Below are 72089 nucleotides of genomic sequence, written 5' to 3'. Positions count from 1 at the left end.
CACATCTCATCCATTCAGACTACATCACATCTCATTCATTTTATCTCACATCTCATTCATTCACATCTATCCCAATTCACATCCCATCACATCACATTCATTCAAATCCATCACATTCACATTCATTCATATCCATCACATTCATTCTCATCACCATTATATCACATCACTTCTATCCACATCATATGTCATTCATACACATCTCATCTCACTCATCAACATCCATCTAATCGTTCACATGTACAACTACTCACATCTATCCATAAATTCATATCTATCACTCATATCCACATATATTCATGTCACATCACATCACATTCTTTCACATACACATCTATATCCATTCTTTTACATACATCCACATCCATTCTTTCATATACTCATTCACATCCATTCTTTCACATACTCATTCACATCCATTCTCTCACATACTCGTTCACATCCATTCTTCACATACACATTCACATCCATTCTCATCATATACATTCACTCACATCCCATATCATTCATTTACATCATGATGCACATGACATCACATCTCATCCATTCATTCACATTTATTTGATTCACATCACATCTCATCACATCTATTCACCTCACATCTCATCACCTCTATTCACATCACATCCATCCATCCATTCATTCACATCTATCTGATTCACATCACATCTATTCACCTCACATCTTGTTTGGGACATCATAGCATAGCGGAGGCTACACTCCAACCCACACACTTGTCAATCCGTGAATGCAACCCGGTTAACGCATAGAGGCTATCCCGAATGGGAGAAGAAGAGTTAACCACACACTAATGACTTCTAGTCCTACTCAATCCTTCTTCATCACTCAAGCAATCAATCTTACATAATCAAAGCATCAAGATTAGGCTACACTTAAGCACACAAATGCAACTTATGAAAGGAACCTAATATGCAAAGAGCTATCACACAAGCCTCAACTACACATCATTTCATGCACAAGCTTCATCACATGCACTCTACAACTCACAAATCAAAACATCATTAAGAAATCTAGATTAGCAAGTATGTAGACCAAAACCTCATATCATTGAAAATGTAAAGAATAGAGAGTACAAGATTGAAGCATGAATGGAAATGGAGAGCCTTGGGAGAGCACTTGAGAAGGAGCTATGGAGCAAGCTCTCTCTATGAGCCTCTCAACCCAAATGACCAAAGAGTCCTCTCTAGCTCTCAAATGGGCCACCTTTTATACAAAAATTCTAGAACTCCCGAAAGTTCCCATGTGGGATTATTGTCAAGCCCTCTCCCACATTCATCTACAACTTTGAACTCTTTTCAAGAGCCCTAAGTGTCTTTTTTGTTGCATCCTTGGATTGATCTTCATTCGTCATGCAACACTCCCCCCTTCCTATTTTGCGCACGTCCTCGAGCGCGGTAGTAGCAAGAGCTGCAACAAAAAAACAATGGATACAAGGAAAGTCTCTTATTGAAAAAAAGAAAAGAAAAGAAAAACCAGCAATGATAATTTCACACGTGAGCATACAAGTGCAAGGCTGATTAAAGTTTTAATGAGTCCTAAAATAGGTGAGTAAAGACTAGTCAAAGTGAGACTTAAGTGGTAGATAGTGCTATGCAAAGGCAAATGTGCTTTGTACACCGCCGGTTATGACCGCAGTCTCAATTTCCTACAAGTATGTAAGTTATTCCTAAGTGGCAAACCTACTCCTAAATATGAGCAAAGGTGATTGGAACTCATTTTTTTTTCTTTTTTTCTTTTTTTTTTCTCTTTTAATCTCTTTTTGATGTGTGTGTAGAAGGTGATAAAGATTAAGGTTCCATCCCAAAGAGACCCAAGCAATGGCCAAGAGACCTCCGCCAAGAGAATCTAAAGACCGCTAAGTATCTCAAGGGCGACAGACCCTTTTTCTTTCTTTTATGACCTAAGGAGTACCCCATGAAGATGAGGGCATCGGTCTCGAGGGCCCATAGTGTACCCCAGAGTCCTACCAACATCCATCAAGGCGATAGATTCCTCAAGTTCTTTTTCTGAAGCTTTTAGACATCAGTGTTCACCCCATGGAAACCAAGGCATCGGCCCCAAGGTGCTAAGACAACCCCAGGTCCTACCAAGCATTCCACATGGCTGTAGACACATCATGTCTCAATTCACTTTGTATATATATATTTTTAGGGTATAATTTTTTTATAAATTTTTATTACTCCTAGCACCTAGCTCATATCTAAGAGGTAGCCACCACTAGGGATAACTAATATACCTTGAAAGCATAAGAACTTGGCATATTCCATTGGTATATATCCTACACTGTCTTTAGATAGAAATATCTTTTACTAAGTCTTCTAAGACTCTAGAATTCACTCACCATATTTTAACAACTAATCAAAAACTTAAACCAGCCAACATTGTGTGAACATGCAAACCATATATTCGAAAGATAAGAGCACATAAAGAAATAAAGATTAAGATTTGAATACACCTGTTGTAGTGCCCTGTTGATGTTGTTCGTTTGCATTGATGCATTGCTGATTTTGTGCAGATTGCTCCTCCTTGATCTTTGTAAGCGTAGCATGTCTCCCTCCTTCCTAATTTGTTTGCACGATAGGTGGACTATTGGGGCGTGTTTAATGCTCTTGTTTTTTTTCGGAGATCTCTGCAAAATTTTTATTAATCAAACAAGAAAAGAAAAGAAAAGAATAAAATTTGCCATTGGTGCCAAACACCGAATATAGCCAAGGGGAAAAACCCAGTGGGATAAAAGTGCCCTGGCTTGTTGATCTTATTATGGAGTCACTGAACTTACCTTTGCGCTGGTGGTGGATCCGTGTCCTCGTCTGATGGAAAGATGGTATTAATTTCCTCAGGATGCAGAGACAACCCCTCACAAAAACCTGCCGCCGCTGGAGAAGGTGGTAGAGGAAGGAGTGCTTCCTCACTAAAATATGGCATTGGTTCTATGGGAAGGTTAATCAGACAGTTTCGATTTTGGAACTGCGCAATATAGGTACTCATATTTATCCAATATTGACATGTTGAGGCTTGGGGAAGCAGGGCTTGCAAGATCGGTGGTTGCAAGTCATTTAGGCTTGTATCCCTCCATTGTTGTGCTTGAACCTCCTCAAGTAATCTACGTTGATTTGGTCCTCTCTCTGGTATTCTCACATTAAGAAGATTATGGCGTTGGGGTGTAACTCCCACAATTTGCTTCATTAAGCCCGTGCCATATCGTCTAAAGTAAGAGCGGCATATCTAACAAATATATGAAGCTTCTTCTAATACAAGCCGTGCACACTCTTGACAATGTGGAAATGGGTGATGTTGTTGATAGAATAATATGACAAAGTGATGCCCACAGCAATTTTCACCTAAGGGAGCATAGAAGTACCTAGAATGTGTTTGAAACGGAGGAGCACTATAACCCCCGCGATGATTTGGTCGAGTACTATTAGGGTCAATGCATGGTGGACATGTATCTCGCCAAATATCCATCAGGAGCTATCTGGACGTAGAACAATGAAATTTAGAACACTCATATCCATCATTACAATTCCAATCAAAAACAAGATTATCTCAAAAAGAACACATCTTCTAAAGGCATAAGGAACTACATTATTCAAACATTGATTTACCAAAGAGCTTTAATTGTAATGTTAATGCCTTATCTTTAGTTTTTGGTATATCCTTTTTAAGAGGTGGAAACTTTAGCAATTGTCTTGGAATTTGAGCAAGATAAGAGGTTTTAGGCATTGAAATGCTAGAATCTATGCTCAAAGGAGACTCATTTGGACATGTCGTAGGTACACAAGTTGATGGTTGAATTGTGTAACAAGGAGAAATTGGGACAACCGGTGTTTCAATACATGTTTTAGGAAGATCAACACAAGTAGTTTTGTAGGTGCTATCACAGCCACCTTTCCTTTCTTGAAGAGTTTGTGTTGATTTCTTTTGCACCCACTGATATGGAAAATCAAGGGTGGCTTTTGGAATCTTTCTGAAACACTCTGTTACTCCTAGCAAAGCATGGCATTTTGGAAGCCAAATTGCTGTTGCACCCTCATAATAGCCTTGTGCTTTAAGAACATGTTTTGGGACCCATCGATTAACAATCCGAGATTTAGGCTTGGAAATGATGTGCTTCTTAGGAGGCTTAGCAACTGGACTAGATGGTACAAGTTTGTACGCATCTTTGGGTAGCCACATTGATAATTCCTTCTTGCTTTGCCTTCTTTGAGCAGCAACTAGAGTAGTTGGAACATGCCAGCCGTGGCCCTCACTTGAGTACTCATCAATTATCCACATCATTTGTTTTGGAGCTTCAAGAGCAGATTTTGATTGTGGGTTGGGTAAGGTAGAAACATCACCCCTTTGACACGATAAAGCTCGTGGAGTAGCAGAGACTTTCTCTACATGCAGTGCTGTTGTGGATGTATCTCTATAGTACAAATCATCTAGAAGGGCACGTGGTTGTACCATTCGTATAGGAATAATATCATATCCATTTGAGTCACAAAATTGAATTGGCTTCGGTAAAGCACATGTCGATAATGTTGCAAGGACATGACTCCATTCTAGTGGATCAATTAAATGCTCAGGGAAGGGTTGTGGAATGTATGCCTCGTCTGATATACTTCGATTACCTTTAAGTCTCTCGGTGTTGAAATCCCTACATGAGGCTCCACACATCCACAGATCTTCTCGCCCATCTGACAATGTAACTTTTGAGACCTCAGATGAAGCAGAATCAAACTCATCTATTGGAGACTTTGTTACATCACGATATGAGTGATTCCTTAGGTTGACCCTTATGATGACAGAATCATGTCGGAGGTACAAATAATTGTATCCCCAATCTTGAATCATTTGAAATTGTCGCATGAATGGTCTACCCAATATCACTTCATAGTTTGGATGTTTTCCAAAATCCACTACTGCAAAGGTGTGCTCATATTCAATCCCACATGTGGTGACCAATATGTTCTCAAGCAGCCCAAGGGGATGTTCTAAGCTTCCATCTGCTAGCTGCAAGCGCATCCTGGTACTCCTAATAGCTGGTTTGCCCCACTTTTCCCAAATGGACCTTGTCACAATGCCCACTCCTGCGCCACTATCAAGTATTGCAGTTGAAGATACTTTTCGCACTTCTAATGGGAGGGTAGCATTTCCCTGATCGTCCTCACAAAATTTTCCTACTTTGTTGATAGGAACTGGCATAACATGCTTTGTCTCAGGGTGTATAGTACACTCATGGTGACCCTTTTGTAGCAATACCTGCTCTGACAAACATGTGGCAATATCATTCCACAACTCAGGTCGAATTTTTATCAAATCAAGCAAAGGTAAGGTACAAGCCACTGGTGCTGACAAAATAGCTTGCACCATACTCATATCTTTCTCCTTTGTCAACCTTTTATGCATGGAGGGTATCCTCAAGGTTTGAGAACAGTTCTCATATTCTCCCAGATATGATGGTAAGGTTTTCATTGTATGCTTACTCCTAGGAGAAACAATTGTTTGAACTTCCTCGTGGATGCTTGGGTGTCTAAATTTGTTTTCCGTGCCCCTGGTAAAATCCACCTCCGAGAATGGAGGCGAACTAATAGAAGACATGTTCTCATGAACTTTCTCATGAACTGCGGCCCACATCTCATTTGCCATGTCCTCATTAGCATCAATAACTTCATCATTGCATGGGAGGACAAGGCTAGGTGGTGGCAGATTACCTCCTTTCAATCGGGTGTCAATTGGTGCAGACCTTTCGCTATGAGCTTGTGAAATGAGCTCACTTTTCATTTCCCGACTTGATGACACTTCTGGTATGGTTTCTAATGTTGGCTTAAGAGAGGTTGGGCCCCGAGGAATAGGTGGTGGTGGTCCCTCAAGTATTGACTGAGCTTCCCTAATGAGTTGCTGATGTACAGCTAGATTGATCTTCTCCTCACGAGGGTTTGGGTATTCTTGAAGCTTCTTGGGTAGCTCAGATAAAGATGCAATGCGACTTCTATGAGCATCAATGATGGCCTCTAGAGTCTCATCAACTTTATCCACAAAAACAGAACCCCCAGAACTATCCTCAGTCGTACTAGCCTCATCTTGTTTAACACTAGGCTCTGGTTGAGGTTGATGTTCCTCATGCACTTCTTGGGAAGTAAAAGTTTTATCCCTCATGTTTTGTTTAGAGGCTTCTTGAGAACTAGTGGATGTACTTTTAGTTTGTTTGTTTCGGTTCTTCTTCCTCCGAGTGGTTTTTTTTCTATTGGACTACTGTAGGGTCTTGTCCACTAGATTTGTCTTTGCATCCCTAGTTCGAGGTGTCTCATCAGTTTGTATTTCGGCATTTCGTGTCTGTGATCTAGTCATGACTCTAAGTGGCACGACATCCTCATTCTCAGATGAAGGTGGTGATGGAACTGCACCCACAAGGTTGAGTGAGACCTTTGGTTGAGAGGTGCCTTCCTCATGTGGTTTCAGCAGACAGTCTTTTGGGAAGTGTTCTACACAGCACCCTAGACAATATCTTTCAATTGGTGGAAACTGTTGTACTGTTGTATTGGACCGAGATGCTTGCCTTGAGCGATGCGGACAATCACGAGCCCAATGGGGTTCTCCGCACTCATAACAGGGGCCCATTGGTTTGGCCTCTACTTTCCTTGGCTGCCATTGACCTGAGGGGCCTGGAGTCCTAGGTTGGTAGCCGCCTAGCAACATTAAAGAGTTTTGTTCCCCAAGTTGAACGTCCAGTGCTGGGCTTGGGTATGCGGGACTTTCAAAGATATTTTCTTTGGATGAATATGATACATATTCTTCCTCCACATAGCCTGGGTTTACCAATTCTCTACACATATTTGAATTGTCGTAGTCAACAACCCTCATAGGAGCAGTCCCTAGAGCAGGAGGTTGAGCACCAAGAACAGGTCGTGCTTGCTCTTGTGCCATCGGTGGCTTACGTTCAAAATTAGTATACGGTTGATACATTTGTGGAGCCACTCCACCCCTTGGCTGCTCACGTTCCTGTCTCATTCTCGCAATGCGAGTGCATTCCTGTGTGGTATGGGTAAAGTTCCAAGCACAGGCTTGGCACCACTTTTTTGTGGGTTGGTTTGTGACTAGAGGAGAAAAGGTGTTACAATCCTCTGTTTTATGGTTACCGCCACATGCTCCACAAAGATGAGGACCTGTAGGAAGTACACTCCTCATTCTCTGCTACTGTTGTTGTGGCTGCATGGGTGGACGATAGGTCTGTCCCAATCTCCGTAGTACTAGGTTAGCTATCTGGTCTGGATTTACTAGCGCGCTAGACCCTGAACTTTGGTCATCTCCCCACTGATCTCTAGGTTTCACCTCTGGGCCAGAACCATCTTGGAATTTGAAGTTATCGGTGAAATCCATAGCATCATGGCAACACTCATTGAAATTTGTATGTTTCTTCACATAGAGATGTGTATGCAGTGTTGAATTTTTGAGTCCTTTTAAGAAGAGAGAAATTAATCGACTTTGGGCGGGCTTCTCATCTTCAGGGCAACGATTAATGTACTGCTTCATTCTATTTACACAGTCTCTAACACTCTCATTCTCGCCTTGCTTGAAAGAGTAGATGTGTGCTACCGTGTCATGTTGTATTCCCATCAAGGAAAAAGCAGCAATGAATCTCTCTTCCAAAATTCGTAAAGAAGATTTGTCTGAAGCCTCTAATGCCTGAAACCAAACCAGGGCTTTTCCCTCAAGAGTGAGTCCAAATCCTTCAATTTGAGTATGCTTATCAGCCACTTGCTCAGCTCGAACTGCTTGCCTAAATGCTGCTACATGGTCGTATGGATCTCCCGACCCTTCATACTTCTTTACCAGTTTCTGAAGAGTTGATGGCCTTACTTGTCTTGAATACTCGTCATAGGGCCTACGGCCTCTCACGCTCAGTGGGAATTGTTCCTCTCTTTGGAAAGATGGTCCATATGTTTCCAAAATTGGTGTGGGTACCCTATTACCAGCCTCACCAAACCCCTCCAAAGATCTTGTCACCCGCATTTCAGGAGGTGCACTTATGGGAGGCCGAGTTGGCTCCCCTACCCTCCGATTGTTATAATGAGAAAGATGTTAGTGTGGTGTGACCTGTGGTCGCACATTTGGTGTAGGACGATATCTTGGTGCTAGAGTTGGGCTACTAGCTGTGGTCCACTTGGATGTTGAAGGTCCCTCTCTAGTGAACTCTTGTAGGGGAGGAGCAACAGTTTCTCCAAGAAAGGCTGTCTCTCCCGGTTTGGCTGTATTTGTTGAGAACACTTCCATGAATAATGGTTGTCCTTTCCACGTGAGTTCCCGAATCTCTTTCCAATCTAAGGTTCGGTATTCATTGGCCCATTTATCAATTATTCTGTTCATGTGTCCTGCAAGCTTCTCAACTACCACCACATGAGCTAGAGGAAGATCCAGCTGTGGCAATCTAGTTGTGGCATAATATCCCTCTAACGAGTCCTTATAGACCTCTTGAAGTGGGTCATCCTGTAAGACCTTTGTCACTGGAATTTGTCGTACAAACTCCCATTGGTTTTCAGCCCCCCGATCCATTTTACTCTTGCCTTTCCTATCCCTTTCCAAATTTAGATCTACAAGAAGTAAATCATCTATGGATGGCTTTGAGGACTGGGCATTGGATGGTCCAGGCATGTCCGGCTCAATGATCCAGTCATTTCTAGACTCCCTTGCTCTGGAAAGTTCTGATAAGTCCAAGAACTCGGTTTTAGAGAGCTCCCCTAATTTGTCTACCTTTTCTGGATGGTAGGTGACTTCGTAGCGAACACCATCTCCACCCATGTACATGTTACCCTGGTCATTGACTAGAGATGCTCTATCAAGTTCTGAGAAAATGTCTGCGATCTTAACAAGATACCGTTGTTGTGGATCCCTAAAGATCTCAGCTCCTTGAGCATTTGTGTAGACATATTGGAGTCTCACATTGAGTGTTAACCCCATGGTGTCGGCTTCAAATGGATTAAAGGATCTTGAGGGTGTTCTATTTGGGGCTACAGGATGACTATTTGTAGGCCCTAGATTGTCCATGGACAATGAACTAGTTGTTCTAGAGGAAAGGGTATCAGATTGGGATTCAGAAAGGGTTTCAGCAATATCTGTCAAATTTCCTACCGATTGGGTCCCACTTTCCTGCGTAGGTACTCTAGAAGGTGCCCTAGGCCCTATGGCAGAATCTACAAGACGTCCCGACCGCAAGTGCATAAGGTCAAAATTTTTTTGGTTTTTTATGTGTTTTTGTTTTGTTTTTTTTTTTAATAAAATATATATATATATATATGTGTGTATATATATATATATATTTTAACCTACCTAATCACTAAATGCAACTAAAAAGAATATGTGCGGTGTAACTATCTATCCTATTTTTTTATTTTTATTTAATTATGATTTTTTTTTTAAATGATTTATTTTTTTTAAAATAATTTTATGATTTTATGATTTTTATCTTTTTTTTTTAAATTAATTACAAAAATTATGAATCACACTAAAAAAGATACTAATTATGCACAAAGTTACAAAAACTTAAAAAAAAAGGCAAGTTACACTAATTATGCAAAAAATTAAAAAATGAAGAATTACAAATTATGCAAAAAAGTAGACTCCTAAAAACACTTAAAAATTTATTTATTTATTTATTTTTTGTTTTAACTTTTCTTTTGTTTTCTTTTGTTTTTTTTTCTCCTTTTTGTTTTGTTTTGTTTTTTGTTTTTTTGTTTTTTTTTAAACTAACAAATTTCGTGCCTAATTACCAAAAATATAAATCTACTAATTATGCACGTAATTACAAAAATAAAAGTAAAAAATGCACGCTACTTTACTTATGCAAAAATTTAAATAAGAAACAATGGATTCAAAAAAATAAAAATTGTTTTTTTTATAATAAAATTTTTTTACTATTCTTTTTTTTTAATTTCTTTTTTTCTAAATTTAATTATTTTTTCTTTCTCTTTTTTATTAAAAAATATTATTTTTTTGTTTTTTATTTAAAAATATAAAAAAACATGAAAAAATAAAAAAATAAAAAAATAAAAAATGGAAAATACCACCTACCTTATCCGCCACCGCTTTGCCGGATTTCTCGCCTGCGCGCACGTGCCTCCTTGCGGCGCCTTCTGCCAGCCGTCTGCTCCCACTGCAGACACCTCACACCTCCTTGCTGTTACCCACCTTCTTCTGCCGTCTTCTAGCTACGCCCACTGCAGAGTTCGCTTCAGTTGCTGCGCCTTCGCCTGCGCTTCTCACTGCTGAGCTCCACGCTGCCTACGCTTCTGCTGTCGTCTTCTGCCGGTGCCTCTTTGTATTAGCCGGCTGCTGCTCACCTCAACTGGCCGCCTTTACGCCTTCGCTCGGCCACCTTAACACCGGCCGCCCACAGCTACACGTTCTGCAATGCTGTCTGCTCCTTCTCTTTCGCTTCCTCCAGCCGCCGTCTGCTGCAGGCTGCGCCCGCCTATGCCAACGCCGCCGTCTCACGCCTCTGCTGTCGGCTGCAGGCGCTATGCCAACGCCGCCGTCTCACGCCTCTACTGTCGACTTCGCCTACTCCTCTGCTCCCGCCTATGCCAACGCCGCCGGCCGCCTCTGCTGTCGGCTGCAGGCGCTATGCCAACGCTGCCGTCTCACTCCTTTGCTGTCGTCTGCAGGCGCACAATGCAGACGTAAGAAATCTTATATATATATATATATATATATATATATATATATATATATATATATATATATATATATATATATATATATAATTTTTTTTTAAAAAAAACCTCCTTTCATCCGACCGCCCACAACCCTCCTTGGTCTCCTTTCAACCGGCCGCCCACACTGCATGTATATATATATATATATATATATATATATATATATATATATATATATGCTTCGATTTATATGTTGAGTGTTGTAGCAATGTAGTAAGCACCAAAATTTAAAAGTGATTTCGACTCTTTGCTGCGTTTATGGAGATGCCTCCCCATACGATAACAACACAACAAAACAATAAAAGAAAGGTCGCCTCCAACACTTCCTATCTACCACTTGCCAACCCCGTCAAAAATACAAAAAACTTGAAGTACTTAAATCTGATTAGTGGCGGGATTTCTCTACCGCAATGAGGTTTTAATTAATTTTGTTTTTTTGCTTCTAATCAAAAAACCGAACACACACAAGGCGCCCTTGAGATCACACACTCAATGCCCTTGCAAACTCTACTCTAATCTATCCTAATCCACGATTTTGCAATCAATGGAGCACTTAGTAAGAAGTAATGGTTAACACCCTTCACTAACTTAGGTGTGCGTTCCCCGACAGCGGCGCCATTGTTTGGGACATCATAGCATAGCGGAGGCTACACTCCAACCCACACACTTGTCAATCTGTGAATGCAACCCGGTTAGCGCATAGAGGCTATCCCGAATGGGAGAAGAAGAGTTAACCACACACTAATGACTTCTAGTCCTACTCAATCCTTCTTCATCACTCAAGCAATCAATCTTACATAATCAAAGCATCAAGATTAGGCTACACTTAAGCACACAAATGCAACTTATGCAAGGAACCTAATATGCAAAGAGCTATCACACAAGCCTCAACTACACATCATTTCATGCACAAGCTTCATCACATGCACTCTACAACTCACAAATCAAAACATCATTAAGAAATCTAGATTAGCAAGTATGTAGACCAAAACCTCATATCATTGAAAATGTAAAGAATAGAGAGTACAAGATTGAAGCATGAATGGAAATGGAGAGCCTTGGGAGAGCACTTGAGAAGGAGCTATGGAGCAAGCTCTCTCTATGAGCCTCTCAACCAAATGACCAAAGAGTCCTCTCTATCTCTCAAATGGGCCACCTTTTATACAAAAATTCTAGAACTCCCAAAAGTTCCCATGTGGGATTATTGTCAAGCCCTCTCCCACATTCATCTACAACTTTGAACTCTTTTCAAGAGCCCTAAGTGTCTTTTTTGTTGCATCCTTGTATTGATCTTCATTCGTCATACAACACATCTCATCACCTCTATTCACATCCATCCACCATCCATTCATTCACATTTATCTGATTCACATCACATCTATTCACCTCACATCTCATCACCTCTATTCACATCATATCCATCCATCCATTCACATCTATCTGATTCACATCACATCTATTCACCTCACATCTCATCACCTCTATTCACATCACATCCATCCATTCATTCACATCTATCTGATTCACATCACATCTCATTACATCTATTCACCTCACATCTCATCACCTCTATTCACATCACATCCATCCATCCATTCACATTTATAAAAATTCTTTATGCATCTATTTATGCATAAAAATTAACTTTAGTGACAATAACACTTTTGAAATAAAAATAATTCATTATGCATCTTTCCCAGACCCCCTAGCTGGATATTCATGCAAACTTAAAACTAGTCAAACCACTTACACACCCAATATGAAATTGCCTACATTTGGATTAATCTTATTGGTTCATAGGAACCTTAACTAGACCATAATCCAAATTTTTTTAAAAATCTGGACCCTTAGGCCTTATAAGGTCCTTTTTACCTATTTTCAATTAATTCTAATTGCACATTGGAAAGTTCTTTTTGAATTTCTGTTTCAGGGAAAACCATTTTAGACACTAGGAGGATTTTTATATCCAACAACACTCTTGTTTAGCCTGCACAAACTGCTGTATTCTTTGCAACAGCGGTACTATACTCTGCACCCAAACTATCACAACCGCTAGGAGCTCCCTCTCCTTGTAGGCTCAACCATTGTCCAAGCCCTTTTAGGTACTCATTCTAGACTCAAGGGCCTACACACAGCCTAAAGGAATTGAACCAATTAAGCGCAGAAGGCCGGCGGCAGCACGATTTGCAGGCACCATTTTTCAGAAGGGAATTTGATATTTCTACTTCATCAAATCAAATGGGTCTAATTTCTCTTAGCCCCAGGTGTTTTCAAGCATGCTCTACAAGCTGGTGGTCAAAAATTGATTTGATCAAGTCTATAGTGAGATCCAAGCTCTTCATCAAATCTGCAGGTGACTTTGGTAAAGCAGAGATTAAGCATTCAATGTTTAGTCAAATCTTGTGTTTCTTGGCTTAATCCTCTACTAGACTAATTGCTATTGATGGCCTTGAAAGGATTTGAGCTCATTTGAACTATAAGGCCTCAGATCTGGGCTCCCCGCATACTCTGTTTTTTGCACATAAAATAGAGGATTAATTTGCTAATCAATGATTAATCAATGCTAATCACTATATTTTGATGTAATTGAGGGTTCAAATTAACCATTAGGTATGATACAGATCCCTATAACTTCAGATTGCAATTCGGAGTTGGTTTGATACTCCAACCATTTCGTACAAATTGGTTACCCTTGATTAATGTAATTTTTTGTAAAATTATGCTGATAAATTTGTGGTAATCATCATTTTATATTTAACCCTTGGTTAATGCTTGCAAATCACACTCAAATTCAAGATTATTCACAGTCAGAGTTGCATTTGGGAATGTGCATAAGAATGAATGCTATATGCATTATGTATTGGTGGGCACATTACATCAGTGTAAAAATGGGATCAGACATTGCCCTTGTCCAGAATAAGGCAAGAGGTAAGACCTCCCACATAGATTTGGGTTTGCATTGCATAATGACACAAGATAAACATCAAAAGCCCAAAAGAACTATCGACAAAACATTTAAACATGTTGCTCATATGGAGCAGGAAGAACTGACGGAGAAGCTCATGGCCCCAGCCATGAAAGAAGAAGAACATCTCTTTCCAAGAGGAAGATCCACACCAAGAAGAAAAGCTAAAGGAAGCATTGAAGGAGGACATGGACGCATGAAGAGAAGCTGCCACAACAAGAAGACTGAAAGACGAGGAAGACATGGACGCATGAAGAGAAGCTGCCACGACAAGAAGATTGAAGACAAGAGAAGATGTGAGGCTCCAAAGAGTGAGGAGCCATGTGAAAATCTCAGAGAGAGAGAGAGAGAGAGAGAGAGAGAGAGAGAGAGAGAGAGAGAGAGAGAGACCCCACAACCCAATGTAACCTGCCCCAACAAAGTAAAACCACCTCTGAGCCACCGATGATTTAGGCCACATGGTAGATATATGTGTGAGCACTTTAGTCAAGGTCGCGGGCACTTGTAGTAGCCTTGGACACATAGAGAGAGAGAGTATCAAGGACTACGAGTTTAGGGACTTAAGGCACTGGTCGCGGGCTATCAAGTAAGAGAGAAACTTAGTATAGGGTCTAGGTGTGCTAAGTTCACTTGAGGGGAGGTGTGCTAGACACTGGTCACACGGACTATCAAGTAAGAGGGAAACTTGGTATAGGGTCCAGGTGTGCTAGGAGTATTCACTTGAGGGGAGGGTTGAAATATACAAGTAAATAGGGTGTGTGCGGGAACAAGCCCTTGGCTAGAGGCTGTAAAAGAGAATCTGTAAATGTGAGAGAACCTGTGAAAAGGTGAGAAGAATCTACTGGGAGAGAATAAAGGGTAGCATAAGGAGATTCAGGAGGTGTGGAGATATTCTGGGAGAGGTGGAGAGAATCAAGCAAAAGAGGTGGAGTGAATCAAGGAGAAATCAGTGGGATTAGATGCTTGGATGTAAACTCTATAAATTGAGGCATTGGCCTAATGAGAATTTGCTGGTTTTTTATTATCCATGCCGACATTAAGCTATTTGTCACTAATTACATCTTAATTATTTGCTAATTACTTTGTTAATGATGTTGATTCTAGTATTTGATCCACCATAGCTCATCACATCACTGTAATTTTAACACCATAGCTCATCACATCACTGTAATTTTAACACCTCATACCACTTCTTATGCTTCTCTTGCTTGCTGCTCAGCCCCTAGCATGAACCAGTCTCTGACACCATGAAAAGATGCAGGGGAAAGAGAGCTTGAGCTCTTGCAAGCACGCATACACTCACACAAACCCTAGAAGAAAACACACAAGGTGAGAGGCTGAAAATTCTTCTTCTTCTTCACACAACAAAAGAGGTCTACAAAGAAGATAAAGTGACTAACACACATAATAGATTATATACAAGCAGTCCATAATGTGAACACACTAAGTGGAGTGGGTAGGTGTGGACTAGTCAGTGTAGTCGAGCTATAGAATCTCTGGCGAAGATACGTCAGTGCCAGCTACCAAACCCACCAACAGTGATGTAGATGTCGAACGGCCATGCAAGCACCTCGTGTGAGTATCAACTCATGTTGAGCTTGACATCTCAACAAGTCCTATGAGTGGAGAATACTATGTGTCTAGTACTTCTTGGGCTTTACTTGAGGAGGCTAGTAATTGTGAGCTGTTTAAGGCTAGGGGGCATCTAAATGATTACCTAGTCACACTTCTTTTGGATTGTGGTAGTACCAAGGATGCCATTTTTGAACAAGTGGCTCAGAGGACTAAGTTGGTAGATTTCTCGGGCAATAGAAAAAAGTCAGGATTTGTGTCAAACATGACTCACGATGTCAAGCACTTAATTAAGAATGCACTATTAAACATAAAGAAAAATAAATTCACTAGAGATTACTTTTTTTGCAAGTCGATGCTTGAACATCAACTCAGGAGGTTCAAAGAAGTATCTCTCGCACTAGTTAGGTTGGTAGTGGTAGTGTACCGAGGATCATGAGTGCTCATCTAGTCATAATGTGGTGTGTGGCACAAAAATTGACCTATCACACACGCAAACGACATAGGGGAGACAAGGCGCGAAAGAGAAGGTTGGAGGCAAGTAGAGGAGTGAAAAATTCTAGGGCATGTATGTGCAAAGTTCCATGCCGATCCGTATGATTTACATGGTCATGCATGCTTGTGTGTGAGCAGTCGGGGTACTTGCTGACTCTAGCTTCGCCCTTTGTCCCGACCCTCTCTTACCACGCTGGTCCACTCCTCGCGGGCGGCCCCACACTTAGCCTATACCTCCTTTGGTATGGCATCTTCCCTCCTCTCTGACTCCTCTCCCCTGAATCCGCTCTTCCATTCATCTTCTCTGATCCCTCCCCTTTGACTCCTCCTCTAACTCCTCCTCTCCCCTGAATCCGCTCTTCCATTCATCTTCTCTGATCCCTCCCCTTTGACTCCTCTCCTCTAACTCCTCCTCTTTTATTGCTCTCCTTTGGTTCTTCTCCCCTAACTCCTCTTCTTTGATTCACCTCTGACTTCTCTCTCTAACTCCTCTTCTCTGATTCCTCCCCTCTAGCTCCTCTTCTCTAATTCCTCCCCTTTGACTCCTCTCATCTGAATCTTCTCCTCTAATTCCTCTTCTCTAACTCCTCTCTTCTTGTCTGATTCCTCTCCCCCCCTGACTCCTCTTCTCTGATTCCTCTTCCTTTAATCCTTGCCTCTGGTTCCTCTCCCTAACTCCTCTTCTCTCTGATTTCTCTTACCTAACTCCTCTCTCTAATTCCTCTTCTCTGATTCCTCCCCTTTGACTCCTCTCTTTGATTCCTCCCCTCTCACTCCTCTCCCCTGAATCCTCTTCTCTGATTCTGTCCCTTTGACTCCTCTCATCTAATTCCTTCTCTCCGATTCCTCTCCTATGGTTTTGCTCCCCTAACTCCTCTTCTTTCATTCCTCACCTCTGACTTCTCTCTCTGAATCCTCTTCTTTGATTCCTCCCCTCTAATTCCTCCCCTGTGACTCCTCTCCTCTGACTCCTCTCATATGAATACTCCGATTCCTCTCCTATGGTTTTGCTCCCCTAACTCTTCTTTCATTCCTCACCTCTGACTTCTCTCTCTGAATCCTCTTCTTTGATTCCTCCCCTCTAATTCCTCCCCTGTGACTCCTCTCCTCTAACTCCTCTCATATGAATACTCTCCCCTCTCCCCTGCTGACTCCCCTTCCCTAATTCCCCTTCCCTAATTCCTCTCCCCTGACTCCTCTTTTCTAATTCCTCTTCCTTGAATCCTTTCCTCTCATTCCTCTCCCCTGACTCCTCTTATCTAATTCCTCTTGTCTGACTCCTCTCTCTAATTCCTCTTCTCTGAATTCCTCCCCTTTGACTCCTCTCCTTTTGACTCCTCTCGTCTGAATCCCCTTCTCTAATTCCCCTAACTCCTCTCCTTCTGACTCCTCTCATCTAGATCCCCTTCTCTAATTCCTCCCCTCCCACTCATCTCCCTTGACTCCTCTCTCTCATTACTCTTCTCTGATTCCTCTCCTCATACTCCTCCCCTTTCACTCCTCTCCTCTCTGATTCCTCCTCTCCGACTCCTCTCCTATTATTCCTCTCCCCTGACTCCTCTCTCCCCTAACTCCTCTCTTTGATTCCTCTTCTCTAACTCCTCTCCTTTGGTTCCTGCCCTCTACCTCCTCTTCTTTGATTCCTCCCCTCTGAGTCCTCTCCTTTTATTCCTCTCCCCTGAGTCCTCTTCTGTGATTCCTCTCCCCTGACTCCTCTCTCTGATTCCTCTTCTCTGATTCAACCCCTCTGACTCCTCTCCCCTAACTCCCCTGACTCCTCTTGTCTCAATCCTCTTCTTTGATTCCTCCCCTCTCTGACTCCTCACCCCTAACTCCCCTCTTCGATTCCCCTTCTCTGATTCCTCCCCTTTGACTCCTCTCATCTGACTCCTCCTCTTTGATTCCACTCCCCTAACTCCTCTCTCTGATTCCTCTTCTCTAATTTCTCCCCTCTGACTCCTCTTCTCTGACTCCTCTCTCTGATTCCTCTTCTCTAATTGTTCCCCGCTGACTCCTCTCCCCTAACTCCTCTTCTCTGATTCCTCTTGCCTAAATCCTCTCCTCTGATTCATCTTCCTTGACTCCTCTCTAATTTCTCTCCTTTGAATCCTCCTCTCTAATTCCTCTCCCCTAACTCCTCCTCTCTAATTCCTCTCATGTGACTCCTCTCTCTAATTCCTCTTCTTTAATTCCTCCCCTTTGACTCCTCTCATCTAAATCCCCTTCCCTCCCCTCTGACTCCTCTCCCCTTCCCTCCCCTCTGACTCCTCTCCCCTGACTCCTCTCTCCAATTCCTCCTCTAATTTCTTCCCTATGAGTTCTCTCCTATGAGACGAATCCTCTCTGATTCCTCTCCTCTGATTCTTCTCCCCTGAAACCTCTCTCCGATTCTTCTTCTCTTATTCCTTCCCTTTAACTCCTCTCCTATGACTCCTCTTGTATGAATCCTATTCTCTGATTCCTCTCCTTTGACTCCTCTGCTTCATGTGACTCTTGTACTTCATCCAACTCCTCCAACTCTCGTACATCATTTGGCACCTCTTCTAGACATCAGCATGGTCCCACCATCTCTGCAAACAAGGTGCACACTAATTGCCTCTCATATAGCCGATGAGCTTATCTTACTAACCAGGCAGACAAGAAATAGGCTAGACAAGCCAGTGCATTAGATGCAAGCACGAATGCATTGGGAAAGTAGTGAATGGCCAAGTTTACTTTCTTGGCCAGATTTACCCAATGATGGTGTATTGGGAGATGCATTTGGGGCATGGATCTCAATGGCTCAAAGATATCAACCATTGGGTTCAGCCTGGGTGTGAGCCCACGTAATCCCTCTATTGTTGCCATATCTTGACATTGTCAAATACTCCTTTAATAAGCAAGCACAGTTTTTTTTCTTTCTTTTAGGTTTTTTTATAGTTCGTTATAGTCTCAAGAGGCCTGGCATACCCTTCATTGAGTCAAATGGGTGTCTGTTTGCTCTAATTAGCTTAAGCGCTACATGCACATGAATGATCTCTTAGAGATATTTTTTCGGAAAAAGTGCATGCCAGTAGCATCCCAAATGGAAGAGGAGGTCTCAAAACCTTTTTTCCATCACTGTCTCAAGATATTGAAAAAAAAATCAAAAAGATTTTCCCTGTTTTGCAGCCCGTTTTTTAATGTGTTCCAAAAGGAATTTGGAAAAACTATGTATGAGAGAGTTCTAGTATTTTTGGAGTACTACAACTTTGTCTCTGAGTTTTTCATGATTTCGTCATTTAGACACTCAAAAAGTAGCCCGAATATGGTTTGCAATCGTTTCTTGGTCAAATTTTGAGGCTACTAGTCGGAGCCCAAAATGATGGATTTCGCCCTCAAACACTCAAGGCCAAAATGATGGATTTTGTCCTCAAACATACTTGCTAATTCATGTCGGGGGGGCTATTTCACGGATGAATCAACAGGTACATTTCACGACATGAATTGGGTGGTTCACAGATTTATTATTATTATTATTATTATTTTGGAGTCTAGAGGAAAATTCAAATTTCCTTGTTTGGGGGGAATATTTTTTAAATTTTAAATTAAAAAAATATGGGCATTTTCCCAAAAAGGCAACAAGTGGGAATCAAAAAAGTCAACCCTTTTATGACACCCCCTAACACCCTTTATAAATGACACCCAAAATGGACAATTTGACAACTTATTGGCATCTTTTCATTCAATGCTCATTAGCCTTAATGAGTTATGTAAAAAAGTGCTTAGAAATTAATCAAAGATTAATCCTTCATGACTAATCAAGGACTCTAATTAACCACTAATCACTAATTAATTCACACCATTGAGCACATCATTGGATAGAGCATGAAATTGCTAAGCTATGTGCATCAACTAATGTGTAAATTAATCTATAATTAGAGATTAATTAAACTCTTACTTTTAGTCTCTTCTTTATGCAAAATTAAGCAAAAGAGAGAGAGAAATTCCTCCAATTGATAAAGAAATTGATGTAATTAGGTGTTTTGATGCATCTAAATGCTCTCATAATGCTCAAAAACACTAATTTCTACCTTTTAGATGATCAAATTTGATGCCAAAAATACATTTTCTAAATTTTTTACCGTTCGAACAGGATTAATCAGTTCCTTAATGATAAAAACCAGTCAATTAAGGAAGATTAGTCAATTTCAATAGTTTTTTAATGGTTTTCAAAAAAAAATTTAAGGATTAAGCTACTCCTAATGCTTGCTAACACTCTAATGCATACAATTCAAATAAAAAAGCACACAAATCAAGGAAAAATTAATGATTCTAGTTCTATGTTTAACTCTAAATAGAGCTAAAAATCACTAAAAATTGCATTCCATTGCATTGTTTGATGCAATGAATGCAAACTAAACCTAGCACACACTAGTGATGTGTACACTTAGCAAACACTAAAAACTAAATTTAAACTAACAAAACAACACATTTAAGCTTTAAAAAACATTCTTTCAAAAAACAAAAAAGAGAGTTATTTCTCACCAAATCACACACAAATATCCATCAAAACCACATCTTTTTCGAGAGAAACCACTAATAAAGACAATGGGTAATGCGTAGATTAGAGAAAAACGATGGAAAAAGTCAAGGGATGGCTCCCCGATAGTGGCGCCAAAAATGTTATGGCTTACTCAAGCCCCCTTGAAATACATCCAACAAGAGATTACTTCATAAACTGCAACTGTCGTGAGGATCTTTCCAATGACCGAGCTCATAACCCTTGAGGTCTCCAAGCTCTACAACTCCTTGAGAAGCAATTCCACCGTATTTCCCACGAGCGTTGTCATACCGCCGCGTTGCACTATGTGTACTCATCCCTCCTCTCACCTCACTTCACTCACACACACTCACTATCATGCATTAGAGAGAGAGAGATTAGCAAGAGGATTAGCAAGAGCCAGACTCTATTACTCAATGGGAGAGTTCTCTGTATTATGAGAGATATTCACTATATACATGGCCATAAGTATTCACACTCACTTAAACTGTGGTTTACCGGGCACTTTAGGCTCATGAGAGGCCTAATGCTATTACAATAACTCATCTCATAATGAGAAGGAAAAAAGAAAAATTCAATAAGTTAAGGCAAAATCTTTCATTAAGATTTCTATTAAGATTAGGGTTTTGTATATGCTTTCTATTAGGGTTAAGATTAGGTTTACTAATACTTTTTTTCTTTATTTGGCTTGACTGGAGCCGCAAAAGGAACAATACCAATTGCACAGCATGAGATCTAGATAGCCCCTAGCTCCATAGGTTTTTATTATACTTTATCTTGTATATGAGTTTTTTGAAAACATACACTTATGTAATCCGCTAAGTATTGTAATTGAATTTTGACATTCATAAAACCATGGTTTGCAAATGTCTTTTGTTTTTGGTATTTGTAAGTTTTACATTACACTTGTTCATGATGATGTGAAGTTATGTTAGTTTTACTATGTCCACATTAGAAAAAAAAGAGTTGGGGCAGACTGGGGAGTTCTGTGTAGACTCCCCAGTCTGCCTCAGCATTTTTTATTATGTAGTATATTCGCTGCTGCTCAAAAGCGAACCTGTTGCAGCAAAAATAGCAGTGTGTTTAGCAGTGATATAGACTCGACATCTCCTCACCCTTCTAGTTATAAAAGCGCTGCTATTTTCGCTTCTAAACCCTCATTCTGTTGTAGTATATAGTCTAATTACCATCCCCCATATAAGTTTGTGTGGAGACACCTAAAGAGAATATTCGACTTCACCACCAACAAATCTTTGAAGGGTAACATGAGAGGCTGAATAATGTACTTGTTTATATCTAGAGCTTATTCTATGTATAGGATAAGAGAGTTTCCTCTTCACTTATAAAATAATCAACAATAAATTAGTAAACAAATATTTCAAAAGTATACAAACCATAACCACACACATGTTTTCTAGGCGTAAGTAACCCAGGAATCACCCTTCCATACAAACCAATTGTCACAAACATTGGAGGCCCCAACCATATGTCAATGTATGCCAAACATATTAATATTTATAATGGCATCACCCATGATATTAACATGATTTGGCTTGACGCAAAGATAATCCAAGCGTCCTCGAATTATCTAAGAGGTTAGAATAATGTTTTTAAGAGAGCTTAAAACATATTCCCATAGCAAGATTAGTGTATGTTTGCATATTAATAGTTAAGATACGCTTACATGTTGCAGAGTACTCTATAAAATAACTGAAAATTTGAGAGTTCTCTATGCAAATTTTCCACCCCTTAAATTTCTTATCTCCTCAAATGGTTGTTATGAAGTTCAATCAAAGCCTAATCATGCAATGATCGCATATAGCATTGGAGGTCATAGGGTTTCAAGCTATTGAAAAACCTAAATAGAGAATAAGCTATGGGTATGAAGTGAAGCGACCCCGATGCAAGAAGCATAAGAGAAATGGTAAATTTATCGTGGTAAATTTAGAGAGTAATCTTGTAGCTACAAATTGGCATAATTATGTGTTGAAAACTTTAGAGTGTGCAAATGTAAGAACTAGTGTTTTATTTAATGCATATGAATATCTTGGGCCATTAAAAACCCATTGAACTAGCCATGTGAAAAGGCTTTAAGCCTTTTTGACCTTCCAAGAACCATGGAAGATGAATACAAGAAAAGAATGCATCACTCATGCCATACCCCCCAACTTGTTTCACTATCTTGATCCTACATGGAAGGTATAATCATGAGGCTTTTGATAAAGTCCTTATAGTGACTTATGAGCTATCCATTTTTAAAAACTTGTATGTCTTTCCTTTGGTTCTACAACTTTAAGAATGTGGCATGCTTTAGTAGATCATGTGGATGGGAATGAGCCATATAGCTACATTCCAAAGAGGTAGACAAGAGGAAACCACTTTCCTATGTTTTATGCTTGGAATCCCTTACTCATTTAGAGTTTAATTATGGGATTTATTGCTGCCCTACTAGCTAGGAATTGAATGCACAACACCACCTTACTACAAAATAATTACCACACTTGAGCCCATAGGACAAAGACCATTAACCCCACTCATTAATGATAGTTTTGGATAGGGTTGCTGCTCATATTGGTGAATTGGTGCCACTATACTTGTAGACACACTCCATCAACTTTGTTGGTTACTAAGCCCAACATGTTGTGAGCTTTAAATCCCTCCATAATAAGAAGTAGAATTCTAGACTCAAAATTGAAAGAGGCCACACAATGCCACATGGGAGCAACATGTCTTGGCAACATTTCCAAAGTAGAGCTATGTATATTATGGATAGGTATAGGTAGATCTCTATGATACAAAACATAAATAACAGATAAATAGCCACTTGCTACTTATATGATGAAATTCCAATTTCTAGTTTGACCTTTCCATTTTAATCTCATAGACTAATTAACTCTATTTAGTTTTGAGACAAACTTCTTACTCATCTATGAATATTAAAATGAAATTAGAGGCCTATCCTTTTGGATTTACAAACCATGTCGGTGACCCTAGCATGCGGCTTTCCTTTAACCTTTTGGGCATCTCTACCTCGCTTGTATGGCACAATTGTAGGCAAGTTTTGTGTGGCCTTAGAGGAAGATGCAAAGCTCTAGTTAATTGAATCATCACTTTGTATGAAGATCTCCATTTGCATGCATAGATCCAAAGGCTCCATAGATCATGATTTTGATGCCCATTTGATTAGGACAAGATCGATAATTCACACTACTATGTCAAAAATAGCATGTGATGTTGGGTAAATGGGTAAATGTTAGGTGAAAGGATGGTGACAGTAGTTTAGATGTTGTGGCATCTGCCTTCGCACCTCCCATAGTGGAACAAGCCAAGTGGGATGGTAGGGATGCATAGGCACATGCATTGGTGGCACTTTCTATGAAAAGAAGCATTATTCCTTATATTTGCTCATGTAAAACTATCAAAAAGCGGGCTTGGGATGTGCTTTGCTACGCTTTACTAGGTACATAACGAGGTACAAGTGACTTACTTACACAAGATATTAGAGTCCAAGCATATGAACAAGGGAGATTTAATGGATGAGTTCCTCACAAGGATCAAAGATATCAGGGGAGCAACTTGTATGAGGCCTATTCAAATAGTTAAATTCTCACAGCTTTACTGGTAGCTTTACCAGATTTATACTAGGGTTTTGCATCCACACTTTGGCTCATGAAGGGTAACACCAATGCCCTTATGCTTAATGATTTAGTTATAATACTCTTGTAATAAGAAGAGAAATCTCGACAAAATGGAACTAGTATGCATGTGGGAGATCATGCATTTGCTACCAATCAAAAAGGTAAAGGCAAACCCTTTTCTCAGGGTAGCTATAAGCCAAAGGCAAAATTAGCCCATTCTTCTAGCAAGGATGCTGAGAAGGGGAGTACTGATGGAAACATCACTATGGTATATCCGGCACTCTAAGCTATGGACTTTACTAGTTGGATAAGTATGAGTGATTTTAGCACATAATGCTTATTCTGTTACTAACACACATGCTATGGCACACCCACTTTGGTCACTTGAATTTTGGTAGCTTGTTGCACCTTAACGAGTAAGAGATGGTGTTAGAGTTACTAAAGCTTGATGCCCCTATTAAACATGTATATGAGGGGTACATTTTGGGCAAAATACAATCAACATCATCCTCGAAAGATGGATTAGTAAGGGCTATCCAAAAATTACAGCTTATACATAGTGATGTATGTGGTCCTATGAGGACACCATCGTTCGAGAGATATCTCTACTTTGTGACATCTATTGATAACTACTTTAATCACACCTAGATGTATCTGTTAAAAGTAAAGTCAAAGGTTTTTACATGCTTTAGGCTCTTTGTTTCTATGGCAGAAAATGTGTCTACATGTAAATTTGGCACCCTTCGTATAGATAGAAGGGAGGGAGTATATGTCAAAGGAGTTTCATGTGTATATGGCTGAAAGAGGCATAAAACATTAATGCAAAGTGCCTTACACCCCTCAGCAAAATGATGTGGCTGAGAGGAAGAAGAGATCTCTCATGGAGATGGCATGTTACATGTTTAAACACCAAGATTGGCAATTATGTGTGCCACTGATGTGCGAATAGATACCCCACCAAGGCCATATAAACAATTACCCCTTATGAAGCTTTGAATGATAACTACAAGGCAAGGCTTATTGCAAAGGGTTATGCTCACGAGAAGGGCATAGGTTATGATGGGACCTTATGGTAAACTCCATTGTTGGTATGTATTGGGTTTATAAGCTTAACCGTAAAGCTGATGATTGCGTAAGGCAAGGCTTGTTGTGCAAAGGGTTATGCTCATGAGAATGGAATAGATTATGATGAGACCTTTGCACTCACATCTTTTATAACTACAATCAAGGGTATTATTGCATTGGTAGCGCATCATGGCTAGTGGAATGAACATTAGTTAGGTATCAAGACTGCTTTCTTGAATGGTGATTTGTATGAGGAGGTTTATGTCTCGCAGTCTCGTGGTTTTATTGAAAAGAGATAGGAGTCTAAAGTATGAAGGTTAAGAAAAGCTTTATATGGCCTTAAGTAGGTTCCCAGAGCATGGTATGAGAAAATAAATGTATACTTGGTTGCAAATGGTTTTTGCAACAGTCCAACTAAAAGTACCCTCTATATAAAAATGAGTAAAGATTGTATTTTTATCAGCATTTTATACATTGATGACGTGTTGCTCACATGCCCTAATAAGGAAAAGATTTTAACCTTCGAGATTGAATTATATGTGTCACTTGAGATGACACATAAAATTATATTTGTCATTTGAGATGACATATAATTATATTTTTCATTTGAGATGACAAATTTGGACTTGTTACATTATTATTTGGGCATACAATTTATAAAGCATGATGAAGGTATTGTGATATTACAGTCAAAGTACATACAAAGGCTGTTTACATGGTTTGCTCTTGAAGATTATAAACCTATTGTTACACTAGTAGAGACAGGTGCTAGGCTCACAGGATACAGGTCAACCATTCAATGTATCATTTTATCAACAGGTTATTGTGTGCCTCATCTGTCTATGAAATACAAGGCAAGATATTCAATTATGGGTCTCCCAGGTTGAGCAGGTTTATGCATGGATCAGCCAAGCGAGTATAGTTGCACTCAGTCCCTTGGGCTATTCTATGCTAAGGGAGGTGATAGTTGTGAGATCCCTGCCCCCTCTGTGCATCAAAATCTAGAGTGCTGGCAGTGGAAGTAGCAACCTTACGCGCAAGGTAGAGCTTCCCACTAGGGGCCTTGCCCACGAATGTCCAGACAAGAGACTAATCTGGCGGCTCTTCCAAAACCAACAAACCCGGGAAAAACTTCTCTCAACCAGAAAGCATAGGCGATTCCTCCAGGAAAAATCTTCTAGCGTAGTCAAGAGCCTTAACTAACCTTTGTATTCTAACCAAACCCGCGGGTCACATGGTCGAATCAAAGGAGGAACTTGCACTTAGTTCATAGAGACCAACGCTTTTTTCCCCATCAAAGAGACATATCCGTGATTCTTTTCCATAGAATAAGCATTATCTTGTGACTTACTTCAACTATCGTAACTTAAACATAATTGAATTTTATTATAGAAATCCATCAGTCCAGCGTACCCCATCCAATCCCATGGGTTAGCTAACCGCCCAACCACTTGAATTTTACTATAGGAATCCATCAGTCCAGCCTACCCCATCCAATCCCATGGGTTAGCCAACCGCCCAACCACTATATTGATAGGATCCATTATAAAAATTTGGTTATGTTTTGTCTCGTACTAGGGAAAAGAGTTCCAAGGCCCCCTAGCCGGCTCTCATGCAAAACTTAAATAGACACACCACTTACGCACTCAATATGAAATTGCCTTTTCTTAGACTCAACTATGTCTAAAACAGCATTTGCAATAAAACCACAGTGTTTCCATCATAATCCTCAGTATTCCATTTCTAGGTCCAATTTCCAACTTTTCTACTTTCCAACTATAAAAAATCTAAATTTCAGTCATTTCTTCCTCAACGTACCTATCGCATCATTGGCAACCAGAACGCTCACCACCTGCTCATTCAGAGGCCTTTTCAATAGTTCCTAGCCCATAATACTTGGGAGTATAATCACATAAAATCCATATGGACTCTCCGTTTGAAGATGAGCTAGATCAACCAACAAGATCCATGTAAAACAGCCATGAACTCATTCGTTGAAGACCAGCAAGGCCAATCAACCAGATCCATGCCCATGTTCAGAAAACAAGCTCCAACTCATTTTTCTTCCTTGACGCACGCGTGGGTATCTTGGGCGACCCAGATCCCGAGCACCGTATGGTGAACCCTCTAGGTTCCTTTCATAGGTGACCTAGCGCTTCACTCATAGGTCGCTTCCTTGGTCCCTCATCCATCGTATCGGCGGAAGCTCACCATTTTAACCGTGGTCTCAAGACCTCGACCGATCTTGCCACCACACGAGACGTCCTTCTTTGACTCTCCGTTAGCTGTACAACATTTCCACTTAGGTCCCCCATGACCTCATTCCACAAGATTATTAAAATGCTTCCCCCCCCAGCATACTTGACGTAAAACAATCTTTAAAAAAAACAGGTTTCACATACAAAATACAGTTCCAACATAATTCCCATCATTACACATCCTTTCACATCATTCCTCATCATTTCTTACCATTCCACTTCATTTCTCATCATTCCATATCATTTCTCATTATCCCACATTTTTTTACATCAATTCACATCAAATCAATTCGCATCCACTCTCATCATCTCACATCATTTCACATTCATTCACATCATTTCCACATTCATCCACATCATCCCACATTCATTCACACCATCCCACATTCATTCACATCATCCCACATCATTTCCATATTCATTCACATCATTTCACATCCATTAACATCATCCTACATCATCATTCCCACATTCATTGACATCATCCCACATCATCCAGATTAAAAGTACAGTTACTCTACTTTTTATACTGCCAGGACTTTTCTAAGTCTCGGCCATTACCTGGCTAAGTTAAAGACAACTTTTTCTGAACTCAATTCAGTTAAGTCTAAATTTCCATTCTCTTTTGGATCCTCGATCCTTTCAAGAGTTTCAGATTCCTTTCCCAGGGAATCTAGGATCAACTCAGTCACAATTATTCACATTCATTCAACTAAGCTTGTTTCTGGTCTTTTTTTGGGAATCCTTTTCCCGTTCAGAATGTATCCCAAGATTCTATTTTTCGAGAATCTAGACATATACTTCATAATTCCAAAAGTTAATTATGTTCGTGATTTCTCTTTCTAATTAAAAATTTATCCATGATTTCTCGATGCATTCCCATGAATATTTTCTCATTCTTATCTCGATTTTCCCAAAATAAAATATACTCAATACTCCTCTTTTTGAATAAAAGATTTATGCATATGATCTCATGGGATTTACAAAATCAATTATACCCATAATTCTTCTTTCTAATTAAAAATTTATCTATATTTTCTCAATGCACCCCTATGAATATTTTCACCTTCTTTTCTGTATTATTCCAAAATCAATTATCATGGAAATTCCTCTTTTAGCATAAAATATTTATGCACACCTACTAATCCATTTTTATCTAAATGAATTATATTTATAATCATTTTCATAATTCATCTAGAAAATTGTACATAAACTTCTTTATTTTTTAGGCAATTGAATAATGCTCAAAACTCCACTTTTAACATAAAATTTATTATGCATAAATTCATTCTCTAATGATATAAAATTTTCCATAGCTTCCCCATATTTTCTAAGAAATGATAATACTCAAAATTCCACTTTTGATATAAAATTTATTTATGCATAAATTCTATTTTCTAATGATAAAGATTTTACCATAACTTCCCTATAATTTCTATGAAATGAGAATGCTTAAAGTTTTACTTTTAATATAAAAAATAATTATGCATAAAATTCATTTTTTTAATACTACAAATTCTGCCATAGTTTTCTCGCATTTTCTATGAAATAATAATACTCAAAGTTCCTCTTTTATAATAAAAAGTATTTATGCCTAAACCTTCATTTTCTACTGATAAAATTTTGCCATAACTTTGCTGCATTTTCTAAGAATACTCAAAAATTCTACTTTTAATATTTACTCCTAATTATCTAAAATATGGTGGGATTTCCTCTTCTAATCTAAAAATTCATTATGCATACCCAAGCATAATTACATTTAAACCTTTTGTTTATTTTTTAAAATATCCCATTATCATTCCCATATGAAAATAATTACAAAAATGTTAGCATAAACTCTCTTTCAACTTAAAATGAATAATTATGAATTTTCTAATCATAAAACAAGCTTAAATGAATTAATCCTTATTTTAATTAGAATAAAAATCATAAAAATGCTTAATCTCTATCTCTAGCTTGTTAAGCCTAGAGTTTTGGTTAAGAAAATGAGATTAATACTAAGATCCATCCTTCCAAGAAGGATTCAACCATAAAGATAAGTAATCTTTCTAAAAGAGAGATTTACTAATCAAAAATATTATATTTAAGCATAAAAGATTAGCATTACTCCATTTAAACAATATGAATCACTAGAAGCTTGGTTTTAAGAAAAAACCATTGATTAAGTTGCTTCGCAAGCATTAGAGAGGTTGGGAAGAAGATTACCATTGAAAAAGATAGAAAAACACCATTGATTTAGGCTTACCCTTGGTTTTTGGCTTGATTCTTTAGAGAGAAGAGGCAAAATAGAGGGATAATAAAATTACACTAATTTGAAGATTATAATGGTATGTATGTAAATACACAAAGATGATAATGCAAAGGAATGAGGGTCTATTTAAAGGCGAGGGAGGCCACCAACCAAGTCCAACTGGATCTAGAGGCTTCCAGCACCCATTTTGGACAAGTTTTAGACTAGTTTGGCTCACTTTTTTATTTGGTTTGAAGGAGGAGAGAGGAGAGATGAAAATATCTCATTTTTTTGAATTAAAAATGCCCCCTTGATGTGATTTCTAGGCGTCTCCTTCATGAGCCCTTCTCCCCATTCCTTGGGTTAGCTCCAGGAACTGTCCCCCACCACGACCTCATTCCACAAGATAGTCAAAATGCTTTCCCCAGCATACTTGACGTAAAACAATATTAAAAAAAACAGGTTTCACATACAAAATACAGTTCCAACATAATTCCCATCATTACACATCCTTTTATATCATTCCTCGTCATTTCTTACCATTCCACTTCATTTCTCATCATTCCATATCATTTCTCATTATCCTACATTTTTCTACATCAATTTACATCACATTAGTTCACATCAATTCACATCCACTCTCATCATCTCACATCATTTCACATCCATTCACATCATCCTACATCATTTCCACATTCATCCACATCATTTTCACATTCATTCACATCATCCCACATCATTCCCACATTCATTCACATCATCCCACATCATTTCACATCCATTCACATCATCCTACATCATCATTCCCACATTCATTCACATTATCCCACATCATCCAGATTAAAAGTACAGTTACTCTACTTTTTATACTAACAGGACTTTTTTAAGTCTCGGCCATTACTTGGCTCAGTTAAAGACAACTTTTTCTCGACTCAATTCAGTTAAGTCTAAATTTCTATTCTCTTTTGGATCCTCAATCCTTTCAAGAGTTTCAGATTCCTTTCCAAGGGAATCTAGAAATAACTCAGACACAATTATTCACATTCATTCAATTAAGCGTGTTTCTGGTCTTTTTCTGGGAATCCTTTTCTTGTTCAGAATGTACCCCAAGATTCTATTTTTCGAGAATCTAGACATATACTTCGTAATTTCAAAAGTTAATTATCTTCATGATTTCTCTTTTGGATTAAAAATTTATGCATGATTTCTCGATGCATTCCCATGAATATTTTCTCATTCTTATCTCGATTTTCCCAAAGTAAAATATACTCAATATTTCTCTTTTTGAATAAAAGATTTATGCATATGATCTCATGGAATTTACAAAATCAATTATACCCATAATTCTTCTTTCTAATTAAAAATTTATCTATATTTTCTCAATGCACCCCTATGAATATTTTCACCTTCTTTTCTCTATTTTTCCAAAATCAATTATCATGAAAATTCCTCTTTTAGCATAAAATATTTATGCACACATACTAATCTATTTTTATCTAAATGAATTATATTTATAATAATTTTCATAATTCATCTAGAAAATTTATACATAACCTTCTTTATTTTTCAGGCAATTGAATAATGCTCAAAACTCCACTTTTAACATAAAATTTATTATGCATAAATTCATTCTCTAATGATATAAATTTTTTCATAGCTTCCCCACATTTTCTAAGAAATGATAATACTTGAAATTTCACTTTTGATATAAAAGTTATTTATGCATAAATTCCATTTTCTAATGATAAAGATTTTACCATAACTTCTCCATAATTTCTATGAAATGAGAATGCTAAAAATTCTACTTTTATTATAAAAATTAATTATGCGTAAAATTTATTTTTTTAATAATAAAAATTCTACCATAGTTTTCTCGCATTTTCTATGAAATAATAATACTCAAAGTTCCTCTTTTATAATAAAAAGTATTTATGCCTAAACCTTCATTTTCTACTGATAAAATTTTGCGATAACTTTGCTACATTTTCTAAGACTACTCAAAAATTCTACTTTTAATATTTACTCCTAATTATCTAAAATATGTTGGGATTTCCTTTTCTAATCTAAAAATTCATTATGCATACCTAAGCATAATTACATTTAAACCTCTTGTTTATTTTTAAAAATATCCCATTATCATTCCCATATGAAAATAATTACAAAAATGTTAGCATAAACTCTCTTTCAACTTAAAATGAATAATTATGAATTTTCTAATCATAAAACAAGCTTGAATGAATTAATCCTTATTTTAATTAGAATAAAAATCATAAAAATGCTTAATCTCTATCTCTAGCTTGTTAAGCCTAGAGTTTTGGTTAAGAAAATAAGATTAATACTAAGATCCATCCTTCCAAGAAGGATTCAACCATAAAGATAAGAAAATTAGGATTTTTTAGTTAAAAAAATAAAAATTTTGACACCTCAGAATGGGGAGAAGGGCTCATGAAGGAGGCGCCTAGAAATCACATCAAGGGGGCATTTTTAATTCAAAAAAATGAGATATTTTCATCTCTATTTTCATCTCTCCTCTCTCCTCCTTCAAACCAAATAAAAAAAGTGAGCCAAACTAGTCTAAAACTTGTCCAAAATGGATCAAACTGGAGCTGGAAGCCTCTACATCCCAGTTGGACTTGGTTGGTGGCCTCCCTCGCCTTTAAATAGACCCTCATTCCTTTGTATTATCATCTTTGTGTATTTACATACCATTATAATCTTCAAATTAGTGTAATTTTATTATCCCTCTATTTTGCCTCTTCTTAGGAAGCTTTGGAGCTTCACTAATCTTCATCCTCTCTTGGAGATTACCCTCTTCGTCTTGGTGGCCAAGCTTTCTCTTGTGGGCTTCACTTCTCTCTAAAGAATCAAGCTAAAAACCAAGGGTAAGCCTAAATCAATGGTGTTTTTCTATCTTTTTCAATGGTAATCTTCTTCCCAACCTCTCTAATGCTTGGGAAGCAACTTAATAAATGGTTTTTTCTTAAAACCAAGCTTCTAGTGATTCATATTGTTTAAATGGATTAATGCTAATCTTTTATGCTTAAATATAATGTTTTTGATTAGTAAATCTCTCTTTTAGAAACTCTGAGGGAGGGCATCACAAGGGAATGTGCCGAGAGACTACACAATAAAAACAAAATGAGAAGGTAAACTTTTGGCAAGCATCCCAAAAATAGACCACACTTTGAAGTCCCGTCAATAATGTAATCTCACTGACCTTCTTTTGGCAAGCATCCCAAAAATAGACCACACTTTTGTCACAAGGGAATGTGCCGAGAGACTACACAATAAAAACAAAATGAGAAGGTAAACTTTTGGCAAGCATCCCAAAAATAGACCACACTTTGAAGTCCCGTCAATAATGTAATCTCACTGACCTTCCTAGGATCAATGATTGTGCAAAACACTCTCACATGATGCTGACTCTTTGTGTGTTATGATTGATGACCATGCCCCTGTCGTGTGATTTCTCCCAGACATAAAACATGTGTCCTGATAAGATTTTTAGCTCATCGCTATGCACGATGTCATTTTCAAACTCTATATTGATAGCCCTCCAGTGCTCATCCCAACTCTGCTCAATGTCATCTTAGTGACCATGCTCTCCTCCCCATGTGATGTACACAACTTCGTAAGTTTCTTTCATGAGGACAAATGGTTCACTTTCAATTATAGAAATGTTGTTGATATTTGGTCTTCGAAAAATCCCATTTTTTAACTAATAAACCCAGTACTAGACAACTCTTCATCTTATATGAGAATTTACTCATTATTTTGGGGGATTTTCTTTTATTCTTTGCCTTTTTCTTATTCCAACACTTGGATTAACCTTATTGGCCCTTTTTGAACACTATTTGGACCTAAATCAAAATTTTTTGAAATTATATACCCCTACCTAGGCCAAGATGTCCAATACACATATTCAATTAATTTCTAATGCACATTGGAAAACTCTTTTTAAGATTCTGATTCCTATTGATTGGGAGAAAATACTTATCCAAAAATATTTCAAAACTATATTATCTCTCTCTAGAATATTTTCTCTCTCTAGACTAAAAACAAGGAAAAACAATGTTTTCTTGCATTTTGAATTAGGGGATGATTACAGAGACTGAAAGGGAGGTTCTTACACCATTACAACTCAAAAGTTGGAGGGAGGAATCTTACAACAGTCACTTGTATGCTTTCAGTGACTCCGATTTGCACTGGCCGATTTGCACTGGATGTTATGACATACAAGTGGAACTAGTAGCTTTTTCTTTCATTGTGGTGATTCATATATATCATGGCTAGCAAGAAGTAAACGATGGCCACTTTGAGCTGTGAAACTAAGTATAAGTAGCTTTTACATCAGTTGTGGAGTGTGTATAGCTTAGACACCTTTTGGAAAATCTTGTCCCCCACCTTTTGGAGTGTGTATAGCTTAGACACCTTTTGGAAAATCTTGTCCCCCCTAGCAACAACTAGAGTGCATCATGCATTTTGTGAGGAACCCAGTGTTTCATGTTTGCACAAAACATAACACTTAGCTTTGGGATAAAGCCTTTGGCACACTTTATCCTTGTGGTACTAGCACATCTTGACCTTTTGGTTGCATTGTGCTATTTGGTATATTTCCCATTGTGGGCATCTTGATTGTGATCTTCCTAAAACCTACTCCATTGTGCTATTTGGTATATTTCCCATTGTGGGCATCTTGATTGTGATCTTCCTAAAACCTACTCCATGCTCGGGGATCCATGCAACAACAACTTGAGAAGGTCGAGATCAAACTACACTCAAGAAAAAAGATGTATCTTTCGATAACTGCTATATTTATAAAATGAGGCCTCAATCAAGCATTAATGGTATATGCAATCATTACTATTTTTCATAGTGTCCAAGCTTCACAATATGTATGCCATTAGTTTATTATTCACTAGATTACGCACACGCACACGCGCACGCGCACGTGTGTGTATGTAGTGGATGCAATTAGATAAGATTATAATATATATGTGTAGTAGGTTTTTGTTGTCTCACTTTTAGATTAAGATAAAAAAACCTCTCACAGTTTATGCTTTTCAGTACTAATCTCGTAGACCATAATTTGACCTCATGGATGCTAAAATATATAAATCTATTTATTAATCACTTCTTCCTCCATCTCTTTACCATCCCTTGACCCTCTCCCCTTGTCTCTCCATAGTTTTTGATGGAGAAGGAAACACGTATGTTTATTTAAGCTCTATGCAAGTATAGGCTTCGTGATGATGATGTGGTGTGGTGCTTTGCTAATGACATGGCACCCCATCAAATCATCACAAAGATAACTATTGCATAGAGCTAAAAGAAGTATGCACTTATTCTTTTTAAATTTCCTCCATTGAGGACATGATATGATTTGGGAGAAAAGCGCCTTTAAAGATTATCTAAAAAGGTAGAGTTTAAATCATTTAAAATTTTACAAGGTTTACAAACTTGATAATATTTTTTTAAAATTTTAAATTATTTATAATTGTACAAGGTTTAAATCATTTAGAATTTTACAAGGTTTACAAACTTGATAATATTTGTTTTAAATGGTATTATGCAAATATAATTGTACTTGCAAACATGTAAATAGTTATGTATTCTTTCAAGAGTTGTAGTTCTCATAACATAGCTTAAGTTGCAGAGCTAATCAAAAGCATATAATTTTTAAAGCTTTAAATAATCATTGAAGGAATAAATAGGTAGGGGAACATACACACATGTGATGTGTGGTTGTCCTCCTTTGTGTAATGTGCCTATAGTGTCAGAAGCACTTGAGTAGAGTATGTATGGTAGTACACATAATCTCTAGCCCATGTTTATCTAATCTAAGGGGAGATTTTAGATGCAGGTTCATCATGGCAAAGAACATGTAAACCCAAAGGGAAGGTGTTGGAATTTGGGTTTGGATCATGTTGAGAGTTAGGCTATTCTCTCGACATGTTGTATTTGACATGGTGAGAGTTAGGCTATTCTCTCGACATGTATTTGAGGGGAGGCATGGTAGCTATCCCAATTTGTGCTCAAGGGTAGGTATGTGGTACTCCTCGATCAAGGTGAGGTAAGAGTCCATTACATTTGTACGGTGTGTGCCTTCAAAGGTTGGTTTGTTTATTGATTTTAAAGGTTGAAGAAGAGTATAAAAGAATCAATAAGTTCTACAAAAATTATCTTGTGGGATTTTTTTTTCTGTTTTAGAGATATGGGCTTGAGAACACGACGCTAAAAAAAAAAAGAGGGCCTAATTTTGTATACATGTTTGGGCTGATGTGGAGGATAGGACAAGAGGGGGTGCCAAGTGCCAAGTGTCGAGTGTCAAGTTGATGGTGGGCATTGGGTTAAAGTCGAGGATGTGGGGATGGTGTGCCAATGTGTAGTGGCATTCGGCGGACTGGTGTACACGTGCAAGAATCACTAGCCTCATGTGCTTATTGGATTGTCATACATTCTTGGAGCACTATCAAGGGCATTGGTTGTTTTGGAGTGCTATCATATGTTATCGCTTTTAAGGCATGGATTCAATAACCCTAAAGAACTTCATGCACAAAGAAGATCATTGTTATTGTGCATTTTGAAGAATAATAAAATAAGAATTTTCATCATACTTCGTACTTCATCATATCTAAAAGAATCATAAAAAATGAGAGTGCGAAAAACATTTTATTTTTGGAAAGGCAACAAAGCTTAAAGAGAGCAACTTCTCTATGTTAGTGAGTTAGTGAGTTAAAAAACAAGAAGAAGAAGTGAGATAGTCTTTCTTTCTTTGATGTGTGGCAACATAAGCCACTATGTAATGTGTCCTTTTCTTTTTGTTTAATATATATATTTCTATTTCTTAAAAGAAGAAGAAGAAGCTCAAGGGGTGTCCTTTTCTAAATATATTTCTATTTCTTAAGAAGAAGAAGAAGCTCGCAATCATGAGCTTGTAAGAGGAGCATGTCTCTCCACCATTGGAGTACAACAAACATGATTTTGTTGCTCTTTCTATTTTCTATAAACTTTTCCAAGTCCCATTATTTGAAGCCTCCCACCTTACGCACAGATGATTGACGGATGTGTCCTTAGAGGTCTGACCCACATAACTATGTGTGCTTAATTGTGCACTCCACTTACTTAAATAGACCTCAAACATCTTATAATAACTAGCCTGTCAATAGCTTTATGAGATTACTAGTCCACTCTCTTAATAGCCATTTGCTAACCCATGTTTACACCGCATAAGGTTCGTACTTGTCCCTTTAGCATGTCCATGCTAGGGTTGTATTAGGTAGGACAGTGTGCGACACTAGAACACCACTTAGACTTACACATACAATTGAAACCTGATAGGCTGATTGTGTCTTTGTGTCTGTGTGTGCTGGGGTGCAATACTAGAAAATAGTATTTCCCCCAATCAACAACTTCCAAAAACATGTACATCAACCATAGTTAGAAGTGAAACACACCCAAAATGACAGCCCTTCAAGGCACAATACCAATATGAGTTGTGAAAAACACAATGAAGAGACAATTTTTTGGCATGCTATTAACCATGCCACACTCATTTGGAAAAAAATGAAATTTTAAATAAACCAAGACTAAATTTTCTTCATATTTTATTGAATTATTTTGGTTGAGAGGCTGAACAACAAAAACTAGAAAAGTATTATACTCTGTTGATCGAGAAATACGATAATATAGAAAAGCATGCAAACACAGCACAGACGCGTTTAAGATGTAACCAAGACGAAGGTTTGCAGCCATCGATCGCTGTGACTCTGCAGGAGGCACTCACGATCTCTCATTCAGGTTGGTGTTTCTGATCCAAGTGCTGTCTTTTTTGCCCTCGATCTCATCTCTGAGGAAAATTAGGTTTTTCTGTGCTTTCTTTCCAGAGTTTCGAAAGCTTTTCTGCGCAGTAAAGCTTGATTTTGAGAGCCTGTAGTGCAAATTAGGGTTTTCCCTGCGCTTGAAAAAGCTGGTTTAGGTGCTGATCAGGATTTTTTCTGCGCTTGGAAAGCCGAGTTTTCTAAAGCTTTGTTTTAGGCGGCTTCAGTGCCAATTAGGCTTTTTCTGCGCTTGAAAAGCTTGCTTGAAGAGGCTCTAGTACAAATTAGGGTTCCCCCCTGCGCTTTAAGAGCATTGCTTCAGGACAATGCAGAAGCTTTTGTTTTTAATGTGCAAATTTTCTCCTTTCTTGCTCTTGATTGGTTTTAGTGCAACCTGGAAGCTATATTAGGTTTTTTGGCCTGATCTCATGATATTGGCAGGGATCTTTTGACCTCAGTGGTACAAGATAAAATGGCTTCTCACGAGGAGAGCAATAGAGCGGAGGAATCTGGCATTGAGGAAGAAGCAGAATATGAGAGTGACAGCGAAGAAGGGACGTCTGCTTTGGCACTGCGGCGCCGTGTTGCCAGTGATGACGAGGAAGATGATCAGGAGATGATCGCTGAGAGGAGGCCTGGTTATTATGATGACGACGTTGAAGACCAGGGAGCACCTCCTGCAGAAGATGAGGAAGAAGAGGAAGAGGAGGAGGAGTATGAGGATGCAGAGGAGGTGGCTGGCCTTGCTGCTAGAAGGAGGGATATGAATGAGGAAGAGGAAGAGGAGGATGATGGTGGGGAAGAGCATTCCAAACATCACAAAGAAGATATAGAGGATGTTACAGGGAAAGTGCAAGGTGGTGCCGAAAATGCAGCAGGTGGCAGCAAAGAAGGGGCTACAGAGGAGAAGAAGGATGCAGAGCCTTTTGTTGTTCCCACAGCTGGGGCATTTTACATGCACGATGATCGTTTTCGATACAATGGCGTAGCCCGTCCAAGGTATGCACTCATTATTCTGTTCTCTGGATGAGAGGTTGACATGATTATTGTTTTATTCATGTTGATTTTTTGTAAGCCTTGTCTAGACTCTAAAGTGCTGGTAGACAGATAACGCATGCCTGTGGGACATAGGAGAGGCTTCTTTTCAAGTTCCCTCTTTTCAAGAGGGACCTCAGTGCCCTGACGTAGTCTCGAACATAGCTGCGTTGCATATGTGTGCAGAATCCCCTGATTTCTTATAAATCTTTGTTTTCCGTTGTATATATTCATTCATGCAAGATATAGTCGATTAGGTCATTCTGCCTTGCCTCGTGTATTTGCAGTTTAGTAATCAAGTCATGTGATGCATAATCAGTGTTTTAATTAGAACACTTCAACCAAGCACGTTACCTATCCTAAAGTCTAGACCTTAGATAAATATAGCACTCCTTGCCAAGGTCGATTGAATGATAGGAGGAAGCCAATAGGAAAAATACACTTCTCAATGTAGACGAAACAGTCATCATTGATATTGTGAATTTCTTTTAAGGATGCCCTCAGAATCACATAGACCACATGTTGTTTTGTATGATGAGCCTACACAAAATGAGCCCATAGCCAATGTCATGTCTAAGGAGCATGTGCTTGTGACACAAGTATTCTTCTTTTGCTCTTCGATCGACTCTTCTACATTGTTTAGGACAAAGTATAGGCATCAATTGAGTTACTTTGTATTCTGCTTAGTGTTGGAGTGGCAAATCATGCAGCAAATCTCGGGTTTGATGCATGGCTGGAAGGTGTGTTGGATTATTCCATATGCGGAACCATGGGGGCTGAAGAGCATATATAGGCTAGAGTAGCACCTTGTCATAGTCATCTCCCCGGGCCCGTTGTTTTGGGAAAGGGTGGTGGAGCAAGAGATGGGAGGTTGCTCGGCGACCCTGCGTCCTTCCGTATCGGTGCTAGTGGTTTGCGGTCTCCTATGTGCTGGCGTCGTTGTGGGTGCATTTGCCAGCTGTTGTAGGTTTCCTACGTGGTATTAGAGTGGAGTTTGATGGATCCCTGGGCCACTTCGTCTCCAAGTGAAAATTGTTTTAGCCTTTGGTTCAAGCGGTACTAAACAATTCTTTTTCATCATCTATTGGTGGGACCCCATAGGAAGTGACTTTTGGGAGACCCTTCTAGTCTCTTTTGACTAGGATGGGGTCTCAAGTGCCCAATGTCAATGGCATCTTAGAGTCTTATCATGAGATCTTGGAATCTGCGTAGGACCGTTTGGCTAAAGTGCAGGAGGCCTACACATGGGGCAGATCAACAAAGATTGGAGAGATGTTCAATTTTAGGAAGGTGAGTGGGTGTATCTTTTGATCATGAAGTAGAGCTGGAAGTTGGTGTGCAATCGATGCCCAAAGTTTTCCTTTAGGAGTTTTGGATCCTTCTCGATTGTCAAGAAGATTAACGAAGTCTCCACCGTTTCAAACTTCGCCCGGGTCATAAGGAGCGTCAGTACCTCATGGAGATCCAGAACCAAGAGAGTGAAGTGGTTTGGCTCGAAAGAAGTTTATCCAGCTTTATTGACGGATTACTATGAGGCACTGTAGCTTCTGTCTAGCTAAGTAGGAGGGGTGTCACGCACATCCCGTACTTGGATATTGTGAACATGACTGTGCATGAAAATGCAAAAAATAAGAGTGTGAACCCATTAGAGGCATAGAACTAGCGACACCAAGAATGGGATTGTAGATGACGAGGGGCCATGGGCTGATTACTGAGAGAAGTCGTGTTTTGGGGCTGATCGCATGCTTTACTGGTGCATGGAGGAGCTGAACTGGTCGATTGCTCTGGAGCTTTCCCTCCGGCTGCTAACAGGCATAAAAGCTGCTGGTCGGCTTCTTCTGGCAGAGACTATGTGCTGGTCGACTTGAGGATTAAACCCTATGTACTGGCCGACTCTTTTTGGCAAGAGGGATTGGCTGGTCGACTGCTGCAGGGAGCTGAGGGCTGGTTGACTGCTGGTTCAGCCTCCTTGTGGCTGGTTGATTTGCTCTGTGGGCTTTGTAGGGTTGAAGATGGCTTTATAGGGCTGTCCCGGGCTGATGTGGGAATGCTGTGGACTGTCCATGGTGGTCTTGCATATGCTTTTAGCCGGGAAAGCTCTCTTGTTGTGTGAACGAACACCAAATTCAGCCTATGTTTTTGCTTTTGTTTTCATCTTGTACTAGTGAAACCGGAGGGAACCCGGATCGATGGACAGACACTTCAAATGCCAAACAAAGATGTGAAAACATAGCGGAAATGATCATAAACAATGCTAAAAGGAACACAACACTGAGCCGGGGCCCGGAACGGCCAGCCCCCCGTAGGCACTTCTTTATTCACATAGAAGCTTTTACAAGATACCAAGGTGCGGGTGCATTAATGCACTAGATTTCTCCACAAAGTTCCTCAGCAAACACTTGCACAGGAATCAAAGCACAATCTGCTCCAAGAGCCAATAAGAATCAACAGCCTGGATCGGTGTCACACCCAATGTTGCCAAAAACGAGACTCTCAAATAGGTAATTTGTCTCTCCAAAAACAGTCCCTGATTTGGCCCAGCTGAGCCGAAAACATAGCGGAAATGATCATAAACAATGCTAAAAGGAACACAACACTGAGCCGGAACGGCCAGCCCCCCGTAGGCACTTCTTTATTCACATAGAAGCTTTTACAAGATACCAAGGTGCGGGTGCATTAATGCACTAGATTTCTCCACAAACTTCCTCAGTAAACACTTGCACAGGAATCAAAGCACAATCTGCTCCAAGAGCCAATAAGAATCAACAGCCTGGATCGGTGTCACACCCAATGTTGCCAAAAACGAGACTCTCAAATAGGTAATTTGTCTCTCCAAAAACAGTCCCTGATTTGGCCCAGCTGTTGTACCACTGTACAACCTGAGCAAAAAGGGGGAGAGAAGTCGTGCTTGACCACTGTACGACTTGCCACAGTACCTCGACAAGTCCACGATCCACAAAGATCTCCCAAGATCTGTGCAAAGATAGTTCAAAAACAGCCCTCAAAACTGTCCTCAAAATCTGGTCCAAATCTGCCCTCAAGGTTGGCCGGTTAAGCTCCACACGTGTGACCTATACTGTCCCTGGACGACTGTACGGACAGGCCCTGTCGGCGGCTGAATTTCTGTACGATCAGTGTAGGGGGAGTGGAGGGAGTAGGCAGTGTCAATTGCAGCCCCTTCTGCTGTGTATGGCCAGCAAAAGAGAAGAGAGTCTGTCTGCTGCCCACTGTGTAAGGCCAAGGCCTGCGCCAGAGAAAGAAAAGGCTGCCCAGGCTGAACGACCAGCGAAAACAAATCCCAACAGCCCCTGCCATGTCAGTGTACGGATGGTTCAGTGCATGAGAGAGAGAGAGAGCGCCTACAGCTGAAGGTCATGTACGGCCAGCAAACCCTGAGAGAAGCACTGCTGTCCCCTTCTCTATAGATGCGCATACCCCCAAGAGAGAGAAAAGAGAGCGAAACTGCCCGACTGCTGATCCTCCCATCTGCGCATCACTTCCCCCTTCATAGAGTCGACCCCCTCCTCTATTTCCAGCCTATGTTTGCTTTTCCATCGTTAAAAGTGGCAGGCCCTCCAAAAATACCACAAACCCCTCTTTTTGGGAGTTAAAAACAGGCACCCACTTAAGGTGTACTGTTGTGATATGCAGCGGAAGTTTTTGTATTGGAAGATCCTGTCACACAAATGCTCACACCGTCTTCTGTATCCTGAGTTTCGTGAGTTTAGCAATCCATTTCAATACTTCAAACTTTAAAGAGTTGAGAGAGAGAGATATGAGAACTGTACACCAGATTGGGTCCCGAATTACCCACTGAAGGGCCCCCTATCCCGATAACGAGATAGTATTTGCTTTATTTCTTTAGAGAGAATGACTGTGGACTGTAGATAAGCCAAACGCAAGATCTCGGAGGATCGGAGAGTGGCTGATCTGTACACTGCTGTAGAAACACCTCGATGACTTGATCTCGAGCCTATGCACTCTTCCCAAGGGCATGAGGAAGGGCTGCACACCTGAGGCTGAGAGAAGAAGAAGGTGGACTGTTCTACACTATGTTAGAATGCTGAAAACACTTATGAATGCTGTGTTACCTTCACCAGATGACTGCTGCATGTATGGATGATGCACAGAAGGCTGGACACTGCTGTAAACAGCAGATTCAGGGCTGGAAACTGCTGTAGACTGAATCTTCAGGGCTGGAAACTGCTGTGGAGAGAAACGCAATCCTGTAGAGATGCTGTGGGACTGAAACGCATGAGAAACAGAGGCTGTAGACTGCTGCTGTACGGCTGGACAGAAAATGCAGAGAAGCTGCTGTACGGCTGGTCAAAAAAGCAGGACTGTTGTGCTGTTTGCTAGCGTTGAACTGGGCTGAATGGTGTGCTGAATCTGGGCCTGAATGGATGCTGAATCAGGGCTGAATGGATGCTGAAGGCAGGCGCCTAGGGCTGACTGAAGCTATGGTTTCTCAAGGGGCTGGAGAAGCAAGCTTATGGGCTCTAGGGCTGGATTAGTCTAGGGCTGAAAGCAAGGGGTGCTCCTAGGGCTGAGGAGGAGAGCTCTTAACACAATGAAGACTGAATGAGAAAATAGGCTCTAGGCAAGCCTATTTATACTAACTGGAGGTTGGTCATTTAATAAAGTTTTATATTTATAAATACCCAATAATGCAAATAATGCTAAATAAATACTAATAAATATAGAAAAAATACCAGATAAATCCCAGTAAATTCCCTAAGGCTTCGGGGATGTTCTAAATGATGCACAGGCATATGAATGCATATTATGCAGGATGCAGAGTGCTTTCTGATGCAAACCCTAAGGCTTCTACTGACTCTACATGCATGAATGATTCTCTCCAAGTGGGTTAAGGGACTTGACTGACTGACTGACTGACTGACCCGCTAAGGCTGAGGAATGACCTATGTAGCTCGTGTCTGACTTATCCTGGACTAAGGATGTACAATGGGGTCACGACGTACGACAATTATCATCCTATTGGGTTCTAAAACTGTACAACTGTTGCACTTCTGATGATGAGCCATCTTGTCACCATGCACTGAGTGTAGAGTGCATGTGACAACTGTGACCGCTCCCTACAGGAGGCCTACAGAGGCCTACAGATCAGAAGACAATATACACATATTTAGAACACTTAATTTAACTGTTATTAAACAATGGAAACAACATCAGCAACACAAATACTGGAAATACTGAAAATACAAATGACACCAGCAATGGGATCGGAAAGGACCGCCCCCCCTCCCCCCCCTCAATACTTTTTGTATTTCTTGGAGTATTTATATTTGTACATGTGTCACGGGCATGACAGGCCAGATTTCTCCACAAGGGATTGAAAACAACCAAATAAAACTGGTTCAAGTCGATGAAGAGGTGTTGGTCGGAGTAGCCCCAAATCACAGGCTCATTCCCACCTTCACTGGGTGGACACCTCCTGCCTTTCACTGGTCTTCTGGGACCGTGCACCAACAGGCACGCCCGTACTAACGCAGGCCAAGGGGTATACCGCAGAGGGAACGTGGCCTGGTTCTCCCCAATGAGCTTTGCTCCCAAATTCCCTGGTGAGTCTAACCTTCACTGGCTCTCAGAAGCTCTGAGAGCGCGGTTAACAACACCACACAGGGAAATATACTGACCACACCAGGAAGAACATTTCTGAGCATGGTCAGCATATATATGCTTTGCTCTTGCACTACACAACTTAAAGAATTCTCTGAATTTTAATTAACAAATTTCAGAATTACACAAATGAGAAAACATGAGGGCACATGGTACGGTGAGTACAATCCAGGTACAACAGGTACAATTTGTAGCAGGTACAATCAGGATATCAGGTGCTTCACACGTGTGGAGGTACAACTAGCCAAGTACTATGCAGGTACTGTACTTGTAGTAGGTACATCAGATACATCAAGTGCTTCACACGTGTGCAGGTACAACCAGTCGGGTGGTATTCAGGTTTTGTACTTGCAGTAGGTACATCAGGTGCTTCACACGTGTGCAGGTACAGCCAGTCGGGTGGTATTCAGGTTCTATACTTGCAGCAGGTACAACAGGTACATCAGGTGCTGTACTTGCAGATTCAGCACATGGGCAGCAAGTATAGGTCGGTTCAGAGCAGGCATGTACAGATTTCAGCAGCAGTACAGCTCACGTGTGCAGATGGGAGGCAGGTACTTCATGGACATAAAAAAAAATAATTTATGCATGCAGGCATAAATGCATGTGCACAAATAATGGACGAAATCTCCCTTTCATGAAACTTGTACAAGAGGTTCCTGCCAGGCACAAAATTGGCGCGACAAATATAAATAAATATGTCCTTGTCTTCCTATGGAGTGACAGTCCCATAGGTAAGACACCATCGTGGCCATACACGGGTGGCACCAACAGGCTCCCGTCCATACAGCACGAAGCAAATCACACGGGTGACACGAAGCTGGTTCCCGTCCATGTGACGCAGCACTGGTCGCACACGGGTGGCACTGATCTAGCTCCCGTCCATGTGACACCATAAAACTGGCCCTTTCACATGGGATAGTGGCCTGGCTCCATGTGAACATGGCACAAATCTGGCCACTCTATGGAGTGACAGTCCCATAGAAGTGGCTCCAGAAATGGAGATGGACCAAATGGTGACATCTCTTCGGGCTTCTAAACAGTTGTCCTCAACTGAAAAGCCTCAAGATATGTCTGTAGAAGCTGAGGGTAGTCAGCAAAATAATCCTCATCTACCCACTTTGCATCAATTGGTAAATAATTTTTAAATTTCACAAGGTATCTTCTGGAAAGCTTCCCATGTGGTAACTTTCTCTCCTTGTGAAATACAATCTTCTCTGGCTGAAGGATCTCCTCAAGCTCATCGACTTGTGGTGGATCTTCTGTGACAGGCTCCTGTGAATCTGGCCCCACATACTTCTGCAAAAGGCTCACATGAAAAGCATTGTGAATCTTCCAATGGCTGGGTAAAGCAAGCCTGAAGGACACTTCATTGATCTTGTCACTCAATTGGAAGGGTCCATAATATCGAGTAGAAAGCTTTGGATATGATCCCTCTCGTCCTGGCCTCTTCCGAAGCCTAGCTTTCTCAAATTTCAGCAATACCCAATCACCTTCCTTGACTTGCATGTCTCTTCTATGCTTGTCAGCAGCCCTTTTATGCTGATCTTGTGACCTTGCAATGGCTGTCCGCACCTGAGAAAAGGCTACATCCAAGTCACGCACATACTCATCAATTGCAAAAATCTCATCCTTTGTACGAAGGATGGGTGGCAAGACCACTCTGCCATAAATAATCTCAAACGGGGCCTTTCCCGTGGCATGAACTGTGTTGTTGTAGGCAAACTCTACAAGTGGAAGATACTTCTCCCATGCAGTCTTTTGATCTGCCACATAACACTTCAACAAATCCAACACGGCTGAATTTGTAGCTTCACTTTGGCCATCTGTTTGGAGATGATAAGCTGATGAAAACTCAAGTTTAGTGCCCATGTTATCAAATAAAGCCCTCCAGAAGAGGCTCGTAGTCCTGGGATCTCTATCCCCAACAATGGACTTGGGCATACCATGATGCTTGAAGATGTTAGCAAGAATAAGCTTCACCATACGATCAACTTAAATGGTTTTCTTGACGGGCAAGAAGTGAGCTTGCTTGCTAAACCTGTCCACAATGGTCCAAATAGCATCATTCCCATGCTGGGATCTAGGCAAGTCCATAATAAAGTCCATAGTAATACTTTCCCATGGCTGCGAGGGAATAGGCAATGGCTGAAGCAAACCTGGAGGCTTTTTGTAGGCATATGCTCACTTATGGTAGTGCTATGTGTGAACAGGGCTTAACCAAGGGCACTTTTTCCCATGTGGTTTTTCCCCTTGGATATCAAGTGTGAAAGGACACTCTACATATAATATTTTGTACTTCTATATTATATGGATGTGACACACATGCAAGGGTTGACTTGCATTTCGTGGTTGCACCTAACCCTAATGTGCAGGTTTGTGTGTGTGAGTGTGTGAGTCCAACACCAACAATTGGTATCAGAGCTTCAGTCCAGGGCCTGCAGCTCATTGTGGAGATCCGCCGGCGAAATTCCGTCGAAAACTGACGTTCCGGCCGTTTTCTGGTTTTCGCCACCCAGCCCGCCGCCGTCGCTCAGCCCCGCCGGCTTCCACAGTGGTCAGCTCTCCGCCGCTGCCCAGCCCCGCCGGCGCTCTTACTGCGCAGAGAGCTGCCACCGCCCAGCCCCGCCGGCGCTCTTACTGCGCAGAGAGCCGCCACTGCCCAGCCCCGCCGGCGCTCCTACTGCGCAGAGAGACGCCGTCGCCCAGCCCGGCCGGCTGCGATAGTGGGCAGGCCTCCACTGCCGCCGGGTCCTTGGCGCAGAGAGACACCGCCTCCGCCTGGCCCGCCGGCTCTGTGCGCCGCCGCCTCCCTGTCTGTCGACTCTGTGTGCTACGGCTCCCCGTCGACTCTGCAGCTCCGGCGGCTCCCTCTCGCAACATCTTCACCTGGGCCTGACTGCTGGTGCTCAAACGCCTCCACACGCCTAGTACCTCCATCCATCTCACGTGGCCAGCAACGCCCCCGGCTGACGCCTGCGTTTCATGTCAGTGCCATCCGTACTGTAGGTACTCTTTTGACAGAATTCTGTTCACATAAAAATATGCAAATTTTGCAGACACTACAGTGCAGGTCAGATTCAAAGAAAGATTGCATGTGGTAAAGGGTTCAACAATTTGGGGGATTTCTCAATTTGAGGCCAAATTGAAAAATTGGACATGTTGCTTTGCTTGCAATTTGGGGGTTTTCCAAATTGAGGTCAAAATCAGCAAATTGAGCCTCTTTCAATTGCAAAAATTTGGGGCTTTTGTGAAAATCGGCCAATTAAATGCACATTGAAGCGATTGGAGTGCATAAAAATTGGGGATTTTCAGATTGGAGCATGTAATTGGGCATTACAACTATGATTTGTCGCGTATGTATACACATTGTGTGTAATTGGACAATTTGGTGCAGGTTTACACTTGCTTCAGTTTGCAGGCAAACACTTGCACAGGACATTTGGTTGCCTGGCAGTGCACATTGGTGCTTGGTTTGCTTGCAGGTATATTTTGTTGACATGGCTCAAAATGCTACAGATGTATTTGGTGTGCTCACCGAGGAGGACAAGTTGGATGGATCTAACTACTCCCTTTGGAGTTTCATGATCCGTAATTTGCTGGTAGCCAAAGGGCTTTGGGGCATTGTGTGTGGTGATGACACGCGCCCACTTACCATACAGCTAGCCACGCCTCAAAGGGGAGGTGCTCAAAGAGCTCCTGATGTAGAACCTGCTCCCACACAAGAGCAGAAGATATGGGACTCTAGAGATGCACAGGCCATGTCATTGATAGCCCTTTCAGTGTTGAAAAGGACTATTATTCCGCACATTCGTTCTTGCAAGACATCGAAGCTTGCATTGGACACATTGGAAGCAATGTATCAGGTACGCAACGAGGCAAGAGTTGCCTACTTGAAGAGGCAATTGGATCTTCTTTCTATGGATGAGGGTGATTCCATGGCAGATCATCTCACCAAAGTGAGAGATTTGCAGGAACAATTGCTCAACATTGATGAGGTTATCCCAGACAGACAGATGGTCACCAATACTCTTCATTCTTACCACCTTCCTACTTGGGCTTTCACACCTCTCTCAACCTCTCAATGAGAGGAGGTGGTGATCCCGTCACTTTTGAAGAGCTAGTGGGTTTACTCTTGCAGGAAGAGCAAACAAGAGCAAACTTATCGAGCAACCGTGGTGGAGACAAGGCATTTACAGCCAAGGATAAGGGTAAAGCAAAGAGCTTTAAGCATGGGGGACAACAGTCTAGCAAGGCTGGTCATGGACAGCCCTCTTCTGGTGGTGAAAAGTCTGACAAAGGGGATGCAAACAAGCCCAAAAAGAAGGGCAAATGTCACTACTGCCATAAGCCTGGACACTACATTAGTGAATGTAGAAAGCGGATTGCAAAAGAGAAAACGAAAGAAGCAGGCAATGCAGTAGCAGACTCTTCTGACGACAAAGCACATCAATCAGCTAATGTAATCCAGGAAGAGTACACTTTTTTGGTCACATGCACTAGTGGCACACCAAGTGCATCAGACAATGATATGTCTTGCATTGCATTTGTCAGACAAAATGTGCTTCGAGCCACATCACTTCATGCAAAGATGTATTTCAGCACTTGGTTTATGCTTCAAATGGCCGCACTGTATCATGTGCAGATCATACCACATATCCAGTAAAGGGAATTGGCAATGTCATACTTATTACAGCCAATGGTGCCAATATATGTATGAAAAATGTATTGTATGTTCCAGGGATAAAGAAAAATCTGCTCTCCGTCTCAGCCATAAACGACCAAGGTTTAAAGGTTGAATTTGAAGATGGGAAGTGTTTGGTAAAAGACCCATCAAAGGGTTATGAAATAGGCACTTCTGGAACATGATACAAAGGCTTGTATAAGCTGGACAGCTATGACAAGAGTACTTATGATGCAAATACAGTGGCTGCCCACACTCCTGCTATGCATGATGCAGAGCTATGGCATGCTCGTTTTGGGCATGTAAATTTTCGGAGTTTGATGCTTATGTAGAAGCATCATATGGTTGATAATATGCCGCCTCTTGAGTCTCCACCAAGACATGTATGTGAGGGGTGTATTTTGGGAAAGATGCAACGAAAACCATTCCCCAAAGATGGAGCTACTGAAAGTAAATTACAGCTCATACATAGTGATGTATGTGGTCCAATGCGGACACCATCCATAGGGGGGCATCTTTACTTCGTCACATTCATTGATGACTACTCCAGGTTTGCTTGGGCTTACCCCTTGAAAGAGAAAGCAGATGTGTTTACATGCTTTCGATACTTTGTAGCAATGGCTGGAAATATGTGTGGATGTAAAGTCCAAACACTCTGCTCAGATAGAGGTGGAGAATACATGTCAAATGCATTCAAAGATTATATGCATCAAACACCAATGTACTGTGCCTTATACACCGCAACAGAATGGTGTAGCTGAAAGAAAAAATAGATCTCTCATGGAGATGGCAAGATGCATGGTGAAAGCACAAAAGTTGCCTCACAAATTTTGGATGGAAGCTATAATGTGTGCAACTCAAAAGGGCATCAAACACCAATGTACTGTGCCTTATACACCGCAACAGAATGGTGTAGCTGAAAGAAAAAATAGATCTCCAGATGGCAAGATGCATGGTGAAAGCACAAAAGTTGCCTCACAAATTTTGGATGGAAGCTATAATGTGTGCAACTCATGTGTTGAACAGGTGTCCAACAAAAGCTTTGAAAACCATAACACTATTTGAGGCTTGGTATAGCCGAAAGCCAACAGTGGACTATATGCGTACATTTGGGTGTTTGGCATATGCACATGTGCCAGAACAACTCTGAACAAAGCTAGATGACAAAGCAATGAAATGCATTTTTGTGGGCTACAGCAATGAGAGCAAAGGATACCGTCTTTATAATCCAACTACACGAAGGACCAAGGTTTTAAATGTGTGAACACCCAACCTTATAAACATTAAGGTTTACATTACTTAATGGATTTTACATTTGAAAAAGCCAAAAAGGGTAATACTTACCACCTGTTCACACGCCACACAACTCATTAGCAAACAGCACACCACGGTACACTGGGGGTGTCCCCGTCCATTGTACTAGCACGACATAGCAGGCAAACACACGAGAACAAGTCATGCAAAAACAAGTTTATGTATGCAAACATAAATGCATGTGCACATGTAATGGGTGAAATCTACTTTTCATGAAACTTGTACAAAGATTTCTTGTCGGGCACGAAACTGGCGCGACAGAAATGTGAAGTCTTGTCCCAAAGGCAAAACACAAGTCTTGGCACGGACCTTGCTATGGAGTGACAATCCCATAGACAAGGTCGACACAAATATCAGTCCTACCATGGAGTGACAGTCCCATGGATAAGATGCAATCCTGGTCATACACGGGTGGCAACAAACAGGATTCCATCCATATGGCACAATACTGGTCACACACGGATGGCACACAACTGGTTCCCGTCCATGTGACACCAAATGATTGACCCTTTCACATGGGGCACTGGCCTAGCCACATGTGAACATGGTACAAATCTGGCCGCTCTATGGAGTGACAGTCCCATAGAAGTGGCTCCAGAAATGGAGATGGACCAAATGGTGACATCTCCCCGGGCTTCTAAACAGTTGACCTCAAGATATGCTTGCAAAAGCTGCGGGTAGTCAACAAAGTAACCCTCATCTACCCACTTTGCATCAATGGGTAAGGAGTTCTTAAATTTCACAAGGTATCTCCTGGAAAGCTTCCCATGTGGTAACTTTCTTTCCTTGTGAAATACAATTTGCTTTGGCTGGAGGATCTCCTCAAGCTCATCAATCTCGGGCGGATCTTATGTGACACGCTCTTCCTGATCTGGCCCCACATACTTCCGCAAAAGACTCACGTGAAAAGCATTGTGAATCTTCCAATGACTGCGTAAAGCATGCCTGTAGGACACTTCATTGATCTTTTCAATCACTTTGAAGGGTCCATAATATCGAGTAGAAAGCTTTGGATACCCAATCACCTTCCTTGACTTGCATGTCTCTTCTATGCTTGTTGGCAACCCTCTTATGCTTGTCTTGTGACCTCGCAATGGTTGTCCGCACCTGTGCAAAGGCTACATCGAAGGCATGCACATACTCATCGGTTGCAAAAATCTCATCCTTTGTACGAAGGATGGGTGGCAAGATCACTTTGCCATAAATAAACTCAAACGAGGCCTTTTCCGTGGAGGCATTGTCACGATTGTGATTTAATTACCCTTAATTACTCTTAATCATTGAAAGGACACTAGTGAAGGGTCACACCTTATCACATGGGTCATCATCAAAGGACACGTCTCTTCAAAGGGACACATCTATTGATTAAAGGACATACCTCTACGTCCAAAAGACATAACTATTCATTCAAGAGTCACACCCTTTCGTCAGGGATGTGCCTCTTCATCTGTTCCTCTTCGGGCCCTATTTAACAAGGCCTTGTGTCTCAATGCAAACAACTCAGCTTTCCGCTCTCTAATTATCTTTAGTTCTTGTATTCAATTTTAGTTATGTCTTAATAGACTAGGAAGTCCTCATAGTGGTATCAGAGCAAACAAGCTCCAACCTATAGGATGCCCACATCCAAAAAACCCTAACCCTAACCCTAAAATCAGAACCCTAAATCAGCAAATTAACCTTAGAATCAGGGATAGCAAGAGTTGTATGGAAGAACAGGAGAGAATGCCCCATTTAATTTTGCCCAATTTTGCTTGATTAAGCGTTTTCCCCCAATTTTCTCAAAAAAAAAAAGGTGGGAAGTAGAGACTCACATCAGGGTTCCATCCAAATGCTTGAAGGCTGCCCTGTACTCTATTGGAGGTCTTGATAGCACTCCCTTCGGGTTGAATCCTCTCCACGCAAGGGGCGCCACCCATCAGCCACCACAACTCTTCACGTTTTTTTTTTGGGGTCTTTTTTTTAATGTGACGTTTCACATAATAAAAGGGACTTAACTTTAAGCCTTATGGGTTAAGGCTTAAGCCTCTCACCCACGTGGCCTTAACCAACTACCTACACAGCCGGCGGCCAGCAAATCAACGGCAGTCCGACTTGCATAAAGCAGCCCACGGTAGCGACCAGCACAACAAAAATAAAAAGAGAAATGCCGGCCAGCAGTTACGGCGCAGGCCGACCAGCAGAAAAAAAAGAGACCCGAAGGGTAGCGGACTAGCGCAACGCACGAGAGAAAAAAAAATGAAGGAAGATGCCCACGGCAGCGACCAGCACTAACTTGAAAAAAAAAAAGCAACGACAGCACCAACTAAAAAAAAAAAAGCACTAGCCTAGTGTGCTGTTTTCGACCAGCATCTGTTCGCTCCAGCCCGGTTCATGGTCCTTCATTACCTGCTGATCATCATGGCCTCTGCAATTCTCAATGGCATTATTCTCCACATAATTCTCTGGTGTGATCTTTCCTTGTGCCTATAAACATTAATGTGGCATTTTTATACTTCAGAAACCTGCCACTTCATTATTTTTCGAGCACTACATCTATCCGGGGCCAATATTACTTGTTACGGGCTGAAAACACCAACCCATATTCGCTGGACACACTTCACCGTATTTCAGTAAATTTTCCTACGATGGTGGCTTATGGCCGAGGGACCATACGAGTTCAGCTATATTCAGGACACACCCTCTCCCGTACTTGTAACCTCTCCTGCTTTAGTGCTAACTCCTGCTCCTCCAGCCTATTTCCGAATCTAAGTTGCCACACCCACATCCTTTGACCAAGAATTTGACGTGTGGATTTTCAGGACACATACCTCGCCCCGAGACCTGCATCATTACAGTTTCCTCTTGGAGCGGCACCCTTATCTTGGCCTTGCTATTCTGGAGGCATCTCTCATCTACTACGAGATTAATACTTACCCTGAGCAGGCTCCTTTGGCATTCAATGTTCGACCTTCCACACCCACATATACTCCTCAGACACCCACTCCTTCGCCACCAGCTGCCAGTCCCAGTCCTAGCCCTTTGCTCTCTCCTCCTGATCGACCACGCTACACCGGGTGGTCTATTCCTGCTCCTCCATTGACAACCTCGCCTTAGCCTTCCTCCATGGCACCCACTCGCTCTTTTGGCGATGGTTCTCACTAGGGCACAACAGCGCCAGCAGGAGCTTCAGCAAAGTAATCCAGTTGCTTTCCCTACCATGGCAGATGAACCAATCATTCAAGACGAACCTATTCTCACCCAATGGCAGCAAGAGATGCAGAACCAAATGGCAGCTATGCAAAGTCAACTCCAGAAGACTTTGGAGACTCTCTTCTACTTTCGGCAACGGCAACAAATTTGTTCGTGATGGTTCTAAGTCCTTGGCGGTTCTCAACCTCGCCCTAGTTCTCAGCAGCAGCAGCAGCAGCAGCAGCAGTCCTACCAAAAGCCTCGACAACGAGAGGGGTCCTTTTCTGGCCGACCATGGCGTCAACAATCTTATCACCCACGAGGATCAGACCGTGGCCGTGACTCTGGACGTGACCATTCACGAAACCCAAAGCAATCTATTGCTACTACCGATCATCAGAAGACAGGTCTCTGCACCATTTGTTCCGGAGACCACTGATGGTTCGAATGTCCTAAACGATCCAGTAATCGGTAGAACTCCAATGTCGAACCTTCCACCTCCGAAGACAAGTCTCAAGTCCAGTCTCCAGAAACTTCCAAAAGCAAGCGTGTTATGGTTATATGGTTATATCCCAGCATGCGCAAGCTTGCATTATTACATTAGTGGCTCAAACACATCCTGCCTCTCCAATTCCAGCCTCTGTGTCTACTCACGTATTGACACTAATTGGCTCTATTTCTGGCTGTCCCATTACTATCCTAATTGACAACGGATGTTCTCACAATTTTGTAGCCACAGCTATGGTGCAACGCTTGAAGATACGCACCACTCGCAGTACCCACACTTATGAGATTGAGTTGGCAGATGGATCAGGTTCAAATTACAATACGACGGCTCCTCGACTTTCCTTTCGTATTCACCAATACCGTGATAAGATGGATTTTGAGGTTATGCCTTTGTCCCGATACGATATGATCTTGGGTCAACAATGGCTATATCGGTATGATCCTATCATCAGTTTCCGCAGCCACACTTTACAGTTTGTCAAAGATGGTATGGACATTGATCTTCAAGGTGTTCGCGATCAACCCTCCATACCAACCTTGTCTGCATTACAGGCAAAGCGGTGGGTTCGTAAGGCCGATTGCTCTTCAACACTCTTAATGGTTTTCTCTGCTACGGAGACGGTGCCCGACTAGAATTCCAAGGTCGCATATTTGTCTCAACCCTTCTTTGCCCCACATTTAGATTTATTTCCTGCAAAACTACCTCCAGTGTTGCCTCCTCGACGTCTTGTGGATCATCCGATTCATTTACTTCCTCACCAACTTGTGCTCCTTATCGAATCTCTTTTGCTGAATCCCAAGAAATTCAACGCCAGTTAACGAAAGTCTTGGACAAGGGTCATATTAGTCCTAGTCAGAGTCCTTTTGGTGCACCAGTTTTGCTCGTGAAAAAGAAAGATAAGTCGATGCGACTTTGCATTGATTATCGTGCCCTTAATAAACTCACCATCAAAAATAAATATCCTCTTCCTTGGATTGATGAATTATTTGATCAGTTGCTTCATGCCAAAGTATTTTCCAAGATTGATCTCAAGTCCGGATATCATCAGATCCGTATTCGTGAAGGTGATGAGCACAAGACTGCCTTCCGCACGAAGTATGGACATTATGAGTATTTGGTCATGCCTTTCGGGTTAACCAATGCCCCAGCAACTTTTATGAGTCTCATGAATGACATCTTTCGACCATTTCTGAACAAGTTCGTGATTATTTATCTGGATGATATTTTGGTATTTAGTGCTTCGATCAATGAGCACAAAAAGCATCTACATGTAGTTTTCCAGGTTTTATGAGATAAAGCACTTTTTATCAACCCTGAAAAGAGTGAATTTTTCAAGGCGTCACTAGAGCACCTCGGACACATCATTTCAGGTGAAGGCATTTCTGTTGATCCTAAGAAGATTCAAGTTCTTCAAGATTGGCCGACACCACAAAATATCCATGATGTCAGATCATTCTTGGGTCTTGCCAATTTTTATCACACGAAGGTCTTTAAGTTTTCAGAAATTGCGGCACCTTTGACAGAGGTTTTGAAATTAGCACCTGCTTTTCGATGGACAGATGATGCTTCTCATGCCTTTGATAAGCTAAAGGTGGCATTGACAACAACTCCAGTAATGGCAATCGCAGACCCCAATCTTCCTTTTGAAGTTATGACAGATGCTTCTGATCTTGCAACTGGCGTAGTTCTCATGCAACAAGGCCGAGCCATCGCCTTTGATAGTCATAAGCATTCAACAATTCAAGAATGTTATCCAGTGTATGATAAGGAATTCTTGGCAATTGTTCATGCTTTTATCGAGCTTGGAAACATTATCTTTTGGGAGCAGATTCTGTTGTGAAGACAGATCATCATTCCTTAAAGTATATTTTCACCCAACCAATTATGAATGCACGACAAGATAGATGGGTGGAGTATCTGGCAAACTTCCATATGACTATTAAATATGTTCCTGGCCTTTCTAATGTGGTTGCCGATGCTCTTAGCCGAATGCCTCAAGCGTTAGCAATGGTGATTTCTACAGTTCAAATCAACATTCCAACAGCTTTTGTGGATCAATATGTAGACGATCGAGATTTTGCAAATGCTTTTCGAGTGATTACGACTCCACACTCTAGTCCTTCTGATTTGAAGATTTATGTAGCTTATTCTCTTGTCCATGGCTTATTATATTATCAGGATCGCATTTGTGTCCCTCACAACACAAGTATGCGTAAACTCTTGGTAAAGGAACATCCTGAGGTTCCTTATGCAGCTTATCTTGGTATCAACAAGACATATCGATTGCTGACAGCTTCTTATTATTGGCCTCAAATGAAGCAAGATGTTATAAAGTTTGTTACAGCATGTTTTTCTTGTCAACAAATGAAAACTAGTAGACAAGCTCCAGTTGGTCTTCTACACCACTTTCAGTACCAAATGAACGTTGGGAAAGTATCAGTATGGATTTCATTACATCTTTACCTTGTTCATCGAAAGGTAATACACAGATAATGGTGGTGGTCGATAGATTGTCCAAGATGGCACATTTTATACCATGCAAGAAGACAGCTCAAGCTTCGGATATTGCTTCATTATTTCTTCAGTACGTTTTCAAGATACATGGTTTGCCAAAGTCCATTATTTCAGATCGAGATCCTAAGTTTACAGGACATTTTTGGACTTCATTTTTTAAGTCACTTGGCACAAATTTATTGTTCAGTTCAGCCTATCATCCACAGACAGATGGCCAAACTGAAAGAGTTAATCAAATTCTTGAAGAGATGCTTCGACATTATATTCAGTCTCGCTTAGCATCTTGGGAAGATTATCTACCATTGATGGAATTTGCTTACAATAATTCTCATCACACAGCAATAGGAATGATTCCTTTTCAAGCCGCTTATGGTCCTACACCAGTTATACCATCAAACTTTATTCTTCAACACAAGGTGGAATTAGCAGATCAGTTAGTTCAAGAAATGCAAGATATTCTTCTTCAAGTTCGAGATTAGATGATTCGAGTTCAAGAACAATATCAACAAGGAGCTAACCGTCGTCGCCGACATGATAAATTCAAAGAAGGTGACATGGTTCTTTTGTTCGTGGCTCCTCATCGATATAAAACAGTGAAATCAAATTTTCCAAAATTGCGACCACGTTATTATGGTCCTTTTCGGATTATTAAGAAGAATTCTCCTTTGAGTTATAAGTTGGAGTTACCACTTTCATGGGGAAAGATTCATTCGACTTTTCACATATCATGGATCAAGAAGTTTGTACAAGGAGATTCTCCCATTCCAGATATTTCAGATTATGTTCCAGAGATTGAAGATGAGCATGTAATCTTAATCCCAGAAAAGATTCTTGATGTACGACAAAAAGAAACTTGGGCAGAAGATTATTACATAATTCTTAGTACAATGGAAAGACTTGGATGATTCAGATTCAACTTGGCAAAGTGATGAAGATCTACAACAGTACCGAGAATTACTTCAAGGGTTCTTTTGCCAACAACAGTCACTTATATAAATTACTCTTAATCATTGAAAGGACACCAGTGAAGGGTCACACCTTATCACATGGGTCATCATCAAAGGACACGTCTCTTCAAAGGGACACATCTATTGATTAAAGAACACACCTCTACGTTCAAAAGACATAACTATTCATTCAAGAGTCACACCCTTTCGTCAGGGATGTGCCTCTTCATTTGTATCTCTTCGGGCCCTATTTAACAAGGCCTTGTGTCTTAATGCAAACAACTTAACTTTCCGCTCTCTAATTATCTTTAGTTCTTGTATTCAATTTTAATTATGTCTTGATAGACTAGGAAGTCCTCACAGGCATGTACTGTGTTATTGTAGGCAAACTCTACAAGTGGAAGATACTTCTCCTAGGCGCTCTTTTGATCTGCCACATAACATTTCAATAAACCCAACATAGCAGAATTTGTAGCCTCACTTTGACCATCGGTTTGGGGGTGATAAAGCAGATGAGAACTCAAGCTTAGTGTCCATGTTATCAAATAAAGCCCTCCAAAAGAGACTCGTAGTCTTGGGATCTCTATCCCCAACAATGGACTTAGGGATACCATGATGCTTGAATATGTGAGCAAGGAAAAGCTTCACCATATGATCAACTTTAATGGTTTTCTTGACGGGCAAGAAGTGAGCTTGCTTGCCAAACCTGTCAACTATGGTCCAAATAGCATCATTTCCATGCTGGGATCTAGGCAAATCCATAATGAAGTCCATAGTAATGCTTTCCCATGGCTACGAGGGAATAGGCAATGGTTGAAGCAAACTGGGAGGCTTTTGCCTATCAAATTTCACCTTTTGACAGGTAATACATGCGCGTACATAAGCCTCAATATCTTTACCCATGCTTGGCCAAAAGAAATATCTTTCTATCATGCGTGTGGTGGGTAAAATACCTCTATGACCAGCATAAGGTGGAGTGTGACATTCCTCCATAACCTTTGGACGCATATCCATCACCACACAAAGGCAATTTTCCTTCATAAGATAATCCTCTTTGATCACATAAGAGGTATGTGAGTGACCAGCCATCAAATCAATCCATATATGGGAAAAATCAGCATCCAAATGATACAAATCACGCATGGCAGATAAGTCCCCATGAGAGGCCATTGAAACTGCAACTATATAAGGCTTCCTGGACAAAGCATCTGCCACTAGATTCTTCTTTCCCGGAAGAAAATTTGCCATTCTCATTTGCTTCTCCGAGATGTTTGAGATAGAAAATATCTCAAGCTTTGGTGATCTGTCTTGACTACAAATTCAGTCCCAAGAAGATAATGTTTCCATATTTTTAAGGCATGAATTACAACCAAGAGCTCTTTTTCATAAATGTCTAGATGGATCTCGGCATCATGCAAGCGACGGCTCTCATAAGCAACTACATGACCCTCTTGAATAAAGACAGCTCCTATACAATTTCCACATGCATCACATTCTACCGCGAATGGCTTTTGCAAGTTGGGAACAATCAAAACAAATCCACAAATGATAGCATTTTTGAGTTGTAAGAAAGCATTTGGCTCATTCGAAGTCCATCGGAAAGTGGCTTTCTTCTTTGTAAGATCATGCAATGGTGAGGCAATCTTGGCGAAATGCCTTATGAATCGCCTATAGTATGAACACAATCCAAGAAAGCTACGCACTTGATGTACATTTTGCAACTCTGGCCAATTTCGAATGGTTTCAATTTTAGTAGGATCCATTCTTACACCCTCTTTGAATACAGTGTGTCCCAAATAGTGTATCTTTGAGAGGAAGAACTCACTTTTCTTAGCATTTATGAAGAGTTTATGCTTTCGCAACTCTTCAAATACTATAGCCAAATGAGTCTTATGCTCCTGCTCATTCGTGGAGAAAACCAAGATATCATCAAAGAATACACCTGTAAACTCACGATGGGGTCGAAATATCTTGTCCATCATACATCCTGGGGTACCACACGAATCTGGTGGTAACCACTCTTCAAATCTATACGGCCAAGCTTATCCAGGATGTCATCTATACGTGGGATTGGAAACTTGTTCTTGGAGGTGAGCTTGTTTAGAGCTCGATAATCCACGCACATGTGGAAAGATCCATTCTTCTTTTGCACAAGAAGCACATGAGAACAAAAGGGTGAAGAGCTTGGCTGAACCAAATCCTTCTCTTAAAGCTCATTAACCTGCTTCATGGTCTCCTCTTGTTGTGCGGCACTCACACGATATGTGGGTTTGTTAGGGGGGGGACTACTTGGCACAAGATCTATACGATGATCCTCCGGTCTCTCAGGAGCAGTGTTGCATAGAAACGCGTTTCGTACAGGTTTGAAACGTATGAAACGTTTTGTTCTGTACAAAACACGTTTTTTATTCATCATGAATATTTTAATACTCTACAGCCCGTCACATCGAATCGTTTCGTACCTTTTTTGTGCGCGTTTCCCAGTGGCGGCCGCCTGTACTTTTTCGCCGTTTTGTGTGCCAGCTTGCCATCGAATCAATAGCCGTGTCAGCCCGCCTGCAGATGAGGATGAGGATGAGGATGCAGATAAGCATCATTTTATTTGGACATGTTATTTAGTTTGAACTTCGGACATTTTGAGTCATGACTCATTACCCACGTGGTGATCCTTTTGATTTCTGTTTAGTCATCACCCATGTGATTTGTGATATCATCATATCTTACATGTATTTTGTTTTTATTGAAATGAATTCAATGTGGTCTCTTATAAGTTATGTCAACAGTTTTATCTTTTGTATATTTCAAGTTAAAAATATACATGCTTTTTCTATTTTGTATGAAACCTTTTTGTACCCGTTTCTTACCTTTTATGAAACGTTTCAAAACGTATGAAACCCGTTTTATACCTGCCGTTTCAGAAACGCCTGGCAACACTTCTCAGGAGGTAGCTCTCTTGACAATGCATCGGCAAAACAATCTTTATAAGCATTAAGAAAATTTAGCCTCTCTTGAGTCAATACATCCACATTCACATTATGTTGTTCAATTTTGTCACGAACAAAAACCAAGTATGCGGAAAGAGTCTTTTTTCATTGCCTTATTAATTTGGATGTGAGAGACAACTGGGATAGAATCTCCTTTCTTACCAGCATCAATGACATGCATGCGGTCTCTATGCATAAAGGTGATCCTGTTGGTTTTATATTCTTTGCGGGGCTCAAATCTATGATGCCAAGGCTTGCCAAGTAATACATCACATCCATTGAGTGACATCCATTGAGTGGGGCAATCAAGAAATGCTCATGATCCAAATAACCGTGTACATGAATGCGCAACTTTCCAATAAGAGGAGTGACCTGCACCTCTTTGCCAACAAAAGCTGCCTCTGCCTCAATTTGGGATCCCATGTTCCCAATCTCTATGCTCAAGGCAGCTGCCATCTGTGTAGAGATGAAGTTATGTGCTGCACAATCATCAAACATGAATAAGGCGGGCTGATCCTTGATTTGTTCCCAAGCTTTGCATACCACTCTCTTTTTGCCATCATGCTCAGTGTTACCTTGCACATCGGGTATGGAATGCACATTTGCCTTGGGTGGCTTGTCTTCATGCTTTTGCTTGCGGGTAGGGCATTGCCTAAACATGCGCTCTTTACCACCACAAAAAAAGCATTTCCCCTCTTTGGCATATTGCTTTCTTTGCTCGGGGGTCAAGCCAAACTTATTTTTCTTTGGTGCAATGTCTTTGGATGGGGTACTTTCAGCTATACCACCCTTTTGGGCTTCCCCCGAAAGCTCTTTTTAGGTGGCTGTCCACCTTTTTGTAGGTTTGGGACAGCCCTCTCTTTGCCCTTAGAACTTCCCTGATCTTGCTTAGTTTTAAGCACCAATTGCATTGTAGCAAGAGCAAATGCTATGAGTTGCTGAAGAGTGTGTTTTGGATGCAATTCGATGCCCGAACGATAAGCTGGTTGCAATCCAGAGCGAAACTTCCTCTTCCTTTCATCTTCAGAGAGTTGCATAAAGGGAGTTACCTCAATCAACACTTTCCAAAATTTGTTGACATACTGCTGCACACTTTCATTGTCTTTTTGCTCAAGTCTATCCCACTTTTGGGTGAGAGTTTGCTCCGCATTGGGAGACATTGTGCATAAAATCTGTCCTTGAACTCTTTCCTCCAGAAAGCTGCCTCAGAAGCACCTGTATTAGAGTTAGCATCATGGGACGAACCTTTCGAGGTCATCACCGATGCCAGCAGTGTAGCCATAGGTACAGTCCTCCAGCAGGACAATAGACCCGTGGCATATTACAGTAGAAAGTTGGATGTCGCCGAAAAGAATTATTCGGTATATGACAAAGAGCTTTTGGGTGTGATCACAACGCTCAAGCATTGGAAGTCTTTTCTTTATGGACCGGCTTTCACGGTGAAAACAGACCACCAAGCACTTAAGTGGCTTCAGACTATGCCAAGTGCCCAGTGGAGTGATCGGCAGGCCAGGTGGAGTCAAATCTTTCAACAGTTTGGAGGTGCCTTCAGCCCTAGACTAATCCAGCCCTATTGGAGCTTCTGCGTTTGCTTCTCCAGCCCGGAGGTCTTGCGATTTGCTTCCAATCAGCGTCTACAGCCGTCCAAGCATACTACAGTCCTTGCAGAGCTAGGCACACCCATTCAGGACATAGGCGCCTGTATTCAGCACCTTTTCAGGCCCCAATTCAGCAGGCATCTCTTCGTTTTCTGCATAGTACACAGCCGCCTGCAGTTGAGTCCTCCACAGCCCTGCGTTTGCAGTTCTACAGTAGCACAGCCCTGCGTTTACAGTTCCACAGCAGTCCTACCTTGCGTTTTCAGTCCTACAGCAGTTCTACAGCAGTTCCTCCGCCTATATGCATCATATACATGCTACAGTCATCTGGTGAAGGTAACACAGTATTCATAAGCATTTACAGCATTCTAACATAGCTTAGAACAGTCCACCGCCTTCTTTTCTCAGCCTCAGGTGTGCAGCCTTTCCTCATGTCCTTGGGAAGAGTGCATAGGCTCGAGATTAGTTCGTTGAGGTGTTTCTACAGTCGTGTACAGTTTAGCCAAGCTTCCGATCCTCCGAGATCTTGTGTTTGGCTTATCTACAGTCCACAGTCATTCTCTCTAAAGAAATAAAGCAAATACTATCTCGTTATCGGGATAGAGGGTCCTTCAGTGGGTAATTCGGGACCCAATCTGGTGTACAGTTCTCATCTCTCTCTCTTTCATCTCTTTAAAGTTTGAAGTATTAAAATGGATTGCTAAACTCACGAAACTCAGGATACAGAAGACGGTGTGAGCATTTGTGTGACAGGATCTTCCAATACGAAGACTTCCGCTTGCATAAAGGATTTATTTTTCTTTCAAAAGTGTTATTCTCATTAAAATTGATTTTATGCATAGAAAGATGCATGAAAGATTTATTTTTATTTCAAAAGTGTTATTGTCATTAAAATTGATTTTATGCATAGAAAGATGCATAAAGGATTTATTTTTCTTTCAAAAGTGTTATTTTCATTAAAATTGATTTTATGCATAGAAAGTTGCATAAAAGATTTATTTTTATTTCAAAAGTGTTATTCTCATTAAAATTGACTTTATGCATAGAAAGATGCATAAAGGATTTAATTTTATTTCAAAAGTGTTCTTTTCCTTAATATTGAATTTATGCATAAAAGGATTTTTATAAAAGTGTTATTCCCACTGAAGTTGATTTTTATGCATAAATAGATGCGTAAAGAATCTTTATATCAAAAATTAGAATTCTCTTAAATTCTATGTTTACCCATATTTCTCTACTACGGTCTCAAATCACATGAATCCTCATCTTCGACAACCAAAGTTGTTTTTTCCTCTCATCTTCTCTCATGATCTCTTTTTGGTCTGAGAGGGGGTGTGTGAAAATATACCCTGAAGGGTATTTTACCCAGCCCAAAAAGAGCCATTTACTCATTTACACTTTACTTTTTATCTGCTGGCCAACTGCCTCTATTGGCCGACCAGCACCCTGCTTTCCATATAAATATGAGGCGCCTCCTTATTATGATCTCCACCAACACGAGTACTTCCCTGCTGGTCGCCTACTTCAAGACTGCACCTCAGCGTTTTACTCCTCTCTGCTAGAGGTCTATAATACACACACATGCGGAATGACCCATCTTTCTTTTGTACAAGAAGCAAGGGAGAACAAAAAAGTGAGGAGCTTGGCTGAACCAAACCTTTCTCCAAAAGCTCATTAACCTGCTTCATAATCTCTTCTTGTTGTGCGTGATTCCCATGCTTTGCATACCATCCTCTCTTTACCATCATGCTCCGTGTTTCCCTGCACATCGGGAACGGCATGCACGTTTGCCTTGGGTTGCTTGTCCTCATGCTTTTGTTTGCGTTTGGGACATTGCCTAAACATATGCTCTTTACTTCCACAAGAAAAGCATTTTCCCTCCTTTGCATATTGCTCCCTTTGCTCGGGAGTCGAGCCAAATTTGTTCTTCTTTGGCCCATTATCCTTGGATGAGGTATTTTCAGCTTTACCTCCCTCTGAGCTTCCAATGTGACCACTCCCTACAGGAGGCCTACAGATCGGAAGACAATATACACACATTTAGAACACTTAACTAAAGTCAACAATGGAAACAACATCAGCAACATAAATAGTGGAAATACCAAAATACACATGACACCAGCACTGGGGCTGGAAAGGCCCCTCCCTCCCCCCCCCCCCCCCCCCCCCCCCCTCAATACAATTTGTATTTCTTGGAGTATTTATAAGTACAAGTGTCACGGGCCTGATAGGCCAGATTTCTCCACCAGGGAGTGAAAACAACTCAAACAAACTGGTTCGAGCTAATGAAGATGTGTTGGTTGGAGTAGCCTCAAATCACAGGCTCATTCCCACCTTCACTGGGTGCACACCTACCTTTCACTGGTCTTCCGGGACTGTGCACAAACAAGCACGCCTGTACTAACGCAGGCCAAGGGGTACACCGCGGAGGGAACATGACTTGGTTCTCCCCAATGAGCTTTGCTCCCAAATTCCCTGGTGAGTCTAACCTTCACTGGCTCTCAGAGGCTCTGAGGGCGCGGTTAGCACCACCACACAGGGAAAAATACTAACCACACCAGGAAGAACTTCTTGAGCATGGTCAGCAAAAATATGCTCTGTTCTTGCTCTGCACAAAACTTAAAGAATTCTCTGAATTTAAATTAACAAATTTCAGATTTATACAAATGAGAAAACATGAGGGCACTTGGTACAACCAGTACAATTCTGATGTAGCAGGTACATCAGATTTCAGCAAGTACAGTTCAGATTCAGCACACGTGTGGGTTTTTCAGCAGCAGGTACAGTCCAACAGGTACAATCAGGTACAGTCCAGCAGGGCAGCCAGTACAATCTGGTTTTTAGTAGGTACAGTCCACGTGGACAGCTGGTGCAACCAGATTTTCAGCACGTGTGTGGTTTTTCAGCAGCAGATACAAGCCATGGGAAGCATGCGATGAGAAAATTGCAGCAAAACCAGCCCTAGAAGAGGTAGGCGATGGAGAACCAGGGGGAGAATAGTAGGCGATGAGAGGAAAATGAGCCACCAGCTTCCCACGTGTGATTAATTACCATATTAACTCATGCAATAGTTTTTCCAAAGGTTTACAAAAGGGAACACAATATTAAAAGGTATTTTAAATGCTCATGGGCACCCTAATGTCCAGCCCCTAATTTAAATGTGTGTGAACACATGGGCTTATAAATATTAAAGTTTGCCATAACTTATTAATTTTACATTTTAAAAAGGGAAAAATGGTAATACTTACCACCTGTTCACACGCCACACCAACGAGTCAGCAAACAGCACTCCATGGTACACTGGGGGCGTTGCCATCCAGTATATTGGCACGGCATAACAGGCAAACACATGCAAACAAGTCATGCAAAAACAAGTTTATGCATGCAGCCATAAATGCATGTGCACATGTAATGGACGAAATGTCCCTTTCATGAAACTTGTACAAGAAGTTCCCGTCGGGCATAAAACTGGTGTGACAGGAATATAAAAAATATGTCCTAGTATTCCTATGGAGTGATAGTCCTATAGGTAAGACACCAGCCTAGCCATACACGGGTGGCACCAACAGGCTCCCGTCCATACAGAACGAAGCAGGTCACACACGGGTGGCACGAAACTGGTTCCCGTCCATGTGACACAGCACTAGTCACACATGGGTGGCACTAATCTGGCTCCCGTCCATGTGACACCAAAAGACTGGCCCTTTCACATGGGACACTTGCTTGGCCCCATGTGAACATGGCACAAATCTAGCCGCTCTATGGAGTGACAGTCCCATAGAAGTGGCTCCAGAAATGGAGATGGATCAAATGGTGACAATAGGAGCAGTTTTCAGCATATCTATCTTCATCGTTTTGCTATTTCACTTTAGTGAAGGTAAAACTTAGCATTTGTATTCATTTCAGCATTCATACATAGTCTAGAAACAATCTCAAACAACCCATATCTCAGCCTCAGATTTGTTGGCTTCCCTAATTCCATTGGGAAGAGTGCATAGGCTCGAGATTGGTCATCATTGGTGCTTCTACAGCCGTGTCCGACTCTTGGTCTTCCGAGATCTTGCGTTTGGCTTATCGTCAGTCCAAATTCAGTCTCTTCAAAGTAATAAAGCAAATACTATTCCGGTAACGGGATAGAGGGGCCTTCAGTGGGTAATTCGGGACCCCATACGATGTACAGTCTCTCTCTCTCTCTCTCTCTCTCTCTCTCTCTCTCTCTTTCCTTCAGTTCTTTCCTTTCTTTTCGAGACAGTGTATCAGATGTCACATGGTTGTAACTTTGGTCTCATAGGTCACTTTGGCCTTTTGAAGACGTTAATATAACATTTCATTTCATTTCATTTCTCTCTCTCTCTCTCTCTCTCTCTCTCTCTCTCTCTCTCTCTCAAAGTTTGAAGTCATAAAAGTGGATTGCTAAACTCGCGAAACTCAGGATACAGAAGGCGGTGTGAGACTTGTGTGACAGGATCCTTAATCACGAATACTTCCGCTGCATGTTACAGCCTAGTTACATGGGTTTTTTGGGTTTGAAGAGAAAGGGGTTGGTGGACCATACCCAAGGGTTTCAAAGCATATTTATGACTAGAAAAGAGAGCAAGAAGGGCGATTTGTCGTACCAACATGGGCAGATTCCTAGTTCTCCCTCAAAGGCATCACTTTGCAGTAAACACAGCTTGCGAGTTTAATGGAAGCTTGGCAGCCTGTGAGATTTGGGAGGCTACGTGTACAACGGCACCCAAACATGCCAATGTACACAATTTTTCAGTTCAAACACTCTCCTTTTGGAACAGGATCCAGGTTGGGATAGCTTAGACGAAATGCTTTTATGAGAACCCCCCTTCTCTTCCCCTTCTCTGGGTCCCTTGTGGCAGCTGCCGCTGCCACCCCCTCCTCTCTCTCTCTCTCTCTCTCTCTCTGGGATTGGCTGTGTTACATTCCTGACTGGTTTGGCGAGTTAATATAACGAGGATTATCTGTTATTCCTTGATTGACTCCTGACTTTCTTTATATAAAAGACTCAGCTTTTGGAGAAAAAAATTGCAGCTACATTCCTGACTGGTTTGGCGAGTTAATATAACGAGGATTATCTGTTATTCCTTGATTGACTCCTGACTTTCTTTATATAAAAGACTCAGCTTTCGGAGAAAAAAATTGCAGTTGATGAGTGTCTGTTTTGGTTCAACTTTTTGGAATAATTTGAAGTGCCAAACCTAGATGGTATGATGTCAGGCGCAGTGCTGGAGGAAGGAAGCTGTGGGAGTCCAAAGATGAAAAGCCTTGGGTACATGATCGGTTTGAAGAACTGAAGCTAAATGAAGAAGGCTACCATGGACAGGTTTGTTTACTTTGATGTGACACGTTGAATCATCTACACCTATTTGAGCAGTACACTGTACATGTGGGCATATTATAAGCTTTTTGGTGGAACGCAATGTATGTGATAGGTTTTTGATTTTGATTTATTGGTGAAAAGGCATTTTGCTCATAAGATTAGGGAAAATTGCTTCCAGTGTCAAGTTACACATTCAACTGCCCAACCAACTACAGCGCGTGCATGTGTGTTCCTTTAGTGCTAACCTTCATCATGGCCGTTCATCTCCAGAGAAAGTAATAGAAACTCTGTTCAATGGTTTATCTATGAAGATTTGTCTACTATGGCGACATATCTTCATGCATGAACCTGCACCTACTCTTGGGGTGTTGATGACACGAGTGGGGATGGCATAGTAGGTCGTATATGCTATGCATGATTGATTTGGTGATTTGAAGCTTTTTGACTAGACTCTCATGGAGTTGAGATCACACTTTGGTTTTGCTAAGTTTGGGAAATATCCTGAATTTTCCATCGGCACCATGTCCATCTGATGAAAAGATGCTGTTTGTAGTTTTCTCGTTGTAAAGCCGAGGTATCCTGCTTTGTACCAGGGAAGTGAGATCAGAAGCAGTTTGAACTATCGATTAATTTTTATAGGCAATTTAGCTCCCAAATTATGCCCTGTTGTCTAATCTCAATATATTCCCTGTTGTCTAATGAAGGAAAGACCCATAATAGTGGGCATATAGCCTGGTGGTGAAGCCTGAAGGGTTTTGCCTCCCAGGGTAAGAACTTAGGTTTGATGCCCACCAGCCACACCTACTGGACGCACTATGAGTAAGTAGTATATATTCTATGTATCTCATAAAAAATAAGACTGTCTGGTTGAATGCAACAAGGTTTCTAAATCATGTATAGCATGCCTTATCAATTGAAATCTAAGACTGTTCTGGTAGATTGCAACAAGGTTCCTAAATCATGTATAGCACACGTTATCAAATAAAATTCACGGAAAAAAGTTGATAATTAAGTGGGCAAAGATGCCATTGATGTTTCATAAAAGGCAGGCATTGCAGTGATATGCTGACAACCTTATGTGCACGTTTCACAGGGTGTAAGAGGAAGACGTGGAAGAGGCCGTCAAGGAAGAGGCCAAGGTAGAGGCAAGGATCCAGGACATGAAACAGGCAGAGCCAGTAAAGAGAGGGTTTTTGAGAATGCTCTCCAACTCTCATCACGCCGTGGACTTGGAAGAGGACGGGGTCTGAGAAGAGCTAAAATGGATGACTACGAGTTCAGAGAATCCCATTCAGCAGGCAACAGGGGGTAAGTGACACTATCCACTCTCACTTTTTCTGGATTATATTTCAAAAAAGCCCCTTTTGACTGAATATGTGACTGTACAGCCGCATACTGATATTCTGTTGTTCTAATGTGCAGTCTGGCTTCATCATCCCGTGAAACTAGTAGTTCGACTTTAATACCAAAGCCAGCACCGTTGCAGACATCAGTCAAAGCGCAAGAGGCTGCATCAAAGAAACCTACAACAAACTCCATTCTGAATTCTGCATCTCCTCCATTTTTCCCAACTGGGACCATGTCACACAATCTGACAGGGGTACTGGCTGGCACAAGCAAAGGATCCGAGGAGAAGTTATTTGAAAGGGATGCACCACAGGTAGGAAGACTGGTGAGTACGTCTAGAAGTGGCATGGAGAAAGGGATGACAGGGATAAGTGCAGCTCCAGTAACAAGACCGTCTTCAAGTCCTGGGCACAACACTAGCCTGGCCCTTGTTTCTAATAGTGGGGAAGTAGAGACTGGGCTGCATAGGACTTTGTCTCGAGGTCCAAATACTTTGCAGCATCAGTTATCGAAAACAGGATCTGGATCCATGCTTCAGCAACAACGGCCAGTAAGAGCGGAGGGAAATGCCCAACGCATTCTAGAGCAGCCTTTGCTTTCTGCAGCCTCCCAACAAACTGGTAGACGAACTCCTCCGGCAGCTCATGTTTTGCGAGTGCAACAGCCACATCAACAATTGCAGGCAATAAGTCAAGGCCAGATTTCACAAGGACAGCCAGGGCAATCACAGTCGGTAGTGTCCCCTGTACCCCTTTCAGCTAAGCCGACTGTTGACTTAAAAGCTGCTCCTTCATCACCTGGAAACAAGCTAGGGAGTGGCCCAATTGGAAGAGGTACTCAAGCAACGACTGTGCAGGCTGGAAGGGGGTCATTTGTGTATGGTAGCAGCTCATTGACAAATGGATTGCGCAGCGGTAAGCTCTTTGGCCAGCCATTTTAACCATGATATCAGCTCTCGTGGTTTCAAAGCTGTTTCCATTAAGTTAGCTCAATTTTGCCATGGGATGTTTGAAGTTGATTGATATTGGCTAGGGGGGTTTGCAGTTGTACAATTTGCTGGTCAGCCACAAGCTGGACTTGGAGTCCCTGCAGTAGGTGTGGCTTTACCGGGATATTCAAGTCAGCCTCAGTTTGGTTTCCCAAATTCTGAAGTGACATGGTTAGTGTCTGGGTGTGAACCGTCAAGTTATCTGAATGCTACCGTAATGATGCTACTCTCTATAACTTTTTCCAAGGGTATGTTTATGGTTGCAGGATTCCAATACTGGCAGGTGGTGGTTCTCTTGGTTCAAATTACAGCTCCCCCTATATAGCTGTCGATGGGGGCTCATCAGCTGTTTACTACTCACAGCAGACATCTCAACCGTCTGCTTTCCCCGTTCCTGGGTAAGGGTGGTTTTTGATGTTACATGGGATATCTGCCTTCATTTCCAAGCTCTGATTAATCTAGTTTTGAGATGCAAATTTCTTAAGGCAGTTTAATTTTCAGAAGAGAAATGAACGGTTCAAAGACAGCCACCAGCAGCTCATTCAAGCCTCCTGCAAGACCAGGTAATGGTGTCATTTGTGCCAGGGCTTGAAAGGCAGGAAAACGTGGTGTCTTATGTTGCCTTTGTTTTCGAAACAGAACCTGATGAGTTCGGACAGCAGCGAAGGAGGTGTGCACCATCCCAACATGATCTACTATATGAGAGTTTTCCTTCTTTTTATTCATGGAAAGGGATCGCTTTGGAGGCTTAGCAGACTCATTGAGTGTTATAATAGCATGTGCTGTCAAGTTTTTGACTCGGTGATTTGCCTTGGCAGATATTCCCAGATGACCTTTGGTGAGGAGAGGAGATAGTCTTGGCAAGTGAAGTATGTGTTTTTGGTTACATGATAACAGCTTTCCTAGTGGTTTTTCTGTGATACAGCTGCCAAAATCATTTTGATCTTTTGTAGTGTTTGGTGTATATTGAGTGCCTTGCGTGGTGGAAAATGTGCAGGCTTCACCATTGTATAATGATAGCCAGTTTAGCATATTCTTTGGTACGAATGAAAACCCCAACTTCTGCTTATGAGTTCTGTGCATTTGCTTAAAATGATGGTCAATATGTTGGTGAGCCCTTGCCAATGTGGCTATTGCACTCCACTACCCAGAAGCCGACACCTGTGTATATGTGGATATTTTTAGAAATATGGTAAGACGCTTCAGTGTGCATCTCACCTGTTGAGGTATCATGAACTTTATCCATAAAATCTGTCATGCTTGGCATTTAGAACAAACCAGTTTGACCACACCAAGACCCTGATCATTACAGCTGCTGCACATGTAGGCCCTACTTTTCAAAAATGCCAAAATGTAAGCACTCCGGCAAACAACATGGCTGCACCTTTTGTGCATTCCGCATTGACACTATTATGTTTTGTTGTTTTGCAGCTTTCAAGTGTATGTGACTACCTTGTGTGATAATGATGGATTCAGTTTTGAGAAGTCCAGAGTGACGTGCCAGGCAGTGCCACCTTAGAAGCAGCAACACATCACACCTGACGGAATCAAGGATGGAATGGAGCAGCTGCCAACACCTATATCATTTCCTGCACAGGCTTGGATTTGGAGGGGAACTGGCACAAATCGGATTTGAGCTGCTTCCTTGGAGACATTGGGTAGGCTGGTCATAATATTTTGTCAACTGATTGTTCCAGTGACCTTGTTTGCCGCTGTTCTATATTTTGAAGTTTTCCCAGAAATATTGGTCCTATTCAGAAATGTTAATGTCCATAAAGATCTAATGTGCCATGATTATTAATCATGGCAAGTCAAGTTTGAATGAAGTTTCTATAGTATGTTGGCAACAATATGGCCTTCTAGAGTCAACTCGTAGTAATGTGATTTTTTATGTGAAATCAATAGGACAACATGCCAATCAAATGTGAGTTGCATTGTTGTTACAGTTTTTTCCCGCGAAGTGAAGTGAACTCTCATCTTTCACATGATTTGAGAATGCTGGCACTACTATTTTGTACTTCAGTTACATGAAGTTTTCGTTTTGGCACATGAAGGAATGCATTTGCCCAAGCCGGAGGAATGTAGAACTTTCGGTTCTTAGTAAGCTAAGCTTATGGGTGGTGGAATCTGTCCAGGCTAGCAATGATAGTTTGCAATGATGGTAGATACACGTTAAAAGAGATGAAGGGGAAATCTTGTCTATGGTCGGCCTACAAGAACATGTTACATGCATGAATAACATCGATATGTTTCAGCAGCTTTTCAAGTGTAAATTATAATTAACTGCTTTAGTTTTAGTGAAAAGACCGATGCAACATTTTATCATCCTTTTTGAGGGGAATTGTTCTAAAGATTTATTGATTTATTTTTATTTTTATTTTTTGGGCTCGAGAGAGAGGATTTGTTTCTGATAACCGTTGCAAACATCTTATCAAGAATTTCATTGGAATTGTATATCTTCAGGTATATTTACCTCTTTTCTGCTACCACTACTTGTGTGTGCGAGAGAGGGGGGGAGATGCAGGCAGGCTTTCTTTCTTAAAACTGTTGCAAAAAATTGCAAGAGTTTTGTTCGAATCGAATATTTACAATAATGCTTTAGGATCTTAAACTCTTTTCTACTACCACTGCTTATATGAGCAACAGTTTATTGCATCGACATTTCAGTGCAGATCAAGTAGAGAGAATTGCAGACAGCTTCAGCAGATTGAAGGGGTTGCAGTCAATGTATCGGTTGCAATCAATCGATC

The 72089-nt window shown here is 41.1% G+C and overlaps 1 protein-coding gene across 29 annotated transcripts; it reads left to right on the top strand.

Annotated features, from left to right (window-relative positions):
- Positions 1-37062: 37062 nt before the first annotated feature.
- On the top strand, positions 37063-71716 carry LOC147622135 (CASC3/Barentsz eIF4AIII binding protein). 29 transcript variants are annotated; one of them, XM_086823255.1, is made up of 13 exons: positions 37063-37260; positions 37722-38279; positions 66902-67007; positions 68098-68312; positions 68427-69265; positions 69396-69510; positions 69606-69737; positions 69841-69902; positions 69979-70009; positions 70158-70208; positions 70337-70379; positions 70771-70997; positions 71286-71716. In XM_086823255.1, the coding sequence occupies exons 2-10, from the start codon at positions 37753-37755 to the stop codon at positions 70192-70194; spliced, it is 2064 nt and encodes a 687-aa protein (XP_086679381.1). In that variant the 5' UTR covers positions 37063-37260; positions 37722-37752; the 3' UTR covers positions 70195-70208; positions 70337-70379; positions 70771-70997; positions 71286-71716. The 29 variants fall into 29 exon arrangements, with proteins under 29 accessions (XP_086679381.1, XP_086679378.1, XP_086679385.1 ...); XM_086823247.1 differs by having other exon boundaries at positions 37089-37260; positions 66887-67007; XM_086823238.1 differs by having other exon boundaries at positions 37089-37260; positions 66887-67007; positions 69384-69510.
- The last annotated feature ends 373 nt before the right edge of the window (positions 71717-72089 follow it).

The sequence above is a fragment of the Cibotium barometz genome, chromosome 29 (assembly GCF_041138505.1).
Source record: "Cibotium barometz isolate CiBa-2024 chromosome 29, ASM4113850v1, whole genome shotgun sequence".
Classification (NCBI taxonomy): Eukaryota; Viridiplantae; Streptophyta; class Polypodiopsida; order Cyatheales; family Cibotiaceae; genus Cibotium; species Cibotium barometz.
The sequence above is the reverse complement of the archived record's forward strand: the minus strand, read 5'-3'. Positions and strand labels throughout refer to the sequence as shown.

Bases quoted from the DNA above. Each gene is read 5' to 3' on its own strand.
- LOC147622135 (XM_086823229.1), top strand. From the start codon at position 37,753: ATGGCTTCTCACGAGGAGAGCAATAGAGCGGAGGAATCTGGCATTGAG. The intron at 70,010-70,157 runs GTGTGCACCATC...TTGCCTTGGCAG, and splicing joins TTCGGACAGCAGCGAAGGAG to ATATTCCCAGATGACCTTTG. The intron at 70,178-70,815 runs GTGAGGAGAGGA...TGATGGATTCAG, and splicing joins ATATTCCCAGATGACCTTTG to TTTTGAGAAGTCCAGAGTGA.